Below are 70,748 nucleotides of genomic sequence, written 5' to 3'. Positions count from 1 at the left end.
GCAAGTTTAATGATGGGAACACTGAGAGACTTGTGGCCTTGAAGTCCTGGTCTACCATACTCGAAAACAGAACTTCCACCCCAGGGCAATTTCTGACATTTGGTTTTTGTACCTTGATGTGGGATGAAAACTGAAAATATAGAAGTTCACTGAATAAAGGCACCCAAGAATTTTTTTCTTTGAAAAAGGTGAAACAAAAACTTCTGTAATTTCTAAAGAAATGTTTCCTTTCCAATGTTGATGTTTCAAAATGTCTCCCCAACAAATATTTTTCATTTAAATTCCCTTATCTTTAAACCAGAAGTTTTACACTAAACCAGGACGCTCCCATGAAAAATACCCAACTCAATGTATCACAGTGTCTCATTAGGATTATTGTTCTAGGTGACAAGATTTTATTCAACCTAGAGTTCAACATTAGATCCTGAATCCTAGTTAATGTCTTTCTTTTAATAAACATCTTCAAACCATGGCACAGAATCACCTAACATGTCACAAAGAAATAAAATTTGTGATTCTAATGGACTTAATACCCTCAAAATGTGTCTGTACTTTGGTACCACACCATCCAGTTCATACTGATTGACAATGAACAAACATTGCAGACCTCGAAGGAAAAGGTATTACATCGTGGAGAAGGTTTTTGTTAGCTTGATGCATACTCTTGCATCAACGGACAAGGAGCCAGAAAATGACTCACATTATTTGTCAGAGGAAGAAGCTTACAACTGAGAGCCCTGAACGTATAAAAAAATAAAATGAGAAAATGAGAAAGATTGGGAATTGTATCGGCAAGCAAACAAACAAACAAGCAAACCACAAAAACTTTTTAATTTTATGAGGTATTTTCCCCCAGAGTATCTTTTAGATCATCAAACAGAAAAAAAAGTAGAGAAACTTTTGGAAAGGCAAAGGAAAAATGATCTGGTGAATATGCAGAAGGGAAAGCCACCCACAAAATTAGCTGTTTTCTCTTTCTGCTTGTTTTGCATTGAGCAACATACCAACTGACAATTGTAAATATACCAAAGGTTAAAATTTTGGTTAAAACAATGAGGCAAGCATCGCCAAAACATGCAAAAACTGACAATTGGATCAATTCCAACCTCAGCAAATTATTGATGATGGCTGTAAAGTTGGGAGCGTTTTTGCCCCACTTTTTGAATAGCAATATTAATGTCTGCTTTGACCTTTAACAAATAACATCTCCAGCAGCCTGTTAACCTGCAGGGACCACCAAGTGTCACAACCAAATTATCTTCTTTCTTTTACTGTGTTCATTTGAAGCCTGCAAGATAGAGCTACTCCCTGGACTGAAGCCTCTACAAAACCATAAATAATTCCCTTGTCTCATGTTGCATTTACCAAAGTAATTGCCTTCGGCTTGCAAAGGACATGTCTCTCATTTTGTTATTCCTGCCTGAGTTTTTTTGCGTAGTGTGCTGCTGCGAGATGTTTCTGTGGAAACACTGCTGTAGGAAGAGGGACCTTCGGGGAAAGCTGGGAAGTTTGGGGGTTTTTGCTATTTACTCTTATCCTCATTTCATCAATGAAATGGAGCAGGATGGTGTCTTTATAGTGCATGAAGGTAAGAAAACATCTCTCAGATGGTTTTCATCAGTGGGTTTGTCTAGTGAACAGGCATGAGTCTGGCAGACTCCTCCAGCCACTGATGGGTGTCACATGAAGCCAGAACATACCAGGGAAGTCCTCCTTCAGTAGGAGCTATGGTCGGGGCCACATGCAGAAACGGAGAAGTTGGATGTCCCAGCCAGCAATGGGCAGGACTTCAGCCCAGTGCAAGGCAATGGAAGTGCTGAGCTGAAACCTCAAGGTCAGTAGACAGAGGAGAACAGTGTCATCACAGACTACTTCTTTAAAAAGAGGAGTTTCATCAAAAAGAAATTCGTAAGATTACGAATTTGGCTCATAATGTTAACCAGAGATAAGACATGAAGTGTTTTTATTTTCTTTACTTTTTTTTTTCCCCTCCTCTTTCAGTGCAGGCAAAGACTCAGGCATCCAGTACGTGGTCTGAGCCCTGCCCGCCTGCAGAGGACACATATTCCCCCACCTGCCCTGCAGCACCCCTCACCAGACAGGGTGTAGCTCCAGCACAGGGACTTGGAGGGCAGGGCTATGAGCAAACCTGGGCACACACTTAGCTTGGGCTCGCTCCTGCAGCTTCATCCCAAGAAGTGACACAACACCGGACAGGGTCCTTAGCCATGGGGCAGCACCAGCAAGCTCCCCAAGGACAGTCAGAGGAAAGCTGATGGGGATATTTGCCCAGGCAGTGCATTCCTCAGGAGGCACGGCCAGAGGAATACAGACCTGTCCTCTGCCCCACAGACGACTAACCTAAAGAGCCGTGATCTTCTGTGACACAATGAGAAAATCCTTCTTAGATAGAAAATTGCCTTTCATTTCTCATAGGTGCCATCAAGTGATCAGCAGAGGTTGTTCTTATCTTTAGTCAGAGGCCAGAGTGGCAGATGATGACCAGTTTGTCCTCCATCAGTTCCAGGAAGACACTGGTTTTCCCTCAAGTGTTCTGTTAAAACTGGATGGGAGTAGGTGACCTCATGTTCTAATTGTTAAGAAACCTAATACAATTTCCAATTTAGATGCCAGGAAAATCAATTGCTTTCCCTCTTGATTCAAAGGTCTCACTTATCTTCAAAATGACCAGCTTGCACTGCCAGCTGCTGACTATTCTGTAGAACCAATGTCCATGATTTTAGACACACATTTACCTGCTTCAGAAACAACAACAAAAAAATTTTAGTGTCATTTATGCATTGCTTATTTAAATGATCCCACTATAAATACTGCTGTGTAGGCAGCAGCAAGCACACCTTGCCCTGTGGGCCCTCCTGTTTCCTCAACAGTATAAACTATTTCAGACAAATTACATGCAGAATACTCAAAATGAAACATTCCCTGTTCAACAGTACAATATTTGCAGTCAATAGACTACATAGCCTCTCCCTTTCCTGTTGCAAGCAGCATTCCACATAGGGATTAATTATTCCTCAGAAATAGTCCAACTGATTGCAGAGTTATTGGCACCTCTCCCATCTCATCAAAAACAGGGAACTCTTGACATAGCTTGAGTCATCTTCCTAGTAGTTATTTTCAAGCCTATACTCATTGGATTCCAGGTGAGTGGACTTCTGATTTTTCAGCTAACATGACTTTGACCTCTCCAGTTTTGGCCAAGTAGCCTGCAGAGGAGAAAAATAACTGGCTGTAATTTAGTGTGAGCCTCACCCCACTCTAATCAGCACAGCTGATCAAGGCACAGCAAAACAAATTGATTTGCCTTGGTTTGCTTTAATAGAAAAAAATATTTATTTTCATATTCTCTGGAATTTAGCAGTATTATTCAGCATCTAAGAGTAAGGACACTAAAACCAAAAAAACAAAGTCAGATCACTAGTTGAACTGACATTCATTTTTTCGCACAAAACCTCCTTTTTGAGACCTCACCTATTAAATAAAAACATTTTCTTGCCTGTCTGTCCATTTTGGATATGCACTTACAAGGAGGGAAGTGGCAAAACACCACAGCTGAAACAATGGCACTGTCCTGGCACTTGACCAGGAGTTGCATTCCACGCTTCTCAGATGCAAGGCAGGTCATGCCAAAAATTATTTTTAAAATAGCGCATTTACCATGAAAGAGGCATAACTTCACTACCTCTTTTATTTTTCCAGATGCAAAATTGCATTTTTACTTGCATCCTAGCAAGACTTGGCTTTGTGCAAAAGAAAGGAAACCATAGTCAAATGAAAGGGAGGAATAAGAGAATGAAATAGGGTTTCAGCAGTGCATTGAGCCACCCGACCTTGAACACTTGATTGCTAAAAACACTCTCCTGAGCAGAAGGTCTTGTATCAATTCTTTTGTCATTAAGACAGCTGTTCCTGTTTCAGTCCTGTAGTAAAAAGGAAGCCAAGCCACTCAGTTATCGCTCTCTAAATGCTTTACAAATGCCAACAGATGTCAATGAAAAGCTTTACAGAAGTTTTCCTTGGGGTCCCCTTTGTAAACAGCTTCTGGGAGGAATTCAGGCATGAGCGCAGCAGTGCCGGGAATCCCCGTATCAGATGAATCACAGAATCGTTTTGGTTGGAAAGGACCTTTAGATCATCAAGTCCAGCCACTAACCCAGCACTGCCAAGGCCACCACTAACCCATGTCCCTCAGCACCACATCTCCATGGCTTTTTAAATCCCTCCAGGGATGGGGACTCCACCACTGCCCTGGGCAGCCTCTTCCAGTGCTGGACAACCCTTTTGGTGAAGAAATTGTTCCTGATCTCCAATCTAAACCTCCACTGGCGCAAATTGAGGCCGTTTCCTCTCATCCTATCACTTGTTACCTGGGAGAAGATACCGACCCCCACCTCACTACACCCTCCTTTCAGGCAGTTGTAGAGAGCGAGAAGGTCTCCCCTCAGCCTCCTTTTCTCCACACTAAACACCCCCAGGTCTCTCAGCTGCTCCTCATCAGACTTGTGCTCCAGACCCTTCACCAGCTTCATTGCCCTTCTCTGGAATCGCTCCAGCACCTCAATGTCTTTCTTGTAATGAGGGGCCCAAAACTGAACACAGTATTCAAGGTGTAGCCTCACCAGTGGTAAGTACAGGAGGATGATGAAGCCCAGTGGCTCTTCCCCAGCAGAGAGGAGATGCAGGAAGGCAGTAGGGACATGCGCCTTTGGGCTGATAGGAAGCTAGGTCCATCTTCCCAGAAAGGCTTTCCACAGAGGGATATAAGGGGGAAGAGGAGGCAGGGAGATAGGGCCAGAGAGAAAAGAGAGATGCAAAGAGTGAACAGAGAAGCCTGCACTGGTGAGAGAGCTGACTATGTTGTAATCAAAAAGCTGCCTTGCCCCTTACCTTGCCCCAGTGACATCCATACCCAGCTGCATAATTTCCATGTTCCTTTCTAATCAAGCCATGACTTAGATCCCCAGGGTTGAGTTTGCAGGAGAAAACTCATGGAAAATTTTAGTGTCTTGCCCATAAGCAAAAAAACAGACTTGTTTAGGGAAGGAGGGTGGGAACCAGATAAGCATGCCCGAAGCAGTGAGTGATAAAGAGTATATGCAGAGACAAATATTTGGAGCCTCTCAAATAGGAAAAACAGAGGAAGATCTGAAGGAAAATGTTACGTTTAAAATGAGGAGGGTTTCTGGTGTGCCATTTAAATTATTTTCACATGATATATAATGCACTGAAGTGGTAGTCTCTGAAGTGATACAGTAAGTCAGAAATTGTACGTTTTGTTCCTTCTGCCATGGAGAAACTATTTGTCAGGGTCTCAGCCTCTGTTTGTTGCCATGTGGAATCAGGATCCATTATCAAAAGTGATGCAGAGATATGAAAGCCCTTAGAGGACACAAAATCAGTGCCTTTCAAACCACAATGATTACAGACAGTGTGGTGCTGGGCCAGAGCCAAAGTCCCTCTCTCTGGAACTACCTCTTTCCACCTCTTCGGGGCCAAGGACACCAGATTTCTGTGTGGGATGGGAAGACCTGGCTGTGTGTGACCCCCCTCAACCACAGCCAGCCTCTTCTGCCCCTTTTGCCCTAATTGCACAAGTATCTCCACAGAAAATTCACCACACTTTTCGTGCAAAAGATGAATATACTATGGGAAAAGATTAGGGGAGATCAAGGACATCTCTAACACTGTGAGTCCCCAAGTGACTTATGCAGATCTGTCAGCAAGACTGAGCTTTTCAGACCCATCTAGTGCCTTAATCCTCAAAACAATATCCCTCTAGGTACTGATGTCTGCGCTGATGTTGGGTATGCAACAACAGCTTGCATCACTGATATGGTCAAACATCTGCTGCACAGAGCCTGGGCAGCTGGGGTTTGCAGGTACCGTGGCCACATGCCTGGCATCTCTGAACTCCCCAGGCAGCAGGATGTGAGCTGGTCCTTTCCCAAGGATCTATACCAAAACATCAGGTGTGCCCTCTACAGCTAGTGGAGTCCAGGCTACTGAGCTGTCCACCAGACCAGTGAACAAAGTATCACATCAGTCTTGAAGGAAACTTCATCAAAGAGCTTCGTGTAAACATTCAATGAATCAGCACTTCCCAACAAAATTTACCAGTTTTCTTTCCTTTTCACTCAAAATAGCTGCATGGTCTCTGGCCTTTTGAATTAACAATTGGTAGCAGAATGCATGCTCAGGTTTCCTATGAACAATCCTGAGAGAAACACAATCCTGGGAGATGTAGCTGGGCTCCTGACACAGGAAGATCATCTGTCCATGCTCACCGCAGAGCAAAGCATAGTTGGACAGATGAGAATCTGTGATACAGACCTAGGTCATGCCATGATCTTATCTGCTCTCCTGTTAATACTTCCAGCCATGGGCTCATTTTGGAGCTGAGGTAGGAAGACTGTAACAGGCATCCAGCTGCTGCAACATCTCTGAGTAATAAAAGCTGCAATTTTACATGTCCCAGACGGAGCATCTAGACACAACAGAGGTTTCTCTGAAGAATCTTAGGAAAGGAGGAAGCACAGTATGATAGAAGTGATAATTCTTGTAAGGGGGTCATTACTGTAACAAGATTACAAAACAGCCCATCTGGTTCTTAACCTTTAATCCTGGCTGAAGGAAGAAGACAGACCATGATGTTCGCCTACAGACATGCATGTTCTGGGTTTGTGCTAAGGCCGTGCCGTCTGGGAAGAGACGTGCCAGAAGATGCAGGGCTGGCCGTGGTCCATTCTCCCTCGGTACGAGGTTTCCCAGGCTGGTATCCAGCTCACAGCACAGCCTGGGGTAAGAGAAGGGCAAGTTGCTACTGCCTGACACAAGAGTGACTTGCCAGCAGCAGGCAGCTGTCACCTTCTTATGGGGATGGGAACATGAGGAGACCAGAAAGGTCCCCAGCCTTTGGTGTGATTCATTCCCAGAATGGAGATACTACCTTGCCTTGGCTTGGAAGCGTCAGGTCAAAAGACTCAGAAGTATCCTGAAGTTTCCAGGTGTTGTTTTTCCATATGTGGCAAACTCAGGCAGCCACAGCCATGCAAGTGAGTCGCCTCAGACTGGGAAAGCTTGAGTATGTTTAACAGGCACCAAGACTTGTGAAATAACTGATAACTGGACCTGGTCCACAGATTGACAAGGGGGTGAATTTCCCAGGCCTGCTCAGGCATGACAGACAGCATGAAAGCGAGGAAGTGCGCTGTCACCATCTGGGCGCTGGGGGAGCATCATGACAGTGACACTGACCTTGTCACAGGCGTCTCCGAGAGGCGTTGGCAGCAGCATCAGCAGGACATGCACTGAGGGGCTTGTGCCCCTTTCAACATTTGCAAGGGGCTGCATTGTTCCCCTTCTGAGTTTCAATCAGTTAACTTTGGTCTGGACCTTGCAAGGCACTGTTCAGCCATGTTTACACAGTTCTTCCTGAGATGTCAACATCATCTCTGATATTTCCACTGTTACTAGCCCTCTGAAGCACTGATTTCTCCCACCATTTGGCCACAGATGTCCACAGAGTTTCAAGGAAATTGAAGAGTATTAAGCCGTGACTGCTGGAAACAATACTCCCTGCTTAGCTGAACTCAATTGCAACATCTTCCAGGAGATCAGAACAAACCAAAGAAAAGTAGCATGTAATGTTTTCTACTTTTCTACTGCTGAAGATAAAGAGAGAGCTCCCACTGCAAAAGCTGAAGGAAAGCTCTGGCATTTTAAGGCCAAGACTCCAACATGCTGCAGGTGACTAAAGAATGCAAAAAAAAAAAAAAAAAAGGTGTTTTCAAAATAACATTTTAAAACTGCTTAGGGAACCTGGATGCTTAACTCCTTTCTGCCTCCCTTGAAAACCCCAAGCACACTGTTTCCAGCTTACCCCTTGCTGAACCAGCCGGCTCACAATAGACAGACTGCCAGCTCGCAGCATCAGGACCACTGCAGGGGAATAAGCTGTCCTCCTAAGTAGGTCCATGCTCCACGCACTGCTGGGCTGGTGATTTCACAGAGTGCCGAGGCATGAGTCACGTATTCACACCATGTTACTCCTGTGGTAACAGCAAGAACGTCGCATGAGGAGCAGTTGGTAACTGGTGGCTGGAGGGAAACGCTGGGCAGGGTACTGGGACCTGAGCAGTACACCTGAGATGGCAGGCTGGGGTAGCATGGCAAGTATTAGCACCTGTTATCACAGATGTATGGCATGGCTTGTAGAGTCCCACGTACAGCTTCCTGTGTCTTCAGCTCTGGAATAATTATAGGAGAAAGACTGGAGTTTGGTTAATTGACATTGGGTTTCAGAGCAGGCAGGGTAGAACTTGCTCAAAGCTCCCATTCCCTGACACCGAAAATGCAGCAGCTCCAAAGGACTTCAAGGCTTCACTTTGACTTTGCTAAATATTTGTATCAAAATGAGAATGGAAATGGAGGACACCTTTCAGCAATGCCTACAACTTCATGTAACCCATTTGCTGAAGGGAGTGGTCCCTTGTACATTATGCCAGGGAAATTTCCTGCAGCCCAGGGCCAGGAATGATTTGTGGACAAGAGCTATAATGCAAATAAAAGCTTATAGACAAGGATGGGTGCCAGCCATGCTTGTGGCCAGTGCTCTCACAGCAGCTGTACCTTGTCCCAATCTGCAAGAAGGAAAGACAAGAAGTAACCGAAACAGCTGTAAGGAGCAGCTGTAAGGAGTCAGAGTTGCAAAACATCCGAAGCAGAACTGCTCACTTCCCGAATGAATCCACCGGGCAGACGCACGGAAAGGGGAACCTGGCTGCAGAGCAGAGACCTGGCAAACTCAGAAATGCTGCAAAGAGGGGGAAGAGGTGAAGCTGAGCCACAGCCATCCTTACCGTAATTGCCTCTGCATGCTGCTAGGGGCTTGGATGAGGAAGAACAACATAGACTGAAAGACTTTGCGGTCAAGGAGTGGGTTAGTCTAGCCAGGAATGATCCAGGTTGTATGGGACTGGTCCAACACATGACTGAAATGTGGGAGACATGGTGCCCTCACAGTTACCCACAGCAAAGAGATAGGAGTCGTTACAAAGGGAGAGGTACGGCAGGAGGTGCAACTTGGGCATCCATCAGCTCTAGGGCTAAGAGAAAGCTGATGGAGCTGGATGCTCTGCAGACTAAGGAAAATTGAATTAAGTCATCTTGTTACCTGTGAAATGACTTCCTCAGCCCTGCAGGACAGGCTGGACCTTAGAGCAGTTTTGGCCTGAACCAGGAGGAGTTGTTAGCAAGAGGAAACTGCTAGGAAAAGCTGAGTAAAACCAACCTCACAGCTAAACCACAGGTCAGGCATTTTAAGGCAGTGGCTTTCCATCTGAGCTATGAAATGTTTCAAATGTTAATGGAAAGGGTGTATCAATGCCCTCTCTGTTTGTCACACCTAGTCGGTGCCCACTTGCCTGCAGGCAGGTGACCGAACACAGAGGCCCTCCTGCACATCCCAAGGGAAGAGCAGACCATTCTCAGACACTGTCTCAAAGAAGCCCCCTCTGCTTAGGTGAAAAGAAAATAGAAAAGAAAACTTTGTAGGAACCAGCAATGCAAACCTTGTTGGTGTTGGATAGTCGCCTGATAATATCCAGGCAAAAGAACAATATGTGTGGGAATAAAGTTACAAAAGTTACAAACTTGGTTTTCGCTCCTGTGTCCATGTAGGACCCTCTAGACAAACAGATGCCTTCTGTGGGAAGGAAAGGAGCAGACGTGAATGTTGTGATTGTTTCTTGGGGATCGAATTATACTGTATTGATTGAGTCACTTTTATCTGAAGTTACATTCCAACCTTTTCCTTCAGAGCTTCTTATGGAACAAAGGAACTGAACAAGAGCAGCTCTCCCTCTCTGGCACATCCCCCAGAACAAAGGTGCACACAGAAGGGAGACCCTCACAGCTCAAAGGACTGCAAAAGGGAAGAGGAATGAAGGCCAAGCAGAGCAGCTGAAGCAGCACTGACCACGCTGCTCTCTCAGAGAGGGAGAGTTTGGGGGGCTGAGGGAGGTTGGAAACGGTGCACCAAGAAGCTATCAGCCTTTCTTTGGCTCCTTGTAGGCTCAGAAAATCAGATTTTTATGAACGATCACCTATTTCTCCTTTTAGGAGAAGGGGGCTTGCCACGCAGGCAGAGGAGGATGCACGTAACCCTACCTGCCACATCCATACCCACTGCCCCTGCCATCACCTTCACCTCCCTTGGTCCAGGCACCATCTGGCTTTGGGAACCTGCCTGTAGTTTCCAGTCAAACACCACACAGAGAGGCACTCTGAAGTACTCTGGACTGTATAAATCCTGGAGCCCTTTATCTGTCGCTCCCTCTTCACAGTCATTTGTGATGCTCCAGTCAACCTCACAGCTCAGCGTGGGGCACAACCCTCTCAGCTGGTGTAATACTTTATTTTATTTCTTCACTGATTTAACACCAGGACATATCTTTGAAACAACTCAGACAGACAAAGGAAAGTAGGGGGCTGCTGCAACTCTCTCTTCTGTTCCTGATGCTCATCTCAGCTCATAAATTGGCTGCAATAATATTTTAGTTATAAAAAAATGAAAATATAGCTTTGCCATTGATCTCAGTACTATTTTGCTGAGCAACAAACCTACTGCCTGCCACTGAGCAAAAAGGAAAACACGATTATAAGAGATGCCTGGATGAACCTCCCAATCTGTCAATATTTCTGATGAAGATAAATTTTGTTGGTAAAAGCAAAGTTCCAGGCCTGAGAAAAAGGAGGCCATGGCCATTAATACCTATAGAAATCAGACCTACAGGCTCATGCAAGGGAAGGCACATTCAGGAGTGGGGAAAGGATGGGAGGTGGAGAGGCTGGAAGAGAAGCTCCACAGGTCTGTGGAAGAAATCAAAAGAAAGGGGAGGAAGGGAGAAGGAAACTGTGTTGAAGGGAAGCATTTAGCAGGGCACTCCTCTGGGAATCATCCCCCCATCAGGCACCTGAAAAGGGACTGAGTTAATAAAGAGCAGCTGTCAGTTTGAAAATCAGCCCTCCTTTGGGTCAGTAAGTGGCAGACAAAGGCTAGGTCTTTCATTAAACTCTCTAGGGCTAGGTAATGCCAGCTCAGTCCGGCCACAGTGTGGGACCATGCTGGAGCCCAGACTCAGAAATGTTCCTGCCCTTGGGGAAAGACATCAAGTAAAGCCAAGCTGTGCAATCTCAGTTCACTCCTAATTTCATGCAGCTCACAACAGCGAGCACAGGATATGACACCAGATCTCACTCTTCTGGCATGTCAGATCACCACATTTATGGTGTGATTCCCCTGGTCTGGTTCCTCACTGGATATGCTTTGCTGCTGTTCTTGGGAGTTTTCCCAATTAATACCAAATGAAAACCTGTCCCATGGCACACAGTCCTTGTTCATCATGTCTTGGGATGTGCCAAAGAGTTACAGAGTTAAACTGTAACAAGAAAGAGGGATGAGCTGGGCATTAGAAAATGTCTTTGTGGTAATACCAGGGATGTGCTGGTACTGATTGTTTGGGCAGGGTGGAGTCTCCTCCAGGCAGGCTTTGAGACCAGGATTTACAAACTTCCTCCAGGAATACATTGAACCCGCCTGAAGAAAGGATAGCTGCATTTCCAAACACATTTTCTGCGATTCTCTGACCACTAAGGGTTGTTTCTGAGCACCAGGGTCCAGGCAGACTCTACCTTTGCTAGTGGAAGGGCTCAGGGGAGAGCCCCCTCACCCAGGTTTGCTCTAGTGCAAGTCTTTTTGCTTTCCCCTGCAGAGAAGCTCTCATAGCTCCCCCCTCCCTAGGCATACTCCAAAACCAGACTGGAGACAGCAGGGACGTGGTGAGGAAGGTGGAAATATTTTCTCATAAACACCCCACCACTGGCTCCTCCAGGAAAACTTTACCAGCAGGATCCCCTGGAGATGTCTAGCAGCCATGCTCCCACTTACCAGAAGAGCAGAATGGACAAGGGCAGTGCAGTTTGATGCTCTGCAGCCCTGTGCATGGTGCCTTCAAATCCTGTGGCTGATTGGGAGGTGGATGGCTTCTTTCTGAAGGTCCTCAACAAGTGTGAGTTAGCTCTTGCAGATGACCTACATTGGAGATGACCCTTGGTCTCTGCCCTAAATTATTTTTATAGAGCCACTAATGAACACTCACCTCCTTTCCAAGTTCCTCTTGGTTCTGCTGCATTAGCTTGCAGAGCTGGTTGAGTTTTCTCTGGTGTGTTGGCAGTGGGATGAGCACCATTAAGAATTTTAGATGGATTAAGTTTTGAGAAGTTTAGTGCATGATGCTTCCTGCAAATGTGGTGCAGATACGCAGTGATTTCACAGCACAAAAGTGCAAAAGTTTTGCAAAAAGTAGCAGGAGACTGTAGCAAAACTTGGAAGAGTTTCATTTGAAGCTGGACTGAAGGCTGTGTGTACATCCGTATTACTGAGAAGCAACTAAGATGGTTTCTCAGATCTATTTCTACCAAGGAGAAGAGGATCCATTTGCTCTTCCCTATTTTCCTCCCTGACAAAGCTCCTTTGGTGACCTGAACACCTCTCCGCTCCCTGCCTTGCAAGATTGACAGTGGACGCAGGCTTGGACGGACACCAACGCCTGCAGCCTCCACCTCCAAACTGCATCAACAGCATCTGCTCCACCTGCTCCAGCAAACAGCTCTTTCCCTCCTGTCCCTGATGGCAGCAGGAGCATCAGACCATCTCTGTCCCTGCAGCAGTGCCAGACAGTGCCTGGGCAGGGTGGCTGCACCGTGCCGGGATCCCCTCCTTTCCCTGCCCCTCCACAAGCCAGAGCTGGAGGTTTGGCCAGAATTACAAAAACCCATGAGAAATCTCCGGTTTTACACCTGACTGTACTTTGCTTTGCAGGTGCAAGGATCTGGCTTTACATTGTGGAGCTGGGAAATAACTGCATTTGTGACTCAGTTAATAAATTTATTTTTTCCATCTGTTGTAAAATTAAGGTCAAACCCATTACAAACTTTTTTCTTCCTAAACACAGAATAGAAAATTTGAGAGGTGGGTCAAATTAAATATTCCCATGGGAATTAAACTTCTTATGTTTTTTTTTTAAAATCAGAAGGTATCTAAATTTAACACATTGAAACCTCATTTTTAAATGTAACATTGAAATATTTTATACTGAAAAATATTGAAAAGTAGCACTTTGGCTTCAAAATAAAAAAATCAATGCAGAATTTGACAGATGGTTGTTTTGTTTGACCTAAATTTGAAATTTTATTGGATAAGCTATTCATAAAAAAAATCTTGCCCAGTTCTAATTAGCACTAAGTGTTACCATCAATCAGGTGAAATAATTGCAGTCTTGAGCTTTGAACAAAGTGCAAAAGTGAAATCACCGCTAATGCAAACAACTTTAAACAGTCTGACAGAAGTCTGCTTGCCAGGATGTCACAGTTTCATTAATTCTCCATCAGTTTTTGCATTCCCAGAGTAAAAGAAAAGGTTGCTACAACAGTCAAGGACAACACAATTTTCTAAAAGCCCTTTCAGACCTGATAAAGAAGCAAGAAAGGGTACAAGTCCTCAGGCTTTCCCTTGTGTTGGTTTTTTAACATCCTTAGAAGTGCTGATGGAATTAGAAAACCACAAGTGAACAACGAGGAACTTAAAGGAAAAGCCCAGTATTTTAACAAATTGATAGTGCAAGTGGAGATATCGCAGCTTACTTGGGTGAACTGGCTCTGCTGCAGATTCAGGGCACTTGCCTAGGCAAGGTCTCTGCGCCGTGGTTCCAAAAAGCTGTACCCACCAGTGCCTGCCTGGGTACCACGGGCAGTGTTCCCCAGGAAGGGGTGGGAGCAGGATGGAGGCTGAAAGCAAGCCCCTGGCTGCAGAGCCACTGGGCCTGCCGAGGGAGCAAGGGTTGCACTGCTCTCGCTTCGGTGTTGGTCGTCAGCTGAAAAGTAGTCACAACAGCTAGTGTAGGTGCTCTCTGTTCAAATTAAATCAGCTTTATGTTGCTTTAGCTTAAGTAAATTTAATTAAACCTCAACTAAATTAACCAAACCCAAGCAAGCCATATACCAGTTTAAAACAGGAGGGGGAACTGACTCCATTGAAGCAGCTGGAAATTCCAGATGTCTGGAAAGGTTCCGAGCACCTGTAAAGGTGGCTGCAGGGGCTGGTTAACAAACTCGTCTAAAGAAAACAAATGGAAGTTCAGGACAGATGCTGAGTGGAGCACCATGAGAAGGCAGTACCAACTCCTGAGAGAAATCCCATACTACACTGGCAGGACAACCACAGGATGGTCCCAAGGGGCAAGGAGATGTTCCTTACCAAAGGGAAGCTCTTCAGTTTCCATCCTCTCCCTAAACTAATTTATCTGCACACAGATACACTATGGTAGCTCCATGGGGCTATTATTTCCCACAGTACTTTGTACTGATGTATCTGGTGCTTGCTCCTGGCTTATGTGAGATAAAGTTACTTAGATCAGACCTGTGCCAGTCCCAAAAGTCCCTCTGTGTTTCTCCCAAGCCATTGCCAAGCCCTCCTGCAGTTGTTCAAGACAAGACAGCAACAGGAGCCCTCCAACCTTTGCATCTGCTCAACCTCCTGCTGAGAGGATGATCTTAGATCAAAGACTGATCCTTATCACCAGGACATCTGGGAGCAGATGATAGGCAATGAACCAGTTCGGATTTCCTCCGGGGAAGAGAGGTGGGGATGCCTGGGAATGAAAGAGGTGAATTGGATGCAGCCCTGGAAACATTTAGGTTCATTCCTCAAATGCCAGAAAATGCATGAACCCATCCCATCCACATTGCAGACTGTTGAGGAGATGTGTGCAGACATGAGGAATGTGTTCAAGTGAAATATGCCTGAATTTATGTCAGTTTTACTCTCTGCTAACACTGCAGGGCAGCTGTTTGGCCAGGCATGTTCTTGTGCAGGGCAATGTGCCACATGAAGGAAACCCCCAGTGCTGCTTGCCAACCATTCACAAACCATTCAGTTTGATTTTTTCAAAGTGTTTCCCTGAATGACCCTTTGGGAAACTTAGCTTTAAATTTTATATTTATTTATAGTATAAATTAAATAGGTAATACCATGCCATAAAGGAGGAGAATAACCTCAGCTAACAGCCACCTACTTGTGTGAGAGTAAATCCTTGTCCTTGATGATTGAAGCTTCCATATTGTTATTAGCAATGGTATCTCCCTTGTCTTGACAGTCCTAGCACTAACATTAGCCTTCTAGTGTGACTACAAGGTGGGCAGATATCTCTCACAAGCTTCTCACCTTAAAAAGTCTTTTTTTAACAAAAAATAATCCATTATTTGCTCAGCTGTCTGGTTCCCTGGTGGAAGATAACAATTCCTGCTTCTGCTTAGACAATCGAAACAGTCTGGCTCACAGTCCCTTTTAAACAGTAAAAATTTAAAAGGAAGCCAGAATTTGGAGTGCAAAGTCCAGCCTGCAACACCGAACACCTGAAACGCTGACCTGAGACCCTGAGAAAATCTGCTTCGTACCTTGTTCAAGCTGACAACCCCAGGCACTGAGCTTAAAAGTGAAAGAATCAGCGCTCACGCTTCTTTTTGCGGGTGAGAAGGGAAAATAAGCAGTTAACCGTACCAACCATGCAGTGGCCTGAGGAGCTCGTGCTCCAGCACCTGCTGCTGTGTGAATAGTCTCCACGTCCGCAACCGTCCTCACCGCAGAGCAAGAAACCACCGTGCAAAGATCCCAGCTGAGAGCCTCGCTGGGTTTCCTGTCATCGCTTCATTCATCGCCGATTGAGTGAGAAGGTGGTGGGATGCTCCATGAGAAGACAGCTCTGCTCGTTTACCAGCCTGGAGGGAGAAGTGGAGATAACCCATGAAGAAATGTCTTCAGAAAGGCAAGATGCTGAAGGGTTGATCACAGAAACAGAGATCCTGTCCTGAGGAGATTCACTCTGTCTACACAGCACCAGGGGAAACTGTGTAAGGAGACTGCAGTTGCATTTCTGTTCTCATTTAACTAACAGGTTTTATGGAAGCAGGGCTGGCTAAACGTTTTGCTGTCAAGAGCTGAGGCTGGTTTTGCACAACTGCATACCCTTTGGAAGAAATGCATCTGTGCAAAACCATACCAAATTAGAGCTTTCCACTTCCACTGGTGGGAGTGTTTTACACCGACTTTCTGCCAGTACCGCTCATGGCAGATGGGCAAAGTGCTGAAGTCAGGCTTCATTTTAACTTTGGGGTCAATAAGTCACCTCCAAATCTGTCTAGATCTCAGCTAGCCTGTTCCCCACGGAGACCTGCTATTTGTGTGGCGTGGATGGTTGAGTGAATAAGTGTTTCTGCTCCCTGAATAAACGATTGAAACCATGTAAGAAAGCCACACTGAAATAGATAAGAGAAGAGTTAATTGCACTAATACTTGTAAAACATTTCCGATCTGCAGGAATCCATATGCCCTATCACAGGAAACTGGTGTTTTCATTTCTGACAAGCAGGTAGAGTTTGTGCAGTTCAAGATTATTTCATGTTCTTTCTAAGCATGGAAAGGAGACTGGCACAGGACCCAAGAAATTCACTTTGTGTTATTCTGTGCAGCAAAGTGTATTTCAAGGGAAGGCATAGCAAAGTGTGAGCTATTTGGTGTAACTATTTGAAAGGGTTGTCTTTCCTTCAGAAGAAAATTGGAATATATAGTTCTGTACATTCTAGAGAAACAGAGTGGAAACTAATAAGTGGAAACAAAGCAAGATGTCTTTCCTTGGAGATACATAGGCATATCCCAGTAAATGAAAACAATAAGAACAGGGAACCTTGTGAAAGCTGGACAAAAGCCTAGAGCTTTGTAGTTTTATACTTTGCTTACACTGCAAATTGCATTTCCAAATGCCTTTTTCCACTCAGTAGCTAGATCTCCTTTGTCCGTCTGAGATACTTGCACCTATTGGAGTTCAACCTCGATGGCTTTCCATGTGCCAGCAAGAGAGGAGGATCAACTGTAGGATGGCAAATCCTTGACATGAAACATCCCCAGAAGCATCGCAAGACAGGCAGGGAAAGCTCTGTCAGTGGCACCCGCACCTGCTTGTCTGAGTGCATGACAACTGCCCGCACAGAGCAGCCACGCCAGCAGCTTTGTTTTCAGTTGCTGGGACTGCACACAGGTTACCACCAACTGTACTTCTCAGGGTGACTTTGAAGTTGTTTTTACAAAGGAAAAAAAACAAACCAGCTTCACTGGGAACAGGCACAGTGAGATGTGACAGTGTGGGAGGCCAAGCCGAACCCAGCAGAGCAGGCAGCACCAGCACCACGCGGCTCTCACCAGGACGGGGCTAGTCCCATCACCGTGTGACTGAGGGTGACGCCAGCAAACAACCTAGGTCTTGTTCTCTGGGGTGGGAGAGGCTCTGGACTCACCCAGCACCTGGGCACCTTCTGCCCAGGGTCTGCAGAGATCAGCTAACAACAGTAGGGCTTACAGAAGATGGGGAAGCAGGAATGGTTAAAATATGGGAAGGCAGTGCAGGTAGGGCTGCTTGGCTGAAGCCAGTAACGCTGGGCTTTACAGCTGAAGGGGAGGGAGAGAAGGGGAACAGTCAGAAAAAGTTTAACCAATGTTCAGAGTAATGAAGCTGAATGTTGGGCTGGAAGCTTTATCATCATAGCACAACCCCAGTTCCCTTTCAGATGGCCACCATGGAGGTAGCACAGGAATATAACTGGTGATTTTGGAGCTGCAGAGCAAGAAAGCAGCATCTTGCTTTCAGGCAGGTCCACCAGTCTGTGGAGGAGGGTGTCCCCAGGACGGTCTAGCACAGAGGGTGGAAGAAGCTGTTACTCTTGCAGAGGCATAGCTGAAGGAGCAGATGGGGGAAAGAAACCAGGAGAACTATGGGTTTGATTCTGCTTCTGTTGTTATTGGTGTAAATCAGGGGCAGGTCCATGGTGCAAGAGCAGCAAAAGACCAACAAGCTCTGAATCATGGTAGAGATCTCAAACAAAAAAAAAAATAAAAGAGAGAGGGAGGGGAAAAAGAAAAATTCAAGAACTTAATAAAAAGTTTTGAGGTTTAATAGGATGGGCTTTTTTCTTTGCACCTTGCTACATGGTATCACCTGGATTGTCACAGCAAAAGAGGCAGCAGTTGACAGGGTAGTCACTGCCAGATCTGGTTGCAAACCACCAAAGTCAGCAGAAGACCAAAGCAGCCTTGTTGCTGCCTACAAACAACATCCCAACTGACATTTCACTGCTCGCAGCCTCTGGACATCTCAGCTCCAAAATTAAACCTTTCTTAGCGGATGTTTGCGAAGTGGGGCACGGCCACTCGGATTAAGAGAGTTCTGAGTCAAGTAAACGGTGGGTGCGTCTTGTAATGGAAAGGAGATTTCTCTAATTGAGAGAGTTTCCTGGGTCTAACGTAACTGGGAGACTTATTTCTCAATGTGTCAGCTTTACTGTCAAGCCACAGCCGCGTGCTCACTGTAAAGGTTCAAACTTGTCTTGCTTACGCCATCAGCACGACAGCTATTTATAGCTGGCATTTACACAGCTGCCACTCCCAGAGTACCCGAGACCTTCCTGATTTGAGGGTGTTCCTGCATCCTTCATCAGGGACGTAGCTGAGGGATGGAGGGACATGGGGGCTCGGACTCAGCCCCTCACCCAGGCTGTGGCAAATTAATTATTTACATGCCAGCCACTTAAATCCCAAATTAATGCCTGAGCCTTTCATCTCTATTTGCTGTGGCTAAAGGTAGACAGGTGATGGGAAATGATGAAGAGGTGCAAAGTTTTGGGTACTTTGCTTGTTTACCTGAGCAGCAGAATCTTCTAGAGTTTGCGAAATGAGTCCGGAAATTGCTCAATTACAAAATTTCTATTGCTTTCTACTTCCAGTCAGCCTAAAAATAAAATAAAACCTTGTGCCAGGCTTGTTTCTGCTGCAACCACACTCGTCTCAGCAGAGTTAAATGGGGGCGAGCACGGGCCTTTACCATGTTGTTTTTCAGCAGCACAACTTCCAGTCACAGTCAGAACAGGGAAATGGAAACCAGCAGTGAGCCAGCTGACCCCAGCACTGCTCCTCCACACTCCTCACCAGCAGGTCTCTGCATCCTCAAAACTCACCCCATCTCCTCCTGCTCAGCACCAATGCCAAGGTCTCTGCAAGGCAGCTATTAGCAAAGTTTATTTGAAAGACCTGAGGCAAGCCCTAGTTTAACCCCACTCCTGTAAGGTCCTAGCTTTGTGTTTAGGCAGGGGCTGGATGCTTCCTGAGGTGGTTTGCAGCTGTCTTGTTTCTGCAGGGCTCTGTCCCACAGCTGTCCCTTCCCTGTGTGCTACAAAACTGGCATATTATTTTTGTTGTGTTTGCTTGGAGATGATTCATTTCTCCTGGAAGTCCCATGCAGCATGTGCTGCAATGGGGAAGAAACTCTTGTTTCACCAAGGGCGAGAGGCAGTGTTGACCAATCAACCTGCCAGACAAATTGCATGTGCTTCTGCCCTCAGCTGTATGTGTGGCAGAGCTAGTGCTATTCATGATATTCCTGACCATCGTGAGCATGGTGCTAGGAGTTAGGAACAAGGGATACCAGCCAAAATACAGGACTTCTGGTTGGATGCTCTTTTTCCAGGCATTTCTCCATTCCAATACAACAAACTCCCCCACCATGGTATTTTTCTGCACCTGAGATACACATCCCAGGCACCTCCTTCAGCAGAGCCCAGGGGGAACAGGCAAAGCCCACAGCACAGGGCTGTTTTGCTGCAGCAGGTCATGCAGACATTGATGGGAAGGAGACCTTCAACTCCAGTAGCACTAACTTCTGCTGGGAACAAAACATGAGGAGCACAAGGACAGGCTGGCTGTGCCACTGGCTCCATGTGGCAGCTGTGTGCATTACAGAAGGCCCTTGAGCATCTCCTAAGAGAGTTTCTGTTGTGCTGAGAGCTGGCTGCATCACTGATATAAGGGGAGAAAGGAACAGGTCCCAGCTTGAGGGTTTTAGAAACTGATGAGTCAAGTATCTCTGAGGAACTGCTTGGGTATGGCTATGAGCCAGGGCATGGCTCTTCATTTGGAACATGCTGTGAACTCCTTCCTGCCCCTACTCTGCCTCCCCATCCTTCCAGGACCTATCTGTACATCTAAGGGACGTCAGAGAGCTACACTCAAACACAGACATGCACACATACAACAACTTACCGAGTTACTTCAAAACAGGCCTTTTGGAGCCCTCATGCTCTTGCTGCATGGAGTAGAAGATGCTCCCATGGAGAAGCCACTCTACTCCAGCATCATTTGACATCCACAGCACGCCACCGCCACATATAGAACCATCTCCAAGCACTGCAAAAGAGAAACCTCCACCAGTATCCTACCCCTCCAGCCTCTTTTGTACCCAATCCTCTCCACCCACTACCAGGTGAGGGATGGGTTCAGCCAAGTGGAGGGGGTCTAGGTCTCCCTTTCCCAGCTGCTCTGTATTAGCACAGCTCTGCCCAGTACCAGTTGATGGGGCAGCTCAGGGAATCAGCTATGGTTATTGCTGTGTTTGCAGAGGCTGCGTGCTGAGCCTTTCCCAGGGCCAAGGGCAAATATCTAATGTGACCTGGTCCAGCAAAAGAAATCAGCTCTTGACAGTTTCTAACCCAGTGGCAACCTATTGATGTAAACCTGAAATAACTGTGACTTAAATCTTATCGGATTTGGTGGAGTCATCTGCCTTTCTGCTGCTTTTAAAATAAGGTGAAACCACCAATATTCTAGTATTGGAGCTCAGAGCTTCAGCCGAGACTTTCACTCTCTAACGAGCATTTTGCTCAGAGGTTATTGCTCTGCACCGTGTGACAGGTGAGCGAGAACTGAGTCAATTAAGTGACAAGCAAATTCCTAACAAATAAATGGGAGCAAGTCTATGTGGGCTGTGTTGTCATCACAGCAGAATGAGATAAGGCTCAGCTCCCGCTGCAGAGATTTCATGAGAACTGATAATTTTAAACCCTTGTAATATCTAGCAGCAGTAATTATATTTCACACCTCGGATGAATAGAAAAGATTCTCCAATATCTTATGGTGTCTCTGACAGGGTGAATACGGGGCTGCACATTCCCCTGGGGCAGGACGTGCAGGTCACCCGTAGAGAAAATATCGGATAAGGTTAAAATAACATGCTGATGCTGAAATTTCTCCACCTTTTACTTATTTTTCTAACCAGTTCTGAGTCAGGGAGGAAAAAAAAAATTTAAAAAAATCAATCATTTGAAACAATGGGCTGGAAAGGTTCCAAATCCAAAGCAGCTCAAGTCAAGCTCCTGCCTGTGCTTTACTGAGACCCTTCTGCTGCCAGGTTGACTTTACAGCCCTTTGGGAAGTACCTCCACCAGCCAGCTGGTAGCAGGGCTGAGGTCTCCGTCCTTCCCTCCTTGCAGAGGCTGCGCTGCTGCTTTCGGCAGCGGTGCTGTTGCTGCTTTGAGACTTGCTGACACCAACGGCAGAGAGTTTGTGTCAGGCCCCGAATTTCTTGCATTTGGTCTCGCATGCACTTCCCAGCAGACGTCTCGGTGCACATACAGTGGGCAAGGCTTTATAGGTGGTACCAGGGGTATCAGTGCAAGGACACTTCATTTATGCATCCGAAACGATAGCATCAATACCTTGGGAAAATCACGTAATTGGACAGTTTCCGCATCTGACGCCTCTTACCCGTTTACCGCAAATGACTTCAGCAGCCACCCGTTAAATCATTTCAGAAAAACGCATGGAAATATTAAGCAGCAGAAAAATTCCACCCTATCTTTCCATTCAGTCAGATATACTTATATAAACATATTTTTGCCTTAAAAAAAACAAACAACGAGTTAAAAACGTCATTTGTACCTTTGCGGTCCTGGTAAAAGTCCCCTGTCCCTTCTTTGGCTCTCTCGGTTGCAGGTTCACAGAGAACAGGTACAGGAGCTGAAGCTTAATCAGGAAATAAAAAATTAGGTAGAGGGGAAATTCAACAAACAATGCATGATTGTTGTTCTGAGGTTAGGTTCATCGCTGAGCCTTGGGACCGCTTCCCAGCACATCGCACCATTGTGACCTTCAAGATAACCGCACGAGAAAGGGCTTTTCATCACTCTGAATCCTGAAATGACTGACTCTGCTTACTCAGGCAGCATCCTCCTGGGCAAATTACTCACTTTGTCGCTCGTTCTGGTTTCTTTGCTTTCTCGTTCTCTCTGCAGCGTGACACTGGAAGGCACCTCTTGGGCAGGCCCTGTTGTATCTTCGTCACCATCATGCTGCTCTCTGATCAAAGGGCACGTTAGTCACTTGGGTACAGCAAGGATTAAGCCCAAGACTCTGAAGGACAGTTTTTTGTTCATCCTGGTCTCTGTTTGCTCATATGGGGGATTTCTGTACAGATGCTTTATTTTCCTGATTTATTTTCCTCTTACCATTCATCCTTTCCCAGAAATCCACCTGATCAGAGAAATACCCACAGGCTTTGCAATAATTGCTAATAAATTTGTCTTTTCCACACCTCTGTAAAGTGTGAATCTCTCTGCCATGGAAAAGGAAGACCAGGGTTTAGTGGCAGGGGAGCGGGGTCAAAACTGAAGAAATGAGGCAGAAATGAGCCTTTTCCCAGACATCCCATCCAGCCCATCCTTGGCATTGACCCAAAACCGCTTCGTGGATCTTACCGGGGACCCACCAGGACACTGCGGGGATGCTCCCCTGCCACAGCCTGAAGTAAGCTCCCAGCTGTTGGGCACATCTGGATTTTGACACGGATGTTGCTCTCATGCCACTGGGAGGCCTAGAGCTTCAGGGCACGGACATCTCCTGCTTGACAGGGACAAAGAACCTTCCTGCCACCGGGCTCCATCATGGTGGGAGCCCCCAGTGCCATCCCTTGCTCTGGCACATTCAGTACTCTGCTGGCCCATCCCTAGAGCCCTTCCCCTTCTCTGACACATCCCTTTCACATGGCCACCGTTCAGCCCAGGGATGCTTCCAGCAGGCACCTTTGTTCCAGGAAGGTGAGCAATAGTTTCCAATCAACCAATTGTGATATCTTCACTAAATTATTCTTATCCCTTCAAAAACAACAGGCCTGAACCTTTTCTTTGGGCTCTTGTTTTCCCTCCTGTCACTGCTCTGCCGTGACTGAGCCTCTTGCTGGAAGTGTTTTAAAAAGGTTAAAAAGCATTTTTGAAGATGTATCCAAAAAGTCGTGTTCCTGCAGGTGCCCCATGGTAACCTCTTGGCAACATTATGTACAAACCTGTAATTAATTTATGCTGCCCTTGAGCCAGCACTGCAGTGAGAGTCCTTCAGCCTGCGATTTTCCTCTCACTCAGCTTTGAAGCTCTTAAAGGAATTGTCTGAATTCAGTGCTGAGCCCAACAGAGATGTCCTATCTCCCAAAACAGCGACTCTGGGGGAATGCATTCCCTGAAGACCCCTCTCCACCAGCCCTCCCTGCTCCCCTGCCTACGCAGGGCTATTTTCTAATAGATATTTCAGCTCCATCCCTAGTCTATGTTATCACCATGCTGGCATTAATATCACATAAAACCCCTATCAGCTCACACCACACAGATTAAATCTGCCTTGAACCTTGACTTCCCCCCAAGTGTGTCTCATAGCCAAGGCTGCAGGGAGGGACCTGCACAAAATCTATCCATTCAAACCCAGCAGCCGCCACAGAAACCGTGTGTTCTCTTCCCTCTTTTACAGTAATGCAGTTTTGCAAGGAGAAAGGGCTGGTCAGGATGATCTAGTCAGTTTACCTCATCAGCCACAAGATTTTTCTAATTTTGCTGAGATTTGGAACCAACCCAAGAAAGCTGATATACTTTGCTTGGCTCTCAGTGCTGGCTCAGATTCTCTAATCAACCGCCTCCTTTAACATGAGCCAGAGGTGTCTGAGTGTTTGCACAGGAGATACCTCAAAGGTTGATGTACAATTACTTATCTCAACTATGAGATATAAATCACACCTGTGATTTGTTACTTGACGGTGGCAACTCTATTCATCAGCAGATCAATTATACTAATAATGCACATAAATAACTTTCCTTTTTATTATAATTAGATATTGGTGTGAATGTGACTTGTCTAACATGATGATCTGCGAGACCATTCATCCAGTATGAACTTGGGTAGAGTTCTTAAACCTGATTTTTAACCTTTAGCTGCTATAAATCAGGGATAATTCCCTGATAATTCAACCCAAGAAAATTTTTTCATCCATTTGCCTTTATTGTTCTGCATCTATTGTAAGTTTTGAGAAATTTTATGGCTACCCTTCCTTTCCTGTCCATTTTGGTCTTTTCTCCATCCCCAAATACTGCCATATCATGCAGGACCTGCATTAACACCCAGGCACTGCTTGCTTGCCACCAGGAAACCTGCTGTTTGAAAAGCAGAGCTGGTCTAAAATAATACTACGTCTCACTGGGGACCAGGACTGAACTCCTGCTTTCATCACCAGCTTCCTCCGTGAGCATAACCCAGTCACTCGCTCTTGGTATGCCTCGCTTTACGCACAGCTGTGAGAAGGAGATGACGCGTTTTTCTCACTTTGGTGATTCATATGTGATGACTCCTCTTGGGGCAAGGACCTCTTGCTTGCTGACAGGGCACCAGGGACTCATCCAACCCAGCCTGTGACCTCCATGCCTGCAACAGGGGGCACGGTCACCAGCGCTCCCTCTCAACTCATAGGGACTCTCACCACCTCCGGCAGGTGAATGGGGTTGCAGAGGACCCAACTCACCCCTCGCTCTGCCCTGCACCCCGGGAGGACTACGATCCTGCCTTCGACTTCCCTGGTAGTGCTAAGAGTTCAGGGCCATGGGAATGGGAGGGCAATCAGCTCAAAAGAAAGACCCCATTAATAGACTAGGGTGGCTAATTGAAGTTGATGATTGACTTGTGTGCAAACAGCACTGAGGAGATGGCAGGCTGAGTTTTATCCTGAGTCAGCATCACCAAACCATATCATGGGAGATATGGTACCCACAGCACACAGAGCAGCCAGACCGGGACCTCGACCAGGGGCATTGGATGCTCCCAGAAGACCTGAAGACGTGGCAATACCTGCAGGCAAAAAGCTTTTCTGTGCTTGGAGTACATCCCAGCAATGAGAAGGAGAAACTGCACATCCTCCTTTTGGATTTTAAAGGTGTCAAACGGTCTGTTTGGAAGTGCTGGTCTCTCTTCTCACCCCTGCTTTCAGTCATGAAATAAATATTGCGAGCACCACCAGGGAACCCCTGTGCTAAAATTCGAAGCTCACCTTCTGGGGTGGAGGCAAGACTCTGCTCTTAACTGAACCCTTGCAGGTACACATCTGGCCACATTGCTAGGAGTGGTCTTCAGCACCATTCATAAGGTGACTTGCAAAGGTTCAATAGGATCCGCTGGCGCCGTACCGGTGATATATTCTGTGACACCTCTGCACAGAGCTGACACGCCATTCTCCCACTGCACCAACTGTACTTGTCATTTCCCTGAACCACCCCCTACCTCCCGTCTTGTCCTGAAGAGGCTCATTTTCTGCATACCCAGCTCCTCTGGACGAGCGCTATAGATCTGTGTGGAGAAGGGCTGTTTTCCTTCCCCAGCCTTATCAGCACTGCCTTACAGGAGTCCTGATCTGTGTAACACACCCGGACACAACTGCCTCCGCAGAGCTCAGTGCGCTAACGATAAGGCTAATAATAGACATCTCCCAGGCTAAATGCACAGGGATGCATTTATCACTCATTTCCTACAGATAAGGACCTGGAACACAGATAAGCCTGATGTGCGCTGGAAGTCCCACATGCATCACGGCACATGAGGTGTGCTCTGTTTGAGGAGTGACTCCTCATGGCAACTTTTACTTTTTTAAAAAGCATCGGCATGACTCGCTGAGAGCATCCCTGAGCATTATGCCCAGTGAAGCATCACTGATCCCTGGAGGCACATTTCTTTTCCAATCGTCTCTCAGGGCCAAGGCCTGAGGAAAAAGAAAATGTTAAAAAGGATGGCTTTGCCCTTGGCGTGCTGGAAGACGGGCGCCTCGTCTCGGATGCAGGGCATGCAGCCTGCTTACACGAGCAGATCTGGAACAGACCTCTGCTCCCGCAGCACTCGTTTCACCTTCAGCTCTCTCCCCTGGCTGCGTCGTTAACCTGGGATTTCCACTAAAGCACAACAGCTACATGAAACCCCACTTGTTTGCTTTTCAACTTAATAAATAAACCTCATTTCCCAGATCGCTGTTTTCATTAGCCAAGTGTTTGAGCAGTAAAGTCCTTATTTGAAAAAGGAAATAGCTCTTGAATAAACTATTCCAGAGTGGTGAGCTCAGATCCGGTAGCCTGGGCTATTTTAAAGTCTCTTGTTTTATTTAATGCAGCTAAATTTTCCTGCTAGCCCAGGAACTCAGTGCTGGATCTGGGATATAAACAGAAATGAGTCTAGCAGGCTGAAAAAATAAACCGGTTTGAGATGCCTGGTTCCAGCTATCTGCCCACAGCCCTCGCTCTTGGCATCCAGACAAGCAGCCAGTTGAGAGGAAGGACCCGAACATCACAGCTAACGTGACCATCCGCTCTGCCGCTTGGCTTTGCTCGCTGTAAGCAACCGGCTATGACGAGGTCACCTGTTTATAAGGAAAAAATGTCTTACCCAGACTAAAAAGAAGCTTGGAAACTAATCGCCCCCATAGCTTGGCACCCTCTTTGGGAAGAAAAGGCTCATGTTTACACCAAAGTCTGCTCCATTTCTGCTGCAAACTTCTTTGCTTTCCCAATATCCCAGTGAGAGGGACAGGATGCTTCTTGGTGCTAAAAGTCCCTGCCTCCCTCAGGCCAGGGATACACACAGAAAAGGATGGTGGGAGAAAATAAAATCCAAAAGCTAATGCCAAGCATAGGAAAGAAAATATTATATGAGAGTGGGGCTAACAGGTACAAGAGAATCGCTGGATTTCATCAGCTTCCCAAAAGGCCTGGCTATTTCAGCAAGTGTGGCTACCCAGAGGATTTGTTTCTCTTTTCCAAAATTAGAGTAAACAAGAATGCTGCCACCTGGCAACCAGGGAAAAGTCTCCACGGGGATACAGCCACCCAGCAGCATCCTCCACAAAAGCTGTTTTCTGCAGTGCATCACGGGAAATCACCATGTCATGCATGCTCTGGGCACATCTCGCCGGCAGCCGCCAAGCACGTCTGCACCAGCCCTCCCCTGCACTCCCCAGAGCTCCCACCCTGCCCCACAAAGGTGTTTTTAGGTGGGTTTGTATCAACAGCGGTCGGGCGCTCCCGGGTCACCTGCTTCCACTACGCCAGGATGGAGGTCTGGGGATGAAAGCAGCTCTGCTCCCTGCAGAAGGCACACAGCATCCATCGCTGGTTTCCCAAGGACCAGCCTCTCACTGTTTCTTCTTTGAACTGGCATCTCCCAGCCCAGCCACGATTAGCTTTTGGCAAGGGGTTGCACAGAGAAGTAGTTAAAAAAGAGGGTCACTGCCTTAAACGCGTCACTGGTGGGATACAGTGGGGGAGGCAGCATGTGTGCTTCCACTTCAGAAACAGCAAATGGAGAAGAAGAAATTGTAGCTGTGTCCCTGCAACCACCGTGGGCAGAATACTAAAGCCCCCAGCTCCCCCACAGTCACAACACACAGGGAGGGTTCTCAGGGCGACTGGGCTCCCAGTCACAGAGAAACCTTGTGACAAAGCCTGGATGGAGCCCAAACTGCCCGAGCCCCTGTAGCCACAGGACTCTGCACTCCCTGACATCAGATCTACAGAGGGAAACCACACTGATGAGTTTTCTCTGCCTTCCAAGCATGTTGCAGTAGCTTCTTGCAACAGTAATTTGTAATAAAGATTTTCAATACTATCTAGGAGTTGATGCAACCCCGTCTCTAGTGACAATGGACGTGATACAGGAGAGCTGCTGGAATGGATTGTGTACAGAGCTTTTTACCAACAGAAATATGGACAAATGCAAATTTATAAACCCCCTCTATCTAGCAGCCTATTGTAGGAAGTGAATTCTAAAGCATCCTCCAGGAAACCACAGTGTTGGCAAAATGCGTCAGAACAATACTTAATCTCCTTGGTACTTTGTCGGGTTTGTATCCCATTTCTCAATTTTTTTTTTGTTGAGTTCTTACAAAACAAGAATAAGAGCAATAATAGCATAAGATGGACAAGGGAAATATGAGCCAGCTGGGGCTATTTCTATGAACAACGATAGTAATGGGCTTAAACAAACAGTGAAAGCAGATAAGACCATAATTCTTAATAGGTATATGTTTAATAATCCAAAGTCTGGAAGGAGATTATTAATTGCCTTTGTAGGGAATTATTTATTAAGATTGATAGCAAGGAGGAAATAGCATTTTCCTGGAGTCAATGCATCTTTACCAGTATGTTAAAAAAAAATGCAATTAATAATTTTTTGAGACCTCTCTTTTGACAAAACCTATAACAGCCCAAGCCACCTCAGCCATTTAACTCACAGCTGTGCCCTCTTTCCTTCTCCCATCTGAGTCCTGCCGTACCCACTGCCTCTCCACAGCACCCAGGACCCGGGGGTGGTGTTGCAGGGATGCACGGGGAGCAGCAGCAGCACCCCAGGGCCTCCAAGACCCCAGAGTGATGCCTGCACTGGGGATCCCGCACAGGCACGGATGAAGACCAGCAGCAGGGTCTGTGCCGTAGGGCGGTGCAAGGCCATGTGCCCTGGGAGCGAGCTGCACAACCTCACTGGGCGAGAGCTGTAACGTGCTGTGTTTTTTTTATCCCATCAGCTTCCTCCAGCCTCTCTCACAGGGGGTGCTTTGCCCAAGCAAAGTAGAGCGCAGACCCTGCCCAGAAAAATGCCTTAGCTAACCAGAGGTGAAAGAAATGGAGAAACGAAGCCACTTGCGTAAGAGCGCGGCGAGAGCAGAGCCAGGAGGGGAGCTGGGACCTCCTGCCCTACCCGGGCATCTGACTGTTGTGCCCGTTTAGGAAACCTCCCACACGATTTGTCACATCCTCCGTGCCTGGCTTGTCTTGTGGTGAAGGAGAAGAGTGAGGATTAAAAAGGAGGGTGGGCTCTGCGGGGGGTGCTGCGTGGCTCCACGCAGAAGAGCTGAGCAGGGCTGGCAGGACCACCTCAGGTTACCTGCAGAGCACTGGTCCTGCCCCAGCTTGTGTGTTGCCAGACTGAGCCAAGTGGCAGAGGCTTTTTGCATTTCCTCACCCAAGGAGACGTCGTCTGTCCCTTACAGGGGTGACTCCTTTTATCCCTGAATTCCCTTGCTCCTGTCCAGGGAAGCTGGTTCTGGAGAAATTCTCTCTGACATGGCAATCAGATAGCAGAAGGGAGAGCCTGGATGAAGAACTTTGCTTGGGAAGCTGAACATGCAGGCAGCAAGAGGAGTTATCCCGTGATGATAAAGCACAGACCTGGGACAGACGAAGTGCAGCCCAGCCTCAAATAGGACAGCACAGGCACATCTCACAACACAGACCTCAGTCTTTTCACTCATCTTGCCACAATTATTAACTCTAGCGGTGAGACTTTGACTGTATCTATTAGACCGTCCACTGGTTTGGACCTACGGAGACAGCATCTGCTGTGCAGTGTGGGAATCTCTGCTTGATTTCTTCTCACTACCCCTCAATAGTTATTAATCCGTTTTTCCTAGGAACACTTTACCCAGGGACACTGGGGGTAGATTTCCGGATCAGGCAGAAAGTCCTGGCTCTATCACCCCAGCACAGAAACTGCTGCAGAGCCAGGACAGGCACCATCGACTGCTGTTACCAGCAAAGGAACTTTTCCTGCCATGCGATAGGGAGAACAAAAGCAGACTCGAGCTGGCTCACACCCCAGCAGCTTTGACTTGGCAGCCGCTCCTCAGTGATCTGGAGCAGCAGCACTGTGCTCCCTGTACTTGTGACCAAGCAGGATCGATATGTGCCTTGGGGTCTCACTTAATCCCAGTTTCCTGCCCTGGCTCAGATAAGCAGAGCGTGACTCTTGCTCAGCCCAACTTTTCTCACATAGCAACAAGCGGTCCTGTTTTCTCAGGCATTGGGGTCAACGTCACACCACAAAGCTTCAGCTGAGGCAAGCATCACAAGACATGTTGACCACCCCTTTTGCAAGACCCATCGTCATCTCCATGCGCAGCATTGCACTCTTAGCATCTGCAAAGAGGTGAGTGACTGCACGCAGCGCGGAGCCGGCAAGCATCAGGTCTCACCTCCATGGCCACACTCCGGGGTCCACCTGAAATTGCTGCAAAGCCCTCGAGTTGTGACTTTTTTAGTGAATTTTCAGCACTTCCCTATTCCGGTCAGGCAGAATGTCTGACAAGAAGCAGCTCTGCTGCAGTCAGCCCTTTAGCTTCAGGCACCGTGGGATCCCCAGTGATGGGGACGATGGGGCTGAGGGTGCTCCTGTGCCTCGGGTTCCCTCCATGGTGACACATGCTGAATGTGCATCTGGGTGGGAGCAGCTTCTGCCCCACGGCTTTGCTGACAGACCTGCCTCCTACTGCCACGTCCTTGTGTGAAAAGGGATGCTAATTTAGCCAATGTAATTTAGAAAGTGGTTTAATAGACTTAACATCCCTGTGCTAAGGCTAATGAGTCACTCAGAAGCAGCTTGCCTTAGAGGGGTTAGTCAGGCCTTTGTCTGGGATTTTCAAAACCTCACAACATGAATCCCACTGGAAGTCTCCTTGGTGGTTCTGAAAATCCCACTCTCCATCCGCTCTCAGATTTCAGTATTGCAGACGCTTTGGCTGGCTTGGCTCTTTGCAAAGACATCAGTTTCATCCTCTAATAGGCACAGAAATCTTCATTTCAGCCCCACCTACGGTGCTGTAAATCCAGGCTAACCGTATTAAAGTCAAGGGAGATGACGTTGGAGACTTAAAACTGCTATGAGTAAAAGTCACACCAAGTCCATGTAGTCAACAGCCTGGCCTACGGCCACCCCGGGCTGATTTGTAAAGCAGCCCAGAGAAATTTTTCTATAAATGTTCCATTAATGTTAACAGCTAAATCCCTGGCCTGCTCTAAAAACCTCAGCCCTGTCTAAGTTAGTAACAACTGTTTTTATTTAATTTGCTCCCAAATCTGACAGACCACACCATCAGTGGTTGCAAGCTGATGTAGTTTCCCTTCCAAAGTACTGAACAAAATCTAATCAGAAACCACTGGAGACCTCAGTGCTACAACTTCTCCCTCAATTTTTCATCTAAACTTCACCTAGTGGAAAATTCCCCATGAGTATGAATTTTGGTGAAACATTTTCTTCTTCAAGGAATTAATTTGAGGCTTTCTAGTATTCTCCCATCACGAGAAAGAGTTTTAAGTAAAACGCACCCTGAAGCTGGTACATCGGTCCCTTCATTATGCCCAGCACACCAGCTATGCTGGGCAATACTCACCAAACGATGCGGCATGTTAATAGGAAGAGAGTGGATTTTTTTTTCCTGAGTTAAAAGCAATAGCTGAGCCAACAGCCGAGCACAGCCCTGGTCCATCCTGCACTTAACAAATCCTTCGGCACCGATTTCCCTGCGGCTCCCTGTGGCAGTGAAGCACAGCTCAGCAAGGCACAGCTTAAACTTTCCCCGGTCCCTGACTAACCATGTCCCAAACTGACTAATATGCAAAGCAATGGTTTCACTCAGGTGAGAAGGAGAAATTAAATACCATTTCATGTAAATAATAACTGGCTACACAAACACAACAGCCTGACCCAGAGGGAATTTCCTGCCTCAGCAAGAATGCCCCAGCATTTCCTAGTTGCAGCCCAGAGGATCCTCGTCTCCAGTCTCTGCATCTGTCTTGCTCCCTACCCACCAGACCGCATGGCCTTGGGCATAAAAATAACCCAGGAGCTTCAAACGCTCAAAGGGAGAGTGCAGCCATTCATTACTGCTATCACTGGTGGCTCCTGATGCAGCTTTCTCATTGTTTCAGCCTAAAAATATATATATATATATCTGTGGTCCAACTACATAACAAGATGCAGTGTCGTCAGGCGAGACACTTCCCTTTCCATGCTGCTGCTGTAGTTTCTCATTTGTTACTGGAAGCTCTGCTGTGCGTTATGAGCCACAGTTTATCACTGGAAACGAATCTGGGGTCACAAAAAAAAAAAATAAAAGTCAGAATACTGAGCAGTGAGCCAAATGTCCTTTGCTCATTTGGCTGCCCTACAGCATTGTAGCATGATTTAACCACAGATGTGATTTCTTCCTAATAAAAAAACTGCATCACATGAGACTCTTTACAAACATAGTGGTAATATCCAAGAATTGTGGATAAATACTTTCTGCTCGAATATTTAAGGATCCCAGTACTACTTTTGGCTTCAGTCAAAAATAGTTAATCTCTTGAAGCCAGGAGCTCTTGTTCTTGGTGATAGGTGGACCCAGATGCCTGCAGGGAGGGAGGAAGAGCATCTGCATCACACCCTGCCATGGCGTGCTCCAGGCAGCGCCCACCGACCCGGCTGACGGAGGGACCGACGGCTGCCTCGCTCTCCCACGACCCACTAAATCCAGACTGGGGACTGGTGCATACCGGTGTGGTTACACTGATGCCCACGCGGAGTGAAAAACACAACCACAGCTTTTAGAGAGCAGGCAAATTTACACTTCTAAATTGTTTCAGATCATGTGAAGAGTCAGTTTTAGTTTCAATTCATAACATGAGCTGACGGAAAACCTGAAACCGGAAAGTAATCAAAGAGAAGCAGAAGAGTGGGCAGCTCGTAACAGAAAAATAAAGGCACAATAACAAACCCTTCCCATGCAGAAAAATAGAAAGTGTTATGAAGAACCAGCATAGTTGCAACAAGAAGTCTTTCAGAAAATCAGAATGAGGAATACAACGCCTAGAAATGAGGATATACGGGTAAATACCATCTAAGAGTGGCACAAGTATTTAGCGATAAACTCAAATGCTGAGATACAACTGAGATGTAGATAGAAAGGGTTAAGAGAGACACCAAAAAAAGGTTTTCTGTATTCATCGGAACTAAGAGGAGAAGAAAAAGAAACGCCAAAAGCCACAGGGAAAGCTACAGTATTAGATACCCTTATTGTTTCAGTCTTCAGAGAAAAAAAAAAAGCTTAATTCTCACCAGCTGCCCAGCAATGAGGCAGGAATACAGCACAAAATAAAGACTGTATACATTAAAAAAAAAATGCATCAAATATTGGTAGTATTGAATACTCTGGTCTTTAACGGGTTAAAGGCTCTGAAGCACTAACAGCCACCCCAAAATCTCCTTGAAGACAGTGGTGACCTGCAGGCCGGAGGAAGGGGAGAGCTGAGCCAGTTGCCCACAAAGGCAGAGTAAAGCAGAGCATGGATGGTCAGGAAGATGCAACATCAAAAGGCTGAGCAGTCTCATGAGCCCTCTGAGGACACCACAACGGCAGAGACAACCAAATAGCATTTCTCAAGAGCAAACTGGGTCATATAACAGCCTTTCTGAGAGGCATCTGGCTGTGTGGATAAGAAGCAAGCAGATATAACCAGTTTCAGCAGGGCTTTGAGCACTGTTTTACATATATGCCTTTTTTGTACGGGTTTTTAAGGCTGCCCTACATGACAGCAGGCTGCTGAAGAAGACACATGAGTCCTTGCAGCTCTGACTTGCATGTTCACCCATTTATGTGCATCCAGAGAAGATGCAGGGGATGGTGACCTTTATCCTGTGCTTTGTAGTCAAATTATCTCAAAATACTGCTCCTTCAGGGGTTGCCAGCAATTGCTAGAAATGCCCAGCCAAGAATGATAACCGCAGCAAGGCCAGGCCAGGTGACGGCTCCCACGCCATTAAAACGATTAGCAAACAGCAGGAGATGAAATACGCCCCAAGGGATCTCCTCCGTTGGCTCTGCTGCCGGTGTTTGCTCAGAGCGCCTGGGGCTGAGCCAAGCATAGGCTGGCATTGCTGCCACCCATCTGCCCTTGCTCCATGGGGGACAAACCAATCCACCATCTCTCCCTGGGTCTCTTGCAAGACCCCCATCCTCCTGAAAGTCTCCCCATGATGGCTGGGCACTTTCCATGTCATGGTTAGCGAGTTCTGAGTTGCATTGATGTCTCTCTTCCCTCCCAGCAAGGATATCACCTTGCCAAGGGCTAGGAAAGGCACAGGCAAAAAATTTTGAGGGTGTTTTGCCATGAAAGGCTTGCAGTCACCTCCATCTCTCCTCAGACTCGCACATGCCAGGACCAATTATTCAGAAATATGCTTTTTGCAATGACTGCATCCAGGCTGGAGAGGAAAAGCTGGGCTGGGCCAGCGGCACGGGCACGCCAGCAGGAATGAGCACCGTGCCACGGCAAAGAGGTCACCAAGGTGACAAGAGCCAGTCCCACCTGAGGAATGTTTGATTCAACAGGAATTCCCCATCACCAATGCCAAGAACAAAGCATCCGGAAAAACACTATGCCAACTTTGGCTCCAAAAAAAGCTTTTCCCTGTCTTGTTATCCACAGTCACAAATAATTGCCATCGGCAGAGTCTCGCTGGCTCCTGCGCACCAAGACCCCTCTGTCCCTGCATGCCGGACCTCTGGAGGAAAGCCTTGTTTGGACTTGCTGACATTTTGCTTATGCCTTGACTCCTCTTGACGCCAATGAGGTTTTCCGACACAGCGCATCAGTCTGCCTGCGGGTTTTTTTCAGGGCTTAAGTAAACAGCAGCAGCACCATGTTTACAGAAGCGCGTTTTGCCTCCTCACTGCCCCGCAGCCCGGTGAGCTGCTCCGGAGCAGCAGCCGTGATGCTCAGCCCGTTTGCAGTGACCCAGCCCCCTTGGTGCTAAATGTCACCCTTCCTTTCTTCTGAACTGGACCAGACCCCTAAACCCATCTCACCCAGCTTATTTCCTCCTAAGCAAGCACATATTCAAAGAAAGGTACGACGGTGGAGCTAAGCTGAAGCACTGGGAGAAAGGCAGGTGTAGCAATGCTGAGGGAAAAATCCACCAAAATTTGGGAAAATAGTGGGCGTTTAGCTGTGGTCACATCGCTGCTTGTAAGAGCTCTAGTTTCATTCACACTAAAGGTATCTTCAGGTCTCTCTGCAGAACCCACAAGTCACAGAGGTAGCTGCAGCGGAGATACTCTGGAACTGAGTCAGACTGATGGCTGGAGATGAGGTCCCTCAAATGTTGTGTGGTCATGGGCAATATTGGAGGTTTTAATGGATGATAGGTTGCCTGCAGCCCATGGATTAATTTGACGACTAATTTTTTAGAGGTGCTTGAACTTCTTGAGAATGAGAATAAAAAGGCTGAGGAGTCTCATCTTCAGAAAATCTCAGGTCTCACATCAGCACTCGGGTAACTGCCCTTCTTCTCCCAGGGTCCTGGGGCACTGGGTGCTGTATTTTACAGAAAACACGGCCTCAAGTAGCCTGATGTAAACTACAAAGTGCTGAGCACTTACAACCATAATTTGCTGCTTACAATGGGACTGAGCTGTTCTGAAAGCCCAGCCCAGATTATGGGTTTCAAACACTAGGAAATCTGTCCCTGAACTCTTAATCCAGTTTATGGGCTCATCACAAATGGAGCTGAGCCATTCTTGGAAGGAAAACTTGGCGAAAGCAGTCTTTCTCCACTGTGTCAGTAGAAACCACATTCAAACCTCAGGCCAACGATTCTAGATTGGGGAGTAATTAAAACCTGTAACAGCCTCTCCCCATGACTGAAGGAAGTGGTGATGTTGGGGCAGCAGCCACAGCTAATTGCACAGGACCGACACCAAAACTCACTTCTCCGGTTGCTCTTCAGGTCACACACCTGGGTGGGAGCTGAATGGTCCTCAGCTCCAGTCCGAGATAAGCCTGCTTGTACAAAAGAGCTCTTGTGCCTCGATACCATCAGTGCATACCAACGTATTTTCCCCCTGCAGAAGAAGGCATGGGGAGAGGAGCTCAATTCTCCTCTCCCACCAGCATTGCATCAGTACAGTGCTAGGGAGGTTAATAGAGTTGTTCTCCCTCTATTTACACTTAGTGGGAAGAAAAACAGGCCTGAATGTGGCTATTCTTTTTAAAAAGTATTTCCTAACAATTGCTCTCTTTCAATAGCTTATTTACTGCCCATCTGTGACTCCAAAGTAAAATCTGTCCAGCTATTGATCTAAAAGACTTCCCCTTCACAACTAATCCTCAAAGATCCTTGCTGTTCTCTGGCAGCCAGGCTGAATTCTCTCTCAGTTGCCCACATCAATAAATCATACATTATCTATGCTTGATTTTGGTTAAGATTCTGGCTAATGACGCATGAGATAGAAGAGGACTCAGCTGATGTGGTCGTAGTTTTGCTGCTCAGTAAAACTTGTTGAAGTGGAGAAAACCAGATAAGATGGATTTTTGCCATTAAAAATCAACTTGTCTGATTTAGTGCATGGATAGGAGCAGATTGCACTGATTAAAATCACGGTGCATTTGTGGAGTCTCACACATGAGCAAGGGAAATACGAAGTGGGAGAAGGGCCTGAGAAGCATTTGCTTGCAAACAGACACGATGAGAGCTGTAGGAGAGCACCTGTACACGGCGCCTCGCTGGGAGCTAGCAGAGAGAGGAGATGTTCTCCTGGCCCAGGAGACCTCAGACAGCGCAGGGCAGGACAACCTCTCCTCCAAACCTTTTCTCTTTAGCTTAGCACCATCTAGAGGGATGCATCTGCAAACCCCAGGCCTCCGCTCTGCAGTGTGCGTTTGGCAAAGGATAACGCCCATCAGAAACACGCTGGGTTTGGAGTCAGGGGGAAACCAAACAACTGAAAGCCAAGCCTCAAAAGAGCAGTTTACTCCTCCAGTTGCCTTCGCTATTTGTTAAAGCACAAGGCTGTGGTGCAGTCATTCCCCTTGTCCTGGTGAGCTCTTCTGTGAAATGGAAAGATGGGTGCTCCAAAGAGGGGCTTGGGGAGGAGGTCTGGAGGGGGATGCTCAGGGTTTGGGTTGTGGTTTTTTTTTAAACACCTACAGATCTTGCAGCACATACTCCTGCAGGCTTTGATGACATCTGATGATGTGATGGGAAGTCCTCTATGGTTTAGAGCAGAGGTCGTCCTTCACGTTCGTTCAAGCCTTTGCCTGTCACTAACACGATGCAGCAGCGTGACAGGACACCTGAACTAAAGCTTTCTATGCTGAATTTTACAGTTTTCAGCCCGGTGCATCAGAGCTTACTCAAATCTCCCGACATGGAACACCAGAACAAGACTGAGGGCGTGTGGAGTGACGTTAGCTCCTCTGTCTCACGCTGACCTTGCACTTCCTTCTGCAGCAGCCCAGGCTGCTGACTTGCAGTGCCATGAGATGTAATACCGGCACTCCATCAACCGCGTCTCTGGCCAACCTTGTATAATCCCAAGGCAAAGCCACCAAAATCAAAGTCCAACCTGCCTGAATCAGTGAGTGCTTGGTTTGGAGATAGGAAGAACATTGCCCTGGTCAAAGGGCAAAGCAGAAGCTTTCAGAATTCACCTGACTTTGAGATTAAGGAATACACATGAGGCATAAACAACAGCAAGGTTTTGCAAAGGATGCACAAAACCTGCATTTCTTTAGTAACTGGCTGCAGTGACCCACAGGACAAAAATCAAGCAGTGCTCTGGAGGTGGTGTGGGCGGAGGACCCTGGGCAAACCAAGGCCAATTCTACTGCCTACTTCTTGTCTGCTAGGGATGTCACCCTTACCCTCCCCTGCTTACAACGGGATGTGGTGTAAGAGGGTTTGAAGGTCTGGCTGGGGGAGGGAAGGACGTTCTCATCCCTGCAGCATTCAGACAGCGGCAGGAAAGGACAGGAAACATCCCTTTCTTCACCCCTGCTCTGTACAAGCACAGTGCACGCTGCAGCAATCCCCTCCAGCTCAGCTTAGAGACCACAGCACAAGATTTACCTCCCCACATCTCAAACCCGGGTCCCCCATAAAGCACAAAGCACCAACAGCAGCTCCTCCAGCCAAGGCTGAGCCACCTTTCTGGTATGGCCGGCTCCAACCTCGGCGCGGCCGCCCACGGCCGATGCTCTGCGTGCTTTCTCCTTTCCCGGAGGAGCAGGGATCCCACGCCCGGCACGGCACAGCCCTTCCTGGAGGCAGCACGGGGCTGAGCCTGCCTCCCCGCGCGTGACCCAGTGTTACTGAGCAACATCCCCACGGGAGGGAAGGAACGAGGAAGCCGGGCTGTACAGAAATAAAACCACTGCAGAGCCCGACTGCGAGAGGAGAGAGAGGAAGAGACAGGCTGGCTGGAAAGGACAGCGTTGCTGAGCCCGGGAGAAAATGGTTTGAGTAATTATCAACGGTAAGGAACGTCTCATTTGAGGCAAGAGAGCTCAGAGGGATTTCTGCATGGTAAATACTCTGCATATTTTATGGCCTTGGCTTGTGGGGGGAGAAAGGCCGGTGCTGGCGTGGTTTGAAGCACAGCCAGGATGCCAGACGCAGTAACTCCCTTTTAGCCCGTTAAATCCAGTCCCCTCCATTTCCTCCGTAACTTTTGGCCATAACCTGCCACGGGTCCAGCTCAGCCCCCAGCCAATCCCCCTCTGTGAGGATCCCCAGCTCACGAAGAGGTCCCGCTCTGGGCTCTCCAGGGAGGGTATTTGGGGGTAGCTGGTGTTTTGCATTGGTGCAGCGAGCAGACGGGTCTCCCCTTTCCCACCAGCCTGCCGCTATGTGGCCAGGAAGATGGGGACCCTGTGCAGCCGGGAGCACCAGGAGCCACCACCCTGCCCAGCGCAGGCAGCCCCCCGCAACTGCCACCAAAGTAAGTCTGCAGCTCGCTGGGGATGGGGACATCCACCCGCCTCAGCCCCGACCACACCGGGGATGGAGAGGCCAGGGCTTGCCTGGGCTCACAGGCTGGCGGGGGGATCCTCCTGCTGCTGCCCTGCCCACAGGGGAGATGCGCTGGGTCCCCATCCCTCCCTGCCTGTGCTCCTGTGACCATGGTCTTCCTCAGAGCCGGGCGCTTTGTCTGAGGAAGAACCGTAACAGGTAGAAGTTGCAAAAGTTTATTTTCTTTCCTGCTTTATCTTCCCTCGCTGGGTTTTGCCTTTAAATGCCATGGCTGCATCCCAGCCCCTGACAGAGCGGGTGAGCAAATAGCAGCCTTTGGAAGGGAGGACAGCCTTACTGGGGTGATCAGCGGGGGAGTGGATGCAACCTGCTGAAGCACCGATTCCCCAGAGCTGTGCCTTCCTGGGGCAACCTCTGTTATTTCAGGCACCCTGCTGAACGCCAAACTGCATCACCACGCACCCCAGCTGGCACAGAGAGATTTCTGTCCTTACTGCCAATCTTCCCAGCCCCTTCCTGGCCCATTTCAAACACACAAATCACTATGACTTTGCAGATCAGTCCTGCGATGCACCCGAGAGCAGCTGCTCCTCCCGGCCACCCCCAATTCAGCACGGTGGTTACGGCAAGGACCCTCCTGGCTCCCTGCCCCTGCCCCAGCTGCGGGGACCTGCTCCTGCATCGCCCGGCCAGGCTGCTCAGGCGTTAACACTCGCCATCAAAATGAAGTGATTTCTGAACAGCAGACCGAGGAATCTGAGCACGGGAAAGACCTGCCCCACCAACACCAGTTTCACTGGTTCGGCTGAGTCACTCTCTGCTCTTGTGCAAACATGCCCAGAGCTGCACCCAGGCACGAGGACATTCCCGGGCAGCTGCCACAGAGATCAGGTTGTGCCTCGTTGTCTCCTACCTCTGCCAGGAGCTCAGGGCTGTCACAGGAGACTCGCAGGGAAGATGTAGGGCTGAGCCATTCCCTTTCTGCTGCTCCCATGTGCTGTGTGCGCGGGGGGGAAAGGGAGCTGTGTGCCTAGGGGATCCTATAAAACCTCCAGAATATCACCTTTCCCCTAAACTAACAGCTGGATCCTTAATGGGGGGACGAGGTGAGGGAAAGGGGATGTGTCCCTTCACTAATACCTTAATTAATTGCATATGAAGGAAAAGCAGAGCGTTAGTCATCTGGCCTGCAATGGGAGCCAGGACTTTGCAGAGGCCCCGAATGGGAAGATCAGGGCAGGCGCTTGGGTGTATTAGCGAGAGGAATCAAACTCCTCCTTTGAGCAAAGAAGTTAAGCTCCTTCTCTACAGTTAATTGTTGGGTGTTTAATTGCAATCAGAGGAGCTGCCCAGTTGGTAGTAACAGAGGGTCTGGCCCCGTGCCTTTCTGGCAGGTCTGGTACACTGGCCCCTTGGCTGCTGTGGGTGCAGGGGCTGCACCAGTGCGAAGGGCACTGGGGGCTGCACCAGTGCGAAGGGCATCGGGGGGGCTGCACCAGTGCGAAGGGCACTGGGGGGCTGCACCAGTGTGAAGGGCATCGGGGGGGCTGCACAAGTGCGAAGGGCATCAGGGGGGCTGCACTAGTGCGAAGGGCATCGGGGGGGCTGCACCAGTGCGAAGGGCACTGGGAGGCTGCACCAGTGCGAAGGGCATCGGGGGGCTGCATCTCTCTTTAGCACGGAGCAGCCCACAGCTGAGAGCTCTGCGGCACCCCAGGGAAAGGTGGCCCAGGACAGGGCATGAGGAGCATCCAACTCAGCAGAGCACAGATCTGGCTGGGAAATGGGGATGATCTGGAGGCACCGGTGGTGCCCAGGTCACAGCTTGGGAAGTGCCAAGCTTTGTGCCCTCCTTGCAGCAGGGTGGGCTCTGCTGGAGAGCTCTCTGGGCTGTAAACCTGGCCTGACTCCCTCCTCACCTAATATTGCTTACGGTTACCATCAGGAGGTTTTCCAAGCACCTTGACAGTTCACAACCCAGTCTTGTCCTTCAGCAATAACCTTTCCCCTTGGCTAATCCTGAATCCTCTTTTCTCTGATGTTCGTGCATTTGCAGAGATAAAGGCAGAGGTATCAGCACCCCCCCAAGCAAGAGCCTCGCTTCCTGGGAGCAGTGACCCCATCCAAGACCAGCCCTGCAGGTCCTGAGGGTAAAAGCCCTCGTGGTCCGCCCCTGAAGGCCACGAGATTTCTTCCCACCCGTTTCCTGGGAATGCTGCAGCCCAGGGATTGGAAAATATCAGCAAATCCCTCCTGTATCTGCTCTCAACACAGAAGCACAATGATAGACAATGTCCTGATCGGTCTCTTGTTACCAGAATTTTCTAGCTGGCAGGAAAAAAAAGATTGCCAATGTGTACCAGATGCTCCTGGCACTTTTGGGCTGTGGAGCACCAGGGGAAGAGGATGAGCCATTACATCCTAGCAGCAAATCGGATTTTTATACTGTGAAAGCAAGTTGTGCTCCCAATGGTATTGATACACATTCAGACAATTTCTACCAAGTTAAATTAGCTCATGAGCTGGCGTAAGGAGTGTTAGAGCTTCAGTCTGTGGAAATCCCGTGATGTTTTGTACAACCCCCTTCCCCATGCCCAGTAAGCTGGTGAAGCTGTCCTCACCAGGCAGCCAGCACCGCGGCGTGATGCACAGCACCCACAGAGCAGAGGGCTGCAGGGACCGCAGCCAGGGCCCCCCTCCAGCAAACCCTGCGCCGTCACAGAGAGCAATGACAGCAGGATCGCAAACTCCGCACGTGCGGGGAGGAACCTGCCCGACCCCTTCCTGTGACAGCCAGAAATAAAGACGGATGAAAAGAGGCTGGTTGGGAGCGTGGTGGTTTTTCTCCTGGAAGGGGTTTGCTGGCACTGCAGGGATTGAACAGCCTGATGCTTTGGGTCGTACATTGGCAGCACCGGCGCTCTCTGCTGAGGCTTGCCTTGCTGCCTGTGTAGGAAGAGATGGACCTTGTGTCACCATTGCTTGTGATAGAGTCATAGAATCGTTTTGGTTGGAAAGGACCTCTAAGATCATGAAATCCACCCGTTAACCCAGCACTGCCAAGGCCAACACTAACCCATGTCCCTCAGCACCACATCTACTCATCTTTTAAATCCCTCCAGGGATGGTGACTCCGCCACTGCCCTGGGCAGCCTGTTCCAATGCTTCACAACCCTTTCAGTGAAGAAGATTTTCCTAATAATTTTCTGATAAAAGAAAACCCAGGGGAGGGAGCAGAGTCACCCCACACCCCTGGGGAGATCTGGCTCTAAGCTCCTGGGTCTCCAGGGCTCAGCCTCTTGCTGCTGCCCTGAGCGATGGTTTGGCCTTCGGTACCAAAACTCTTCTGGTACAATATTGCGTGAGGGGGAGATGCTCGGTGAGTGGCAGGATGGGATGTACACAATGGAGGGATGTGCACAAACCAGTGACCTTAACTTTAAAACCTCCTGGCTTTGCACGGGGCAGGTGTCCCATGACGAGCTTTGTTAAAGTGGGAGAGGCACAAGTCCTGCCCGGGGGGCTGCAGGGCTCTGCAGGGGATGGGGAAGGAGGGATGGCGGGCAGGCTGGGAGGTGCAGAACAGCCCCAAATCTCCCATGCACACTCAGCCACAGCAAGGCTGGAGAACACAGACCTTAGGACTCTATTCTGACCATTGCCACTTCCTAGGACAGCTGTCACCACCAAAGCGGTGGTCAGGTAAACGTCAGTGCGTGCAGCCACCTGAATTTAACAGAAATGCCTGGCTCTGGGGACAGCAGAGGACACCAGCAGCTCCTGGGCCGTACAGTTCTCCATTCATGGGCACCACCTGAGCACACAACCTCTTGTAGGGTTACAGCGCTTCATTCCCCACTCCCTCATGGACTCCACTCAAATGCTGAAGTCTCCTGCTCCCCACTGGCTCCTCTGACATGCTGTGTGCAAACTCAGTGGGGAGAAAGGAGGGAAGGAACAACAAAGGAAATCAGCCTGTGCCAAAATGGAGCAGAAAGGGGAGTCTGAAAAGAGCCATGCTCCAGCATGCCCTACGCAGTGCCTTCTTTAAGGCTTAACCCCAGGGATCGTCAAGATGTCCATCACCATCCTCCCAGGGGAGGCAGCAGAAGCAGCAGGTACCAAGCACCATCCCAAGCTAGTCCTTAAGTGGAAAGTCTGCCCAGTCATCAGCTGAGACGTTGTCCATGTCTGCCCCAGGACAAAGCTTGCTGTCACCAACAACTACGTGACACACACATAATCCAGAGCAAACACCACATTTGCAACACTGCTACGCACAGATTTTCCGTCTTCCTTGTACTAAAACACCTCACATACTGCATTCCGAAGGTGTGGGGCTGGCACCTGCAGGTATTCCCTGCGGCTCTCCAAGGCCCCTGGATAAAAGCAGTGGGAAATTTCCCACGGGAGCTCCAGGCTGTCCCTGCATTGTTTCTGCCCCCAGAGCAGCTCCTTCACACCAAGCCAGTGGAGAGAGAGAAGGTCTCAAAGGTAAGCAGCTTTCTGGTGAGCGTCTCACATGTTTTATTAGAGTCACATTTCCACTCGTTCATCCGGATAAGTCCAGGATGAGCGATTACATCCCTCTCCTCTGCCCCACGGTTTCTTCCCACTGTTGTGTACGGAGAGATTTTATTTCAGCGTTTTCCAGCCCCCTCCAGTCACCTGCCTGTGAACCAGCTCTGGTGTGTGTTGAGCACGGTGGTCTCGATGAACTGGCAGAGGCAGGGCACGCTGCTGTGCTCCAGGTGCCCCCCTGCCACAGCCCGAGGGAGCCGGCCGGTGACCAGGAGCCGGACATAGCATCCGCTGAAGATCACCAGGAGCTGCTGGGCCATCACCTGGAACAAGCGAGAGAGGTGTCAGAGCAGAGCACCTGCCTGCGGGAAGAGTGGACGATACATTAAACACCATTTGCTCCCTGGTTAAAGGACTGTCCTTGTCTGAAAGAAACAGGACAGGAGCCAATGGCATATGTAACTGTCCCAGATCCCCTTCTGGTCAGCAGTGCTGGCACGCTGTCCCCACAGGGGAGTGACATGAAATGACCACTCAGTGGTGGGTGGCCGGGCAGCCAGGCTGCTTGGGGACCTGCCTGCTCTGCCACTGCCTCCTCGTGCTTTTCTTTTGCCTGTAGACAGCCAGAGAGCTTCAGTCTGCAGGGATGTCACCTGCACCGAATTTGCTTAGTAACAGTGGGCAGAAAACTGTAAAATAAATGAAAATCATCCCTTTTGAAGCTTCTTGCTGAGCGGGAATGAGGACACATTTGTTGCTCAGCACGGCACAAGTCTTTGAAGGCATGCTCCACGGAGGAGACAAAGGCTGGGCATGGCCGTGCCTCATCCCCAGCCCGGACACAGGCGCTGGGTCCCTGCACGGACCCTGGGAGAGGTTGTCTTCCAAATGGGGACCCTGGACACCAGCAAGGAAAAGCCCAGTCCATGAATTCCTCAAGGATTCAGCACTAGCTGCTCAGTAAGCATTCACTGCTCAGCCCTGTCAGGGCTGGAGAAGGTGCGTGTTGACCTCCAGGCTTCCAGGGGCTCCTGTTGGTGAAAAAGGAGGTGTCCCCATGGCTGGTGGCTGTTGGGATGAGTTTTGGAGTTGAGGTGCCTGGGGAGGCAATTCGGCGCCTCTGTCCATCGGGGAGAGATATTTCCCATTACCTCCGGTGGGCCCTCGGGAATGAGGCAGAGCAGCTCGTTGCATGTCACAGGCTCTTGATTTAGGTTCACTCCACTGGATAAAAGAGGGGACTCTTCACACGAAGCCCTCTCCTCTGTCCCCGGGTCGGGCTGAACCACCGCCTCCATGACCACACAGAGCTGGTCCAGGCTGTGCCGCAAGCCTGACTGGAAGAGCAAGAGAAAGAGATTTTAGGGGTTGCCAAAGACAAGCAGCAGTGGTGCCTTTAAAGGGCACGATTCCCTCCTGCACGTTTTTTACTCCTGGGCATTATCATCCCAAGAGTAAAAAACAGCATTGGCCAAGAGCCATGCCCAGCACTTGGAGCTGAGTGTCTTCATCCCACAGACCCCTGCCATCAGCTGCCTCTTGTGCCGGTGACTGCTCCCAGCACAACGGCCACAGCTTGGCATGAAGAATCTTGTTTGTTTTTAAAAACTATATGAGTTATATCAGCCAACATGTGAATCGGTGCATTACTGTCCGTCCCCGATCTGCTTCTGTTGGTTCATCCGGGGAGATGAACAGCCTTGAGATTTTCAGAGGGTCGTACCCCCTCACCTCTCATCCCGCAGCCGTGGTCAGCAGGGGCAATTCAGTGCAGGAGAGCACGGTGTTTGCATATTTATACACCCACATAGAGGAAAACATTTTCTGAAGGCCAAGAGGACAAAATTTTTACACAGTTAACCCAGTACGGTGTTTACTTACTCCTCAGGCTATCCTATTTATTTCAGGAGGACAGCTCAAGGTGTCAGCTATTTCAAGTTGTGACATATGCTTTCAAAATTTGCCCTTGATTCTTGATGACTTTCCTTTATTAAAGTTGTACAGTTAATTACCCAGACACGCACGTACCACAGGGCCTAAACAAATTCCTGATGAACTGGGCACTGACAGATGCAGTTTATCCACCTCCCAGTCTGTCCAGCTCCCAGTCCACAGCAGGGGATGCCCAGGAGGACACTCAAACACTTGGTTTCTTTGCTCACCTTCATCCCACCAAAGCTGGGGTGTAGGGGTAGACCTGCACGTGTCACCACGGGAGCTCGGGCTGTGTCTGCTCTCACTTACCTCTCGTGTCCTCTGCAGATCCGTGATGCGGGCGGACAGGGACTGGAGGCAGCGCTCGGGGCTGAAGTGCACGAACCACAGCTGGGACGGGCAGGGTTAAGGATCGTGGTTCGGACCTCGCAGGAAGCAGAGCTAAGGCAGCTGGTGCCTGCAGGATGCTCAGGACACAGTAAGGGACCAAATAACACATCGCAGGGCTAATTTTAAGCCAAGTGGGTCTGGGCTAAGCCAAAACTTGAAGCTAATGGGGAAGAAAAGAGGGGTGGCGGGGAAGGGGGACATTGCCCCAGAGATTGCCAGTCCTTCTCGCACTCCTCCGGCAGCCTGGGGGGGTGACAACCAGGATAACCCAGGGCCATTGCCCATCACTCATCTCAGTGGCCTTACATGTAAATAAACTGGTGGGTCACATTGCCTTAGCTCCCCTAAACCCCTTCCTGCTTTCTTTCCTCTGTTTCTAGGGATTGATTCCATTTATTTTTTACAAAATTTATTGTACTCGGTGCCTGTCTGCAGGACGGAGGCACTGCTTGCGAAGAGTCTACCAAGAGCAACGTGTTGGGGATGGGAGTCCTGCCAGCTTTGAGAGCAGCAGCCCCACAGAAGGCAGCCAAAGATCTGCCCTTGTTTATCTGCTTAAGCTGCCATTATCAAGGAGATTCAGGAACAGCATAAAAGCTAGAGGGTTAAAACAGATCTGACATTGGAACAGATAGAGAAAGCATAGATCCTTGGGTTAACTGCTCTCAGGCAGTTCTGGGACGCATAGGTAAAGGTGAAGGTTTGTTGGATCAGTCCTCACTTACTGAGGTGTGAAACTACGCTGGTCTGAACAAATGTGTAATTAAGGTTCTTAAGTGTTTCCTCCTCGTTCTGCATGACTTCAGCCCTGCCAGCCCTCCTGCGGTATTCCCTGCCACCTTCTCTGACCCTGTGTTTCAGCCTTGGTTCCCTCTGCGTTTGTATTCTGTGACTCCCTATCTATGGGGGGCATGAGGTCCACCAGCAAATCTGGGACACCATCTCTCTCACCTTCCTTTAACACTTTCATGCTGTCTTAAAACTCTCTTTTTTCCCCTAAAACTTTGTCTAGTCCAGAAAAGGTATCTCTGAAAAGCAGCAAATGAGTCCAGGGATGGGGACTCCGGTTTTCTCTGTGTTGTTTTGGTTTGGGTTTGTTTTGCCATAAGCACATTGCTGTCACTCTGCTCATAACAAGAATCATCACTGCCATGTAAGTATAATACACTGTCAGGAATAATTGTCTGCCCAAAGGACTAATCCCACTTCAATCCTTTAGACTCATTAGTTCCAATTGCCTTTGGGCATATCTCAATCCCCACTTATAGAAGAAAACACACCCAATCCCTCATGCCATCCAACAGGAGAAAAAACAAATCCCATCCTTTGGAAATCCTCGTGGATCATAACATCAATAAATATCTCCACATCATTAGCTACCCAGCAGGGATACGAACAATTCCCTACATAAAGGATACTTGTAAGATGTTGTGTGACCCATCCAGGACATCTGTAATCCCCAGAATTAAACTGTGTTTGATAAAGATTTCATTGACAGCTGCCAGCCTCACATCTGTATTCATATTTATCTATTAAAGAATGCAAGAAGAATTAACACACTCTACAGCAAAAGTTGGGCCAGCCCACGGCTACAAACTGCAGCTGGATAATCCCAAATACTGAAAACAGTGACAAGGGCAGCCTGCAGTCAGGGCAGGATTGTCACCAGCCATCAATGTTGGCCTAGCCACTGCTAGCAGATGTCTGTGCCGCCAGAACTCTCACTAAGGATTATTTCTCTTGTAGACAAGATGTCTGAAGTGGAACCGACTTCCAGTATCACGTTCTCTCTCTCATCCTCCAGCAGTCGCTGAGTGCAGGACTCCTTTCCCGAATATCTGTGCACCCACACATTTGCTGGGTTTCCCCTTGGAAGAACCATTGCACAGCTGTCATTAGAGGCTTGCTCCAAAATCCATTAAAATCAGTGCAAAGACCCCTCTGGATTTTGCATCAAGCCTTTCCAACATTATTCTTCAGATCACTGTTTAGAAATTTCCATATTCCCGTGATTCCCACAAACAAGAGCTGCCAACTACCAAGCAGTGGGTGCTGCAGGCTGGTTGCCTCTCATGCTAACTTCGTCTCCCTGTTTCCTTCTACTGCTCAACCTGCCTCAGTTTTACAATTTTATTGCAACTTCTATGGATTAGGAGCTGCCTTTTTGTTCTGGACCTGCTGCAAGGCAGGCACGGTGGGGCCTGGACCATGACTCCAGAGCACTGCAGCGACACAGGTAAACGATGCTATTGATGGCAACCAAGGCAGCCAAGACTGCAAGGCCCATCGCCAGAAGCAGGGCAGGAGCCGGCTCTGCTGGCAAACCCACCAGCTGGCTTCCCACCAGCTGTGGGAGCATGAACCATGATCTGCAAGGGCTGCTTTATCTCCAGCGATGGCCCGCGATTTGAGCCAGTCTGCCGGGCTTCAACACCTACGTTTCAGGCATTATGACACCTGCCTTGGCTGTATAACATCCCTTGCCTGAACCTGATCTCCAAGTGTGCTCTAAAAATATTCCTTCCTCCCCGGATAATTATGTTCATCGTATGCATCTAGGAGATGACCTGGGTGCCAGCACTTTGGTGGGAGGGATTCCTGCTCCCTGCGTGCCCACACACAAGCAGCCTCCTCTTACCTTCCTCTGGTGATGATCGATAACCAGTATCACAACTACAGTGACTGCTACAGCAGCCAGGGTCACCAGCACGCTGGCCTCCCAGTAGCGTCCGAAGGAGCACAGCTGGACTGTGGAGTAGAGGTTTGTCCAGAGAGACATGTAGAAAACCTATAAAAACCCAGCGAGACTGATGATAGCCACAAAACTAGGAAAGTGAGAAAAGTCATGGGAAGAAGAAAACTACTGGTCCCTTCTCCCAGGGTAATACCTTACCATAAATCAAGTCACATGAAATCTTCAGAGGGTGAGAAAGGACAGAAGTTCTTTCCAATAATAAATAGGGTAAAGAAAGGACTAGAAGGACTAAGTGAGCCCTAGTTTATTATAAAAAATTACCAGTCAAAGACAGAGAGTGTATTATTAATGATGATTCATACCTAGGAAGGATTTCAACCGCGTTCTTCCATTTAGATAAGAAATGCACTCACTGAGGCATATTGATAATCCTTCTAAGAGTCCCTGTGTTTAGAAAGCTCCTATGTCGAAGCACTCAAGGTGGTGCAGAGACTACTCAATTACAGTAACGCTCAAATGGTGGACACTGACACTGGGCTCAAGGACTATGCTAAGGTTTAACAAACTTGGCTTTGCATAAAAACTGAATACAGTAGATGCTAATGGTTGGGGTCTCTGGAGGAGCTTCTCTCACCAGAACACAAGTAAGACTAGACAATCACCTCAATAACCAAAGCTGACTGGTCCATTGGTCTAAATTAACATCAGGACCAGAAAAACTACAGATTTTTAAATTCAAGTTTTTTTAAAAGTCTGATGTAGGTACTACTGCCTCAGCAGATGCTGGTTATCCAGCCATGGACAGTCTGCTTTCGTGGGACTACCAGCAAGGGGTTGGAGAAGGTGCCTTGCCCTCCACCTACAGAAATTCTGTGAACTGGGATTTCCAAAGGAACCCACTAGGATGTGTGAAAACCAGTATCTCCTCCCTACCCAAACCTCTCTCCTTCCCTGCGTACAAGAACCCCAGCTGTAGGTCTTGATGCATCTCAGCAAGTTCATGTCTCTGGCAAGCCTGCGAGAGACCCCACTGTCCTTACCACGGCAATGGCTATCTGGAACACCCTGGAGTTGTAGAACATGTACCGTCTCACTTCAGGCTTCAGGACAGCATCCTGGATTAACCTTCTCCACTGATCTCCTGCCACCTGCTCAGGGAGCAAACAGAAAACTAGAGCCACCCTCCAGTTTCAGGCTCCTAGTCCCACCAGAACTAGCTTGGGCAGCCATCATGGGGCCAGACTGGCACTGCAACTGAAAGCTGTGTCCCAGAGCACCCTCCCACATGGCGCACCTCCAATCTCATCCATACAGCTGTCACAGACCAAAAACTTGTGTTCTTGCCTCATTTGCAGTGAGTAATATATCCCTGGAAAGTGCAGGGAAAGTCATGAGAGAAAACCACCTTTTTGAGGAGCTTACCTGAACCCCAAGGGACTTCAGTTTCTCTGCACAAAGCTCCATGTCAAAGGAGGTGCCTGAGCAGTTGTTGTCCATGCTGAGCACCATGAGCACTTGGCCATTGAGAGGTTCTGCAAGAGCCCAAAGGAGTCATGAGCACAGCTCTGGCATGGGGTTTTCTCCCAGCAGCTAAGGAGCATGTGGCAAAGGGAAGGCTGAGGAACACAGACCACCCTGACGTGTTTTAAATGGATCCAGAATCCCCCCTTGGACATTTCTAAGAACATCCCAAGGAGCATTGAAAGCAGCCTGATATCCCCTGTAAGAAAACAACCTCAAAAAGGGGGGAAACCCCAAACGCATTCCAGGAGAGAACAGTCAGAGATAACATGATGCTCTGATCTTCAGCAGGATAATGTCTTGCCTCACTGATCCCTAACTGAAAGGACAATGGACTCAAGCTGCTCAGTGTTGCTAAGGCTATCTGCCTCTCAGAGATATCCCCCAGCACCCACCCACCCCACCCACCATAAGAAAAAGCTTGAGCAATCAAATTAAAGTGCTTTCCAATGACCACATTGTCTGGGATGTGGTAGGGCTGCCCTGGAGCATGAGCCCCATAGGTCCTCCTGCACCCAGGTCCCCGCTCCAGCAGTGCTTCTGGGCACCATGGCTCTGCTCAAGGCTCTCAGCTTCCCAGTTTCAGCTAGGGCTAGGATCAGAGATGTAATCTAGAGACCCAAGTTGCAGTCAGAAGCCTGGAAAGTGTGAGGACAGCCTGTCCTAGATTTGAGGAGCAGTCTGCTCCGAGCTGAGGTAGAGCAGCCTTGGAGAGGCACAGGAGAGCTGTGATCTCCAGGCTTCCCATCTGGCATTCATCTAGAGTTTTCACAAGCTTTGCTACATCAAGAGGAAGAGATCAGGTCTAAGGAAGTGGCCTTGTTCAGATGAGATCCTGTTTCACTGAAACATTTCACCCAGCTTTCCTTCCCCTTTGCAGATCTGGGGTCAGCCAGGGGTCCCCTGCGGCTGCTCCTGCTGACACAGCCGCTTAGTGCTCTCCCAGAATGCTGTGCTGGCTGAAACACATGGTGCACTCACCATCCCCTTCTCTCCCACTTATGTCCTTCATCCTCATCATCTCTTCACTGCTCAGGATCAGGAGATGCAAAGTGAAACAAGGCAATTATATTACAATTGGGCGTGACTGCATCCAGTCAAAAAGAGAAGAGTAAACGCATCTGAAACCTCCAGCATAACAAGGTCCTGTTTGTTTGCTGAGGTTTATCTCCTCCTGACACAGAGCAGTGGAGGCGGTGAGTATAAAGCAAGGATAAAACAAATGGCCTCAGTCTTGGTCTTGGCTCTCCTGTTCTCCATGGCTTTGGTCAAGTTGCTTGGCACGAAGTCCAACAAGTTGGGTGCCAAGCTGAGATATCTGAGATTTGCAGAGGGGCTCAGCTCCTTGACGGCTGCTGGAGCAACAAGAGCTGCTTCTTCTCTGCAAAAACTGAGCACTAAGGAGGTGCCACGAACTGAGCAAGCAAAAAAGGGCGCCCTGCCGAATGGTGCATGGGGGTCTCGGTGAGAACAGCCATCCATGGCACTGCCTTCTGTCCATGCACAGCACCGCAGGCGGTTTTGGAAGTAGTGCTACAGAGGGATAAAATTGTTACCGGGGAAGGGAGTCACGTGCAAAGCACAGGTCAAGTTTCCCAAAGATTTCTTGACTTTTGAAGTCCAAGAGAAGAGGACTTCCAGGGTCCTGGTTTTCAATAGGTGGATGTCCATTCATTCCGATATATCAGGCTTTCCCAAAAAGTCAAAGTGTCTCCATCCCCTTCCCAAAACGTTGAAACCTCCATAATGTTTAGGTACTTTTGCAAATGAGATGCTGTTAATGAATATCTTTGAAAAATCTGTCTTCAGTTATTTTAAGAGCACTGTACTAAGTACTGCCTTCGTCCTTATCATCAACAGGTTGCTCACTTACCTTGCACCCACTGCAGGGATCCATCCTTTAAATCACTCTTACAGTAGAGGATGGAGGAAAGCGACCCGTTTTTCTCAATTCCACCAGCTTGGCTTTTATGGGCCATGCTGAAGGTGCCTCTCCTTGAGGGACTCTGTGTCCTACAGTCAGAAATTCAGCACTTTGTGTATCTGCCTTATCTTTCACTGCTGAGAAACACGGATTCAGCCCCAAGGCAGCAGGCAGCCGGTTTGCTCTTCTCCTTGGGGAGCAGATTGTGAAATCTTCATTCACACTCCCACGGACCACTTCCTCAAGATCCTGCTTTCCATGAGCAAGGAGACATTTTCTAGCCCTGAAAGAGGAAAAGAAAATCCCAAATCACACAGGCACAGCAAAAAAAAGGGTAACAGCACAGACCACTTGGGTGTACTCTGCTCTTTGGACCCCGCTCCCTGGGGATGTTACCACCAGGCTGGTGTTAGCCAGCCATGAGCGCAGGACACACAGGCTCGTCTTTTGCTGCAATTACTTTTTTTTCAAATAGGTGGAAAACTTATCCTTAAATATTCCTTAAATTACCCCAACAGTCTTAAATATTCATATTTTGTAAACAATTAGTCAAGGAATAGGCAGGATTTCTCCTTGTGAAGCCAACAGGCTTTTTTGCTGTTGCTTTCAGCAGGCACTTCCAGAAGAAAGCGTGACCGATGTAAGTGCCCCTCCCTGGAAGCGACGCTGACGCGGTGGATAACTCCCCACCACACGAAAGGAACAGTGCAGATAAGGAAGAAAAAGGCACCCACTGAAGGCAGAGGCAAGCAGGAGCTCTCACCCAGCAGCAGCGAAGCCTTTGAGGGTCTCTGCTTTCCTTTCCCCTCTCCTCTCCGCCACGGGCAGTGCCAGAAGCCGACGGGGCACGTCCCCGCAGCAGGCACCGTGCCCACGAGTCTTCCAGGCAAACGCTGCTGACGTAGGTCTCTAACCTACTGCCAGGACCTGTGGGTGGTTATTAAAGCAAGTGCTTGGAAGGCTCTGAAGTTTACTTTTCAATTTTCTTCCACTCAGGTGGCCCAGCTGCATCCACGCTGGCTCTCCAAAACTATCATGTACTTTTTAACCTCCAGTCTGTCTTACTTTTGCACCAGGAGCTTGGTGCTGTCTCTCGGTGTAAGGGTCCCTCACGGAGCCCATCTGCTCTCCTTCCAAAGAGGATTGCTTTATTTTTGACTGATGGTTGTTGCTGCAATTACCGCCTTGCACAAAGCCAGGATAGTCACCGGTTGAAGGACTGTCAGAAAGGAAAATGAGGCAAGAGAAACAACATGAAAGGTTCTTCTGATTGCAGAAAAAACTTGCAGAGGGCTGGAAACTCACCCTGAAAGGAATCAAGCCATGGTACACGTTGCACCGGAGGTGTGCAGCGTGTTTGTATGTACATGGGTGAGGAGCAGGTCTGCCGTACGTAGAGCGCGGCTCTCCCGTGCAATGTCCTTGCAGAGCATGGGCAGTTATGTGTTACAGAGCTCGTCTCCCAGCACCAAACAGTGGACACAAACAGTGAATTTTCTCACTCCTTTCCCCTTTTGCCTTCAATCCCTTCAGGTTAGTGTCAAGCAGGAGGGAGAGTGAAAAACAAGACAGAAAAGCCCACATAAAACAGCAGCAAAGCAGAGAGTGAAAAACCAGAGGAAATAAAAGGAAAACCTAATTAAAACCTACCACCCTGTCATTGCTGCTGTCATGTTAAGTTAGAGATGAATCAAGGCTCTCTGGCTTAAATATCGAGCATTTTGAGTGCCTGGAGGACAGTCCCCAGGACATGACAGCAAATGGCACCGCAGGGTCAGGGCAGCTCAGCCTTCCCCAGCCAGGACGAGCTCGTCAGCAAAAGCAGCTTTGCTTTTACCTCTTCGTGCAGCATAGACTCGTTTGGCTCTTGACTCTTACTGCAGAACAACTGCCTGGTTTTGGAGATGAGTCCCCCTAAATCTCTCCCTCCTCCTGTGCTAATGCAAGGGGCATCCTCTCATCTCCTGCACTCCCCAGGCTCTGTGTCTCTCTACGTCTCTTCTTATTCTTTATGCAATACCAATATTTCTCTGGTGACTTTGCCTCCTTCAGGCTATGAAGGACACCTCCAAGCCCTAGCTAAAACAGCACAGAAACATTCAGCAAGTCCTTCTGCTTCATTTCCAGAGCAGCTGGCAGAGGCTTACCTGGTTCAGCTCACCTCCTGCTCCTGGGAAGCCAGCCCAGCTCCCTCCTCCTCCTCTTCACTGTCCTTTAACTACCATCATCCCACTCTGCACTGCCCAGGTGCCACCCTGTCTCACCGCCGGGCCGGGCCAGGTGGGGAGATCTCTGGTCCCACAGCCCCAACCTGTACCAGGGAAAGTCACTCTCTTCCCTGCGTCTCCCAGGGACCACGGCCTAACCAGGCACAGCTCACCCAAGGCAAGGAGCCTGCGCCCCCACGCTCCCTCTCATTACCCGGAACCACAAGCACCAACTTGTGAAATCTCCCTCGTGCATGTGACTTTTCCCCTAGGCTGGTTTCAGAAAAGTGGTTTTAACCCTCTCAAGTTCCTCAAAAGTGCACAGCCATGGCAGTAGATCCCACTGCAGGAGTTATCCTCACCTTTTGCAGGGTGGGGGTCCAGAGTTGGAGCTGGACCCTAAAGGCCATGCAGGGCTGAAGAGTGGCACAGACAGAAGGCTGTCCTCCTCCTCCTCCTCGATCAGCAGGGCAGGACTCACAAAGTACAAATCCCAAGGTTGCGCCAGATCAGTTGCCAAGCTTTGTCGACTAGTGAAAACGAAGCATTGACAATAGGGCTGGAGAATCAGAAGAGGCAAATGAAGATCTCAAGGCTGAGAATGGGTCACAGTACATCCAGCAAAAGGTCACGTTAAAGCACAGAGAAGCGGGGATAACGTGCAGGGTGGGAACCGTAACCCTCCTCAGAAGAGGAGGCTGCGCTGGTACGGAGGGTGGGCATGAGTTTCCTCTCCAGCCGCTGTACTCTGAAGAGAAGCAGCAGGATCAGGGTCAGACAGACCCCCCAGAACAGCTTCACGTGCTGGAGAAGTCATTCGCTTTCATGCAAAGAGGGAACGCTGAGAGGCACCGCAGGAGAGAAGACTCATTAGCCCGGGAGTCACGGTTTCACAGCTCACCCAAAGCTAGAACATCCGTGGAGGCCAGGAACAGAGTGAACCAAGTACCTCAGTGACTGTTAGTGAATAGTTTAAAAAAAAAAAAAGCTTCATTGCAGTGCCTGTGTACACTTCCCAGAGAAAATGCTGTTCTTCTCTTGGAGGGACGAATTTCTGCAACCCGGCTTGCTCTAGACGTTGCTGAGCAATGTGTTCATTACATCACGTGGCTGGGCAGGGAACAGAACTGACTCCAAAACCGCTTACCCACATGGGAACTTGTTACACTGGGAACTGGCAACTCCTGTAGTAACATCATCCAAGTATGGAGAAAAATCAGATAAATCTGCTTGCTGTTGTCACTAGCTCAAGGCCCAGCTCAAATCCCCACCCAAGACATTAGTTACTTTGCAAACACTCCTCATCAAAAGCTTTGGCTTCGTTTCCTCCTCTTCTCGCCCACGCAAGGATCCTGACAGAGGGAGAATATGACGACCAAAGTGCTTAGAAAGAGCACTGTCATCTCACCGCAGAAAAACGCCTGAGGCAAAACTCTGTGGGGGCAATAAACTCAAAAGCAAGGCTCAGGATTACCTGCAGCGCGTACACCGCACACTTCTTGTTTAGCAAGATGTGCGTGTGTGGGCTGATCTTGGCACCAGCACCTCACCCCATCAGCAAAAGCAGAAAAATCCTGCTCAACTGGGAGGAGTGTTGGGGGGAAAAAAAAAAGAAAAAGATAATTCAAAGTTTAAAGCAATCCCAGTTTTGCTGCTCTGAAGCAGCAAAAGAGGCCACCCGCTATTAAATTTTTAGAAACTTTTAGACCGACAGGCTTTCCCTCTGAGGGTTTTCAAAGCATTTCTCACGCCTGTCTAAGGAACTGAGGCTCCACAGCAGCTTAAACCAACCTAAACAGAAGGCAAGGTTTTCTGTCTGGTTTTCTGAGATCTTTTTCCACCCAACCGCCTCCCTGAACTTGCAGGTCTGGCCCAAAGGAGATGATGGATCTGCAGATCGGGCTGTGTGGTGTCAAGGTCTCCTAGCCTGGCTCTTCCTGACTTCAGCGGTCACCAAGCCACATGCTCAGATACCTCTGGCAGGTGTTAGTTTTCTGATCATCTTATTTGGTGCAGAATTTTGATGCTTTTGTTAGGCAGGCAAGATCCTGACAGGTATCTTCTCATTCCAAGCAGGTATGCTGCAGCCACAGGTCCCACAGAATAGTCTATAAAATATTCAATTATTAATATATTCCAATAAACAACACATTTTAGATTCTAGCTGGACAACAAGCTGCTACTGTATTTGCACATATGACTTTATATCTGGGCTTCTGAAATGCAAAGATGTGGCTGTAACATTCCTATCCTACCTGTTAAAGGCCCTACCAAAACTTGAGCATTAGAAATTTAACCCTCTTAAAGCAAACAGGGAGAACTGTAATTAACAGCAAATCCAAAGTCAGTCAGTAAATAAGAAAAAAATTTGGAGAGAGGCAAAAGCTCACAAGAAATAGGGAACTATTTGACTGTAAAACAGAAAGAGGATGCTGGCAGGATCCCAACGCAGACTGAAGGTGCTTCTGTTTCGCAGAGCTCAGCTGACGCCCTCGGAAACCAGCCCTATTTAAAAATGAAGGTCTCCCAAAAACTGAAATGGGAATGAATGAAATGAAAGTGAATGAAAACGCAGACTTTTCTGCTCCAGGGAGCATCATGTCAGCTGCATATTCAGCTTGTGCTGGCTGGCAGGGGATGGGGGGGTTTGTTTTATGCAAATCAGAGTTAAGGCAGCTTGAGGTTTGTCCTGAGCCTTATTCACTGGTATTGATGAAGCAGCAAGTTCTGACTTACCATAAGCCCGTGGCAAAGCTATTTGCAAAGTCTCCCTCTCGCTCCGCTTGCTCTTTGCCTGTTTTCTGCTTCCTAGTCTTACCTCCCTGGTAGCTAAGTGATGAGCTCCACTGCAGCCTTCTCACGAAGGGACACTTTCACCCCACCGCCAAATGAGACCTCACCCTTCCTCCCAACATGATGAAACCAGCTGCCAGGGCCTACAGTTATGAGGGCACAAAACCCAACCGCACAATCCCAGGACACGGGGACAGCAGTACCCCACCAGCGGCGATGCTGGAGCCCCTGCAGCCATCCGACCTGCAGCCCCTCAACCTTCCTGGTAAAAAACAGTTAAAAACTCAATCTTCCTCATTTCTAATTAAGCTGATTAATTCCTCTAGCCCCAGTGAATCTGGTGAAAAATTAAACATCTCTCCTCTTTGAAACAACCTCTAATTTATTTCAAGACTTCTCCATTCTGTGATGGAGACTCTAGACTAAATAATCCCTTCCCTCCCCATCATCACCATCGCTCTGAGCTGCATTGACCAAACTTCCCCGGGCCCCTCGATGCCCCATTCAAAGAGCAATTTGGTTTCATCTCTTTCAAAGCTCAGCATCCAAACAGGACACAGAGACCTCACCACACTCATGAGAGTAACAACTCTCTCTCGTTCGCATCTCCATCTTACACAGGACACTTGTACCAACACACTGTACAGTTGTGACTTCATTTCAAAAACCAAACATGTGCTGAGTCTGGGGGAGGTCACCCTCATTTCCACCATCTCTGCAGTGCTGTACAGCCCGTTATCGATTGCTGGGGTTTTGTGTATTTGGTTTCACCTTTCTAAGTTCAGCATGAATCTTCTCTTCAGGGAGTCTCATGCTATTGGTTTCAGATCATTTCTCCCATTTATCAAGATCATCGTGAATTGTAATTCAGTCCTCCTCAGTACTGTTTGTATCTCTTCCCAGCTTGGTGCCCTGGACATATAACTGTACTCCCTATTCCATCACGCTGCATTAATGAATGTATTACAGGGAACATGATTTCAGGAAAAAAATCTGCCATTTGAAGTGTTTTTGCAGACTGACAGTAATGACCAGCACCTCCTGTCCTTGGGGATAACCTCATCCTTTATCATGTTCTCAAGACCTTCGCTCTTCCCTACTTCCAGTCCCACTGCTTTAAACACTGAGACATACACTCATTAGTCTGTTTTTTCCTGTTCTGACTCCCAAGATCATATTTTCTGTACATATTTACTACATGATTTGATACACTTTTTTGCAACACTTGAAAGGCTGATACCACATCACCATTATTCCTGCTGTATTTGCAGTGGTCTGCAAGCAATTGCAGTTTCTCCCCCCGTAAGCCTTATTTGCAGCTGTGAGCAGCGGCCAACATGGGCAGATCTCATTGTCTTTTGATTATTTCAGTGAATAACTGTTCCATCTTCTTTTTTTTTCCCCAGTGAGCCTTAGTTAGGAGAACAAAGTTCTTGAAAGCCTTGTCTTGTCCTTCCCCTCTCTGCCTGCACACAAACTCTTCTTTCATGGACTCTGGGTTGGGGTTTTTTTTTGTCAAACAGCTCAGTAAAGCTGACAGAGTGACAGTCACTAAATATAAAAACTTTATTTCACAATATCCCTAAATTACATGTTCCAAATGAAAAATGACACTTACTTAAGGCATAAATTGTGGTTCTTGGATTTTTTTCCCTACTTCTGCCTTTTTCTTATGAAGGCTTAAAGTATTATTCTTTTTATTATGCTAATAGAAAAATCTCTTTCTTGCATCTCATATTAAAAGAGGGAAAGCTTGCTATGTGCCTTGGATAATGATTCAGCTATTGATCCAGCAGATGCTTTATTAGATTATTTTGCAACAGCCGAATGTAATTTAATACCTATTTATTTGCTATTCCTATGCCAGTCCAAGATACAATCTTTTCTGCATGAAATTAGCACTTTCTCCTTTCAACCTCAAAGAAAGATTACACTACGCTCCTTTCTTGGATTACTTTGGGGAACTTTTTTAACAAGGCATTGATCTTGAGGGTTCTTGGTAGTCTTTTAATACTTTGAAGCCAAAACTTCAGTTGGGATCAGTGGGTTCTAGGCTTGTCTTTCTGATTATGCATTAATGCATGAACTAGTGATGTCAGATAAAAGGGAAAGAGATTCCCGATGAGAAAAATAGAGATAAAAAGGAGACAAAAAGGAAAAATGCTGTCCACATCTCCCACGAGCTGCCTCGCAGGCCAGAAACCACCGGCTTTTCTGTAGGGTTACTTACTGGCAGCTAACCCCGCTGGCTGTGGGGTCAGAGAGGAAAACAGCAGGAGCCCAGAGCTGTGGACACAACAGAGGGGAGAGGGACGGCCAGCAGCTCGATGGGCTTATATCTAGCATATGAAAAGCCTCAGCTTTAATAAAGATCATCAGGAATTGTGTAGGGACCTCACAAAAGCAGGAGAATGAGGAATTTAAGGTTGCCAAATTTGGACTCGCAAGAACCTTCCAGCAGCGGTACTGCCGTGCCCTTCGCCTGCTTCCTGCAGCCCCTTGTGGGATCACCCAGGCTCCGACTGACCAGGGAGGGACCCCCCTGGTGTGCACACACACCACATTTCATCCCTCCTGCTCATTACTAGACCTTTTTCTCATGTTTTCAGATTGAATTGCAACAAACTCACAGGGGATCAAACCCACACTGGCTCTGAAGTGACCAAAAAAACATCAAGCATCATGAGACAGAGCAGAAGTGTCAGACCTCTGGAGAAGAGGAGGCTCAGAGGTGACCTTACTGCAGTCTACAACTACCTGAAGGGAGGTTGTAGTGGAGTGGGAGTCAGCCTCTTCTCCCAGGCAACTAGCGATAGGACAAGCGGACACAGCCTCAAGCTTCGCCAGGGGAGGTTCAGGTTGGACATTAGGAAGCATTTCTTCTCAGCAAGGGTCATTAGCCATTGGAAGGGGCTGCCCAGGGAGGTGGTGGAGTCACCATCTCTGTATGTGTTTAAGAAAAGACTGGACATGGCACTTAGTGCCATGGTCTAGTTGACAGGGTGGTGTCAGGGCAATGGTTGGACTCGGTGATCCCAGAGGGCTGTTCCACCCTGGTTGATTCTGTGATTCTGTGACCCGAGCGGGATCAGGGGCTTAGATTCCCCCTCTGACTCCCCTCCCAGAGGGGTGCTGAGCTCTGTAACTCCTTGCTGAAACAGCGAGGAGATGCCAACCTTCAGATCGAACAGCACAAGCTAAGCAGGGAGCAAGCTCTGTCAACACAGATGTGCCTTCAAAATTGAACTCTGGCTTCAAGCAGCACAAATGCGTGTCCTAATTGTACCTCGTACTGCGTGTGAAGCCGTCCAGATGACGCTCTGGTGTTAATAAGCCATTTGTCCATCTGGAGCTTGTACAGATGACACGCCTTCTCAATGGTGTTTTAAAGGTGAAATGTATCAACTCTATAAATACATAGATAATGTCTGAAAAGAAATTCCACAAAAATCAAGTATAAACCATTGTTTATGGATATGGATGTGACTGGAGCCAGACAGCTCTGTGTAAATCCTAACATGCCCGTGTTGATCCCAGGAAAGCACTTATTTGCCAACAGTTTTAACTGGGAGAAACCAACAGCAGCAGCCACTCACTTGACATTGCGTGAACAAAAGAAGACACGAGCACTGGCCACTTCTTACCTCCATACAGCACCAGGGCTCTGACCATCCTGGCAATCGGCTGGTATTTCCAGGGGTGAGAGCTCAAATTGAGGGAATCAGACAGCGGTGTATGTGCCCAAAGCAGCTTCTGGCCCTTCCTGTGGTACAAGAGCAAGGTACGGCTCACGTACACGGGGCCACATCTGCGAGGGGTGATGCAGACAGATCCACAGCAGGGAGACTTCAGAGACAGATTTGTACTAGCACCTGGGGCAGGTTTTACTCTGATGAATCAAACTTGCAGCAGAAAGTCTAGAAAATCAGATTTCAGAGGCAAGAAGCCACACATCCAACTCCGTACCTCTGTCAGCAGCAGACTGTCCCCTGCAGAGTATTTTTCTGGCACAGTCTGGCTTAGGCATGAAGATAGCAGTAGGTCTCCCTTTCCCAGGGCGTCAGAGTGTTAAGATGAGAGAATCCCAATTTAAAACAAAATATCTACACCACAAACAAAGCCAGCCTTCCTGGAGAGCAGTAATTGGAATGACTTTCTGCTGTGCAAAGCTATAGAGTCAGGCAATTCTCAACAGTTAAGTTTTAGGGAAATATTACAGAAAAATTTGTATTCTTGCAACACATCGCTCTAAAGCGAGAATCTTCACCACCACCTTCTGCCAAGAGGAAATAATCAGGGAAGGTTTTTTTGCTTTTCTCCTGCCTCTCACCGTTCTGGAGAGTAAGGAGAAAGTCCTCATTTACAAAGTGAAACTTATGAACCACTATGAGAAAGTGGGGCACGCACTGTGGTTTTTTCTGGACAGAGTAGCAGTTCTTTACTGAGAAACAAACGGGACGAAATTGCTAATTACAGCCTGGAGCTAGGAGGACTTTTGTCAGGGGTATCATGCTGGAGTCTGAGCACCTGTTCTCAACAGAAAGACGTGTTTCATCTCCAAAGGACAGACCAGAATTAGCGCGGCTGCAACCTTTTATGAGGCCATAGCACCGCTCCAGTCATTAGACCAGGCTGATTAAAACTGCTTTGATCCTGTTCTCCTTGTACCGACCTGGCACATTTGACATTGCAGGAGGCTTTTGTTTCAATTTTACAACCCATTTAATAGCTCGAATTTGTAAAAAGATCCTTTCAGAACTACAGTACGCTGCCATAAAATATTAGAACAGGAGACACCATCGCAGCCTACTCTTTCATTGCCCTGTGTGACAGCACGCAGACGTTCCTTCATTACGACTTTCATCCACCCTGCTTTCCTCCCTCCCAATCACAATCAAACTCTAGGTCTGAGAGGCTTTTCAACGCTATGCAGAGAGTGCGTGGAAATACAGGATGTTCTGTCTGAGGAACAGCAGCAATAAGGTTTCTTGCTTAGATCCCCAACTGCATGACTCGGGTCTGATCAGGTACGTGCTGATCGAGTCTCTTTTCTGCAAAAAGCCTTAAACTGAACTCAACAAAAAAGCAAAGCTACATTTAATATTCTGCTGGTGAGAAAGGGAGAGGAAGAAACTGCTGAAACATGAAACCTCTTGATGTATTCATGTGTACTTTTGATTAAAGAGCTAGAAAGCAATGCACGGACAATCCCAATATCCTTATTTCACACGGTTCCCAGGCACAGCAGGATACTGCAGGACACAGTATGACCTTGGTATAAACAAGCAGTGACCAGTACTTGACTAAAGGAAGGATAATTACTGCACAGCACCTGGCTATCAAACTATTCTAGTGAACTTGCAACATTTTATTTCCCCTAATGGTCACAAGAACATTTGTTCCTGAAGGTTTTCGGAATGATCTGGCAGGTAAAGCATCAGACTGGAGCCAAGAGGAGGAGCTCTGTAATGGGTTTCTAACCTACCTACTGCGACCTTCAGACATTCGCTGTCTCTCTTACTCTTTTCTTTTATCAATACTTGATATTCATTCTTCAGAGTCCAGACTCCCATGCAACACAGTGAGACCTGTCAGAACTCTCAGAACAAGTTAGCAGGAACAAGACTGACTAGAGACTTTGGAGTTAAATAAGAGTTTTTACTTTCAAGTGTCACAGCACCAGACTTGTAACTCGAGCTAACAGCAGAATATACAGAGGATACTCAATACAGAGAAACTCAAGCACCTGAAAATCGTCAGCCAACACTACAGCCAGAGAATTCTTCTTACAAGGTTTAACCCCTGCACAAAGGTTAACAACACACCCAAAAATGCATTTTGGTCATCAAGAATACAATTACACAGGTCTAAAACTACTGACACAGGCTCTTCATTTAACCCCGGCCAGCTTCTCTCTCCCCTTTCTACTTCTCAGAGGAAAGCCTCTCACCAAATACTATCCAGACAAAAAGGGAGCATTAATGTGCCAGCTTGAATACATATTTAATAACTTAGCACAGATTTCAGACATGGCTGCTTAATGTTCGAACAAGCTCTGAATCCCTGTCAAGAGAGAAACTAATAGAACTCCAACAAGATATTGATGGCCTACAAGTCACTGAAATAATTTAACACATTTACAAGAAGAACAGTTAAGGTATGGCTAAGGGCTGTACATTCCACCTGAAGCTCAGACGTTACTACCAGCACTTCCAGTATGCTTATTCCTTCTTCCACTACTACCCATTGATGCGGTAATTCACATGGATTTCAGGTTTGATGTCGCACACTAGTGACAGCAGCTGGGAGAGGACCACCTCGCGGTTCTTCTGGAAGTTCTGCCGGATCACGCTCATCTTTTCCTTGGTCTCTTTCTCAACTTCAGTGGTGCAGCTGCCATGAGATCCAAGTGCCTACAAATAGCAAAGGAAAGAAAAAGCTCACATGCCAGTAGTTGGACAAAGAAAACACTACACCTAGCTCTCTATTTTGTTATTCTGGACTCACTCACTGCATCTCAACCATTAATCTCTGCTGAGGGAAGAACTGCACCTAGAAAAATAAAAAGTACTGTTGGATTCTCTGCTCAGATTTCCCACTAAACTTGCCCAAGTTTATATTTCGTCCACAGCCCGTGCCCTTTGTCCTCTCTTATTTGTTATCAGTTTAGAGCACGGGCTTCTAAAGAATGCCTGAAACAGAGGTCCTGCTCTACTGGTGACTGGAACCAGCAACCACTGGGTACTACTGTACTAGATACTGTTAGAAAAGTAATATTCATGATTTAGTTTAAGCATAGGCTTCCCAACATCCCATTGCTTCTACTCTTACAGACTCTCTATAAAAATCTCTGCCTTTCTAACAGGACTGCAGGCCGTGTGATACGCACACCAAGGAGTCTCTCACAGCTCACAATCTCCTTCCTGTCCCACAAGCAAGGGCAGAGAGCAAACTCCCATTGTAAGTGAAAGAGGGGAAAAGGCATGGAAGAAGTAAACCGAAGGAGAATAGCACTCCAGGACTTAAATTCAAAGAGCTTCTCTCTCTCTGGAGAAGGATAAATAAAACAGAACCAGCTGACAGGCAGTGAAGTCCACTTTATTAGCCTGGAACTGGCTGGTATCTTATGCCTAGTGAACAAAGCTAACAAGTGACTGTACAAAATTAATCTTGACCTACTGACATGAAGGCTATTATGCAGGAGAACAGAGGAGGTGGCATTGTGCTAACCAGAAGGTGGACAGAGGGGAGGGTTGCCAGGTCATTTTCTGAAGATTTCAGAACTGACAGGGGCACACAGGCAGTGTGAACATCCTGACTGTGCTACAGCCCTCGGCTGGTGAAGGGAATATCTCCCCTTGCTCAGAACGAAAGGAAACTACAGCCCTTGGGACACAGCAGGCAACACCACTAAGCCTTACAACTGCTTCAGCAAGCGAGCAGCATCTACAAGGCAAGTGGTTTGTACCACGTTAGCATCGCAGAAACCAGCTCATCACGGGGAATGAGCTTGGTCTTTTTTTGACACTGCTACGTGCAGCCGGTTTTGGGAGGCTGCCAGCCATCAGGGCACCAGCCAGTACACGAGCTTATTAAGCTAATTCACTGCCAGTCAATAGTTCTGGCTGTTGAGATGCAATACACCATGTTCTGATTCACTTGCACTGGTTTTTCCATGACACGTGGCTGTGCATCAGAGGAAGGCAGTTAGGGAAGTACTCCTGAGGCAACACGTTACACCTCAAGGCCTGCTCTCAGGGCAAGTAACCCCAAACGCAAGGCTAAAGGGCTGGCTGGGTAACAGCGAATGATCTAGAAAACAAACCGCTGCTTCCTTGGCTTTGAACTCCTTCTCCCTCTGCAGGCGGTACTGCTCAATCTCTGCCTGGGCTTCTTCTTTTGCCTGCTTCAGCCTCCGATTCTTTCCTGTTTCCAAAGAACATACCAAATGAAATGAAGAAGAGAAAGCATTGAGGGCGCGTTTCCCCACACCTCTCCAGCTACCCGATGCACAACAATCACTGCAGCATTTGCTACGGCAGCAGCTCCTTCTGTAGGAGGCACCAGCAGGGCATGGCACACCCTCGCAGCCCCTCCAGCTTTGCAGCATTAGCTGACCTCAGGAGCATGCGGTTGCCCTGTGTGCCACCGAACCATTGCCAAGCTCACCACGCAACTAGCTTCCACCAAAGTGAGAGGTTCTCTGAGCCAGTGGATGCATCAGACAACCCGCAGGTCTGGCGTTGCTCATGTGAGTGTGAGACTTCCCCAAGTGATCCCAAAGAGCACAGCAGAAAGAACATTAAGGCTTAGTTTTGTCTCAGGCAAATTGTGCAACTGATAGAAAAACTGGCTACTGCACCAACTTCCCCTCTTGGACCTTCCACCACACCCTCCCCTCTGCACTTATCATCATTAGAGCGAGCTACAACAATTTACTTCTCACAAAATGGTCAGTGGGTAGAACTGCAACACAGTGCGGCTTCATTTAAAAAACAAACAAAAAAACAAACAAAAAATGCTTGAAGGAAAAGTTTGTAAAAGTGGGGATATTTGTAACCTGAATTTCTCTCATTTAACAGGAAAAGCTAACTTAGATCACCAAAGAGTAGCTCTCTCAGCTCCACAAAATGTCTAATCACCAACCTGGAAATACCCAGTTTTCATCAAGAAGAAAAAAATAAATTTAAAGGTAGGAAAGATGCAGATAAGCACAAGCATCCCCCAGCTGAAGACCTTGCTGCCAGAAGGCCGGGGTTTGATGGTGGTCTTCTCCTAGGGCACAGTCCCACCGGGCCAGGAGCCACCGAGCTCCCCCGAGGCCTGCGCAGGCCTCTCCAGCCGCTGAAGGAAGGTGACAGGGTGCACCCGACCTCCCCTTCCACACCTGCCCCCAGGGACGGCTTTCCGGAGGAGCAGACCGACGCTGCCCTCCCAAGGAGCCCCACCGCCCCGAGCAGCCCCTTGGCCCCGCTCCCCCCGGCCAGCCCCGCAGCGCTGCTCGGGCCCTGAGCGAGGCGGGCCCTGCGCCCCCTCCCCAGGGCCGGGGGCGGGTACCCCCGCAGGCACAGGGCCCGCAGGCACCGCTCCTCCGCCCCCTGCGCTGCCGAGCGGCCCTCGGCAGCAGCACGGCCGGCCGGGCCATCAGCCTTCTCCCGCCGACTGGGCTCCGGCACCCCGGCGGCAGCTCCGCGTTCGGCGGGGCCGCACCAGCAGCTCCCCGCTCTCCCTGGGGCGGCCGGGCCTGAGAGGCCTGAGGCGGCCGGACCAGGCTAGGCCAGGCCGGGCCCCCCCGCCACCTCAGCCCCCCGCGGCGGGGCCGGGGTGCCGGGCGGGCCGTACTCACGCTTGCGGGCCTCGGCCACCTTCTCGGCGGCGCGTTTCTCGGCCTGCAGCAGCTGCTGGATGCCCTGCGACTGGCTCGCCATGGCGGCTCCGCGCCGCCGCACCGTCACCGCGTCAGGCCAGGCCCCGCCCCCAACCCCGCCCCCACCGGCCTGGCCCCGCCCCCTCCGGCGGAGCCCCGCGGGTCCCGGCAGCCCCCGGCCCGGTGCCCGCCCCGTACGGGATCTTCCCGGCGGCCGGCGGAGCCCAGCGCTGACGCCCGCCTGCCCCTGCATTGGTTTCCGAGCGCTTTCTTTGTCCCCCCGCCCCCGGACAGGAAAGAGGTTGAAAATCTGTGGGGAGCCTTCCTTAAAACCCCGCGGGAAGGGCATTGTTTTTATTTATTTCATGGGTTTTAATCACTGGTTTTGCAGGACACCCAGAGCGCACATTGCCCTTAGCACCAGACTCTCCCCCGGAAAGCTCTGGTCCCCTCTGGGCAGTAGCATCTCCTCCAGACTGCACAGGACGTGGGGTCCCACCCCTGAGCACAGGGGATTTACCCAGGCCCACCTTCTCTAGGGGGTCCCAGGGGAGCCAGGCCCCTCCCCTCCAAACATACCTACCTTCACCCCAACCCCACTCCAGCCCAGCCCTCATCCATCACATCCCAGGGATGATTTAAAACCCCGAACGCGGCTCCCCCGACGCTTTCGGAGCATGAATTACAATTATCGCCACAGACAAAGCATCAGAGCCGTGACAGTGACTCACATCACTGCAGGGAGGAGTGGGGGGCTGCTGGTACGCCTCCTCCATCCGCAGCGATGGGAGAGACGGGAGACAATGAATCAAATGCATATTTATAGTGCAAATAGGAATTATGAGTGTTCGGCAGGGTGACCTTCATCTGGCCCCAACAGCTAACTAAATAGGCTTAGCAGGCCTGTCCACCAAGCGTTGTAGTTGATTCAGTAAAAGAAAGATAAAAGTAAAGATGGGGAGAAGACCTGTGACAGTAAATCTGGGATTTGAAGCAAACCTGGGACCCAGCAGTTCGTGTGACCAGGGATCAGGAACAGGCTCTGGGTGCAAAGGGGCAAGCAGCCACCTGCCACAGCACCGGCTGCTGCTGTCGGACACAAGTCTGTGCTGGCAGGAGGGAAACCCAGCAAATCTGATCCTAAATCATCTGTCACAAACAGGGTGCAGCTCAGGCACTGTGCTGGTTATCAGTGAGCGCAGAAAGGACAGGTCCCCAAAGAAAACACGGGTCCCATTCAAAATACACCCTGGCACCTTGAGAGGTGATGGAGTTCAGCTGGGCCAAATCCAAGTTGTTTTACAAGAGAAATGGTCCAAAAATGGAAGTTATCTCATCTGGCTCCGAATCCGAGGAATCCCCTGCCCTCCTCTCACCTCAGACCTCTGCAAAGCCACCAAATTAATTAAACTCTCCCACTGACTCCTGCAGCCCTCGGCTGATGCCTCCAGCCCATTCCCATCTAGAAACTCACTATCCTCATTAGCTGCTGCCATTTTTTCAGAGATGTTCATCTGCTGCTAATTAAAGCACTTGAGCTGAACCCACAAATTACCCTTGCAGCAGGACACTCCGAAGGCAATGCAACGCATCGAGCAGGGTTTGCAGCAGTGGCTGAAACGGGCTCAGCTCTCCCCTGAGGGCACAGCGGGCACCGGGGTGTAATTTTCCTCCTGGGTGCCTGCGATTTTCACACTCACTGCTTCTGTCTGTAAGATAACGATGATAATGCCTTTTTCTGCCCCCAGAAATATCCTGGCTATGATTACACTAAGTTTTAAGGTAAAAATCCCTCCCAAAGCACCACTTTGTGTTGACTAAAAACATTTGATCAGTTTTCAGCAATTTCATTTTGACGGTTAACAGGTGAGGCAACAATAGTTTGTATTTAAAACCACCTTTTGTTTGGATGTGTTGCTTTTAAGATTGCTCAAAAGCTAATGGAAACCTCGTGGTGTGTGTCACATGAAACACATGTGAATCTGAAAGCTGTTTGATCAACTTTCCATTCACTTACAGTTTTGAAAAATGGCTCCTCACTTATTGCAAAAAATGTTTCCAATTCTCAAACCTATATTTGCATGAATAAAAAAGTTGCTTGTAGCACTTTAATTCTATCAGAAATGGGTTTACAATTAATTAGCATCCCAAGTACTTCTGAACTTGGCTTTTATTCCCCCCAGACTCATTGTCCATGGGCTTGTCACTCACTATTACAGAGAAAGTGGCTATTGCTGAAACTGATACTAGCATCTCGTTATTTGTCCAGCGCCTACTTCTTAATACCGTAAACTTGACTAACCCTAAATTTCATGTACCCCACTTTCAACGAAGACTGGAGTAAGAACATCTCCAGGATGCTAAGGCTAGTCCTGCTCTCTACCATGGGAAAATGAGTTGCTAAAATCTTTCTGACACAAACTACTTTCCCTGGGATGGGCTGGCAGATAACTCAAAGCATGTGAATCCTGCCTGCTCTCTGCTTGCCCTGCCGAGACTCCAGTGTCTCTGGCTGTACATTAAGATATTTAAGCAACAGGAAAACTTTACTATTTTAGAAATAGCATCCCCGTATCTGGAGTCTGTCAGGATCTGAACCATCCCGCTGCCTGAGGAGCAAGGAGGAGTGCTGGACCAAGGGGGTGGCTCAGGGCTCACATGCTGGCTCTTGCCAGAAAGGGAGGACAGTCCTGCAGAGCTTGAAGGAAACTTTTGTTTTTCTTTGGCTGTTTCCACAGATCACATTAATGAAAGTGAAATTAAACACATTTCTTAATTTACTTCCTTTTTCCAAAAGCTTTTTTATTTCAGTGCAAGCATTGAAGACTGATTTTCCTTTTGGAGTGGTATCTTTCTGCTTTTGTTCTACACTGGGTCATGACTCCATGCATGTGTTATACTGGTTTCTGAAATGTCAGAAGAGGTTTCTAGAAACAGGAAGGAAAAAAAAATACAGATTTCCTGTGTCTTTGTTTTTTCTTTTAGTTTCTAAGCACAGAAAACATGTGCCACGTCCTATGATCCTGCATTCATTAAGGATTCCAAGACACATTTTCTAAGAATGAGATTTTAAACATTGTGTCTGGCTTCTTTCCAGATGAGGTAATTACATTTTTCCTCTCTAAATTCCCCTGTACTTTTAATTGGATCCCTTATTATTCTCCATTCCCAGACTTAAACTGTTACACCGTGCAATTTTCTACTGTTAAAAAGGTTTTGTGTTGAATGCCTGGGAACCGAACGCCTTAGTTCATTAACGCAGATCACTTCAGGGCATTGAGATGATGCAGCTGTTGGTGGTTCATAAATGATCATTGGCTGATTGTTAAAAGACTGCAAATGAATAATTATTAATTAGAATTCATAGTTTGGAGGGATATTTTAAATTTACAAACTGAGTGTTAGAAATCTAAGCACAACGTAGCAGTAAAATTTACATAGAAAAACCAACAAAACCTTCAAGTGCACACATCAGTACGGCTTAACTGTGCCTGACCTACACCAAGAATTTGGCCCAAATATCCCGAAATAAGAACAAACTTTTAATTTTTCATTTGGAGTTTCTTTGTGATCAAGGACAGTCTAAAGCCTGGAGTAACCAGAGTGCAGTGATGGATTTACAGCAGCAGAATGGACTTATGTTTATATCGTAAGAATTTATGTTTTTAAAAGCAAAGTCCTTCTCCTGTTGGACCCCATCCCTGGTACCTGTCACAAACCCACCCTTGCCTCACCACCTATAGCAACAAACTGAGGTCGCAGTTTCATGTAAATCACGATCCTTTCATAAGAGTCAGGGAATGTGGCAACTCTATTTATGTATTCTTCTGCTGTGATGAAATGTCAGTAGACCTTATTAATTCCCTGTGCACAAAAAGAAATCTCCATTCATATTTCCTTGACATCTACTGGTGTCTATTCTTAATCAGAGGTCAAGTGTCCTTTGCAAGGGATGTGCCTGGAAAGTTTAATGTGTTGTTTGATGAGTGACTGATTGCTCACCATGAGGCTGTTGCCTCCGAGTTACCAGCTGCTGGTGTGTCCAAGGTCTGTGAAGCCGTTTGGGGTCCCAGCATTAGGGAGCACAACTGTGTTGGTTGTCATGAACTCCGTCACATCACACTGACAGCATACAGGCTGTCTGGACTATGATTTTTAGATATGACAGCAAAACAAAGCAGGTCCTGTTACACACTAATAAGTATCTTCTCCTGTAATGGGTAGCACCAAAGCTTTGACTACTGAAGGCAACTACCAGTTCTTCACCAGCTTCTGCAAGAACAAGAGCATTACTCCTGCTCCACTGGGAAGAAACACAAAGTCCAATATTGTTTTCTCTACCATAAAAGATCTCTTAGCTTTTCAGTTCAGCTTTCTCTGCCCCAAACCACTGAGTAATGTCATTGTGTACCATGGTAGAGCCGTGGCTTTCAGGTGGCTGAATTTCAGTGATGGATGAAACAAGCCCTGCATATGTAGATGGTTTGGTGCTTTGAGAGATGTTTGAATAAATGACACACCGCAGTATA

At 48.2% G+C, this 70,748-nt stretch overlaps 2 protein-coding genes and 1 long non-coding RNA gene across 3 annotated transcripts; 1 reads left to right on the top strand and 2 right to left on the bottom strand.

The window, feature by feature from the left end:
- Positions 1 to 38,212: 38,212 nt before the first annotated feature.
- On the top strand, positions 38,213 to 41,685 carry LOC137670948 (uncharacterized). The gene is made up of 3 exons (XR_011049373.1): positions 38,213 to 38,369; positions 38,733 to 38,834; positions 40,923 to 41,685. It is a non-coding gene; the product is annotated as an uncharacterized lncRNA (long non-coding RNA).
- Positions 41,686 to 43,530: 1,845 nt separating this feature from the next.
- On the bottom strand, positions 43,531 to 51,907 carry TMEM268 (transmembrane protein 268). The gene is made up of 8 exons (XM_068414229.1): positions 51,802 to 51,907; positions 49,830 to 49,939; positions 49,448 to 49,558; positions 48,351 to 48,500; positions 47,131 to 47,241; positions 45,632 to 45,712; positions 44,539 to 44,724; positions 43,531 to 43,710 (listed from the first exon to the last, which is right to left on the bottom strand). The coding sequence occupies exons 1-8, from the start codon at positions 51,905 to 51,907 to the stop codon at positions 43,531 to 43,533; spliced, it is 1,035 nt and encodes a 344-aa protein (XP_068270330.1).
- A 10,582-nt stretch (positions 51,908 to 62,489) lies between these two features.
- On the bottom strand, positions 62,490 to 66,322 carry ATP6V1G1 (ATPase H+ transporting V1 subunit G1). Its single transcript, XM_068413913.1, has 3 exons — positions 66,199 to 66,322; positions 64,678 to 64,778; positions 62,490 to 63,265 (listed from the first exon to the last, which is right to left on the bottom strand). The coding sequence occupies exons 1-3, from the start codon at positions 66,278 to 66,280 to the stop codon at positions 63,092 to 63,094; spliced, it is 357 nt and encodes a 118-aa protein (XP_068270014.1). The 5' UTR covers positions 66,281 to 66,322; the 3' UTR covers positions 62,490 to 63,091.
- Positions 66,323 to 70,748: the final 4,426 nt, after the last annotated feature.

This window comes from Nyctibius grandis, chromosome 16 (genome assembly GCF_013368605.1).
Source record: "Nyctibius grandis isolate bNycGra1 chromosome 16, bNycGra1.pri, whole genome shotgun sequence".
NCBI classification, from domain to species: domain Eukaryota; kingdom Metazoa; phylum Chordata; class Aves; order Nyctibiiformes; family Nyctibiidae; genus Nyctibius; species Nyctibius grandis.
Note: the sequence above shows the minus strand (reverse complement) of the source record. Positions and strands in the feature narration are given on the sequence as shown.

Excerpts from the sequence above, each read along its gene's own strand:
- TMEM268 (XM_068414229.1), bottom strand. The coding sequence starts at position 51,907 with ATGGCCCATAAAAGCCAAGCTGGTGGAATTGAGAAAAACGGGTCGCTT. Across the intron at positions 49,940-51,801 it reads ATCCCTGCAGTGGGTGCAAG|AACCTCTCAATGGCCAAGTG; the intron begins GTAAGTGAGCAA and ends GGGCTCTTGCAG. Across the intron at positions 44,725-45,631 it reads ATCTGCAGAGGACACGAGAG|TCAGGCTTGCGGCACAGCCT; the intron begins GTAAGTGAGAGC and ends TTGCTCTTCCAG.
- ATP6V1G1 (XM_068413913.1), bottom strand. The coding sequence starts at position 66,280 with ATGGCGAGCCAGTCGCAGGGCATCCAGCAGCTGCTGCAGGCCGAGAAA. Across the intron at positions 64,779-66,198 it reads GGTGGCCGAGGCCCGCAAGC|GAAAGAATCGGAGGCTGAAG; the intron begins GTGAGTACGGCC and ends CTTTGGAAACAG. Across the intron at positions 63,266-64,677 it reads TCAAAGCCAAGGAAGCAGCG|GCACTTGGATCTCATGGCAG; the intron begins GTTTGTTTTCTA and ends TGCTATTTGTAG.